The sequence below is a fragment of the Meriones unguiculatus genome, chromosome X, assembly GCF_030254825.1.
Source record: "Meriones unguiculatus strain TT.TT164.6M chromosome X, Bangor_MerUng_6.1, whole genome shotgun sequence".
NCBI classification, from domain to species: Eukaryota; Metazoa; Chordata; class Mammalia; order Rodentia; family Muridae; genus Meriones; species Meriones unguiculatus.
The window spans coordinates 52,018,085-52,090,173 of NC_083369.1; the positions used below are offsets into that span (position 1 = coordinate 52,018,085).

The 72,089-nt window shown below is 38.0% G+C and overlaps 1 pseudogene; it reads left to right on the forward strand.

The window, feature by feature from the left end:
• Positions 1-10,992: 10,992 nt before the first annotated feature.
• Positions 10,993-11,833, forward strand: LOC110543447 (ADP/ATP translocase 2-like; annotated as a pseudogene).
• Positions 11,834-72,089: the final 60,256 nt, after the last annotated feature.

A 72,089-nucleotide genomic window follows, 5' to 3' on the forward strand; every position in this document is an offset into this window, starting at 1 on the left:
TCTTAGAATCTGAAGATGCTGTCCAAGGTGCCAATGGAGAAAAGCAATTAAATGTCCTACCCAGCATTGCAAAAAAATTTCCAATGGTACAATGTGGATATTTATACCTTGGGTGTAAACAGTACCCACCCATACAGTTGAACTTATGAATTGTTCAATAGGAAGAAATTCATACCTGGTTCTGTAAAGTGAGTCTGTAGCTGGTGAGGTCATGGTTCTTAAATGAGAACCTGTTATAGCCATTTTCTTAAAACGGTATAATCTCAACTCCACTTAAAATACCTACAAGACTGATAAATGTAATTCTCGTTTTTCATTAAATGAGCTTTTTAAGTCAGACAGATATCATTACAGAAAGCTACAACAGTTCAAAAATTCTGAGAACTTGCTTTTTTTTGGTGCTCATCTCTAACTGGCACATCTACACCATAACACCTACTCCTAAGGTTCAGGTAATAATGTTGAATAAGGAGCATGAAGACTGTAAGATTCAGACAACCAGGACATCTGCTGTGGAGAAAGTGTCTCCTATGTTTGACAGGAAGCTATATAATGAAATATCAAAAATATGGTTGAATAAACAAGACCTTCACAATGACAATACCAACTGACATACCAGTAAGGATAGAGGAGATTTCACAAGGCCACAGCATTAGAAGACCTCCAGACAATTATAAGTGCTTAGAGAGGGAAAATTAGTCTGCCCCAGGGATGAGCTTCCCAAATGAATACTCAGTACCAATTGGTCAGTCCAATTGTGTGTGTGTGTACACCTTTATGATATATTAGCAATAATTAATGGACTCAGTATGTTGTTTGTTTCTCTGTGTGTATATATGTGTGTATGAGCGACACTATTAAAGAAAAAGAGGTTTATGAATTTCAGAGGGAGTTGTGCAGACATGGGAGAAGTTGAAAGAAGAGAAAGGTTGTGGTAAATATCACATACATTGAGTACTTATATATTAAATTCTCAAAAAATAATGATGAAATAAATGTTAAAACACACAAAACAAATACAAGCAAGACAGTATGAATACCAAGAAGTATATTGTAAATATTTTGCTTGTCTTGTGTCCTGTTCTACTTCTAAATGAGAAATCTTAACAAAATATGGTATGATTCCACTGTTTTTGTCATTGTGCAGATGAATGCACAGAGGTTGAATGAAATGAAAACATGAGTACATTCACCTAGCCAAGAAGTGGCAGGGACTAGTTTCTTTCTCACCAAAATGCTCCACCTCTGTTTAATGCACCAGTTAGCTTAGCATCACTTTAAAATATGCTTGTGATATCTTTAATCTGGACATAAACCACATTTGGTGCTCCTTTTAAAGCGTAGATTGTTTTGTTTTTCAGCCAGCCTAGAAAGTTCATAATATGAAGACTAATGGAAAATCTGTTTTCTGGAAAACACTGTGTATTTGACTGGGAGCCTGTTAGTAAGTACGCTAGAGGCTTCATAGGCAGCTGAGTCCACCTCCAAAGGATCCATCTTAGTCTCCAGAGAGAAAGAGCCCAGCTGCATCTCTCCTGCAGCATTTTGTCCAGCTGCTCCAAAGTGCTTTGCTTGCACAGGCAGCCAGGACCAGTTCTTTCTTCTACAGATAAAGGATCCTGATTATGATAAGTGTTTCTGTTACAAAATATACCTTTCTGCAATTGTTTTTTTATTTTATTTAAAACCGTTTTGACAGAACTCTACTTTCTCTGCTTCTATAATTAATCAGCCTTAATGATAAAGTATAACATGCACGCCCAAATGTGCATTTACCTCTATACATCTATACATCTTTATGACCTGAATAGGCAGAAATACAGACATCGGTTTTGAACACAAGCATATGGTTCTTAGAACTACATCTCCCAAATCCACATTTCAGCTTGGCAATTGAACATAATGTTTTAATTAACACTGATGAACATAAAAGTGCTTCTTAAAAAATAAATAAAAAAAAACCTGGACTCACTTTGTGAGTGTGGAGATTTCATACTACTTAGGACTGGATTTTTATGTAACAAAGTATTATGTCTGACAGCAAGATAAAGCATGCATAAAATCTTTTGAAAACCCACAGGGCTTTTATGACATTCTGAAGAGGACCATGTAAACAAAGGTTTCTCCATTTCCTGACTGTGACATTCAGGGCTTTGCAAGTTCAGCATTACTGACTTTTGCCCCAACTCCTCATTCAGCTTCAGAGTGTAAACATGCTGTTCGTGCTGGTCAATAGCTTCTTTAATTTCCCATCAGAGCTGTTTTTAGTTAATACGTCTAAAAGAGCCTGCAGTTGTCACACTTTAATTACACATTACTCTAGAGTGACTTCGAACCTTGTGGAACACCTGGCTGCTCACAAAGAGAACTGAAATACAGTCATCTGAAAGATCTCTCATTTAAATGTCTTTCTCACAAAGGATGCCATGTACTCCCTGTTTCTCTGCCCTAAACAGAAGCATTCAATTTATCCATTAATGGTTAGCCCAGGGAGATGCAGTCCAACTTCCTCCCACTGTGCCCAAACTGTTCTTAATAGACCTTCTCTTTGAGTAAAGAGAGGAGTTCTGGAGTCATGCAGAATAAATTCCTGCCTTAATTTAAAACTGTGTAAGAAATGGAGGATCCATGGAGAGATTCTGGAGAACTCCCTGCGGAGACTTGCTCTTCTTCCTACATGTCAGAAGTAACTATCCTATGGAGAATTGGAAACACAGACCAAAGGGCAGGTGCAATAAACTGAATTCCTTGAAATTTGTACTTTTCTTCACTCCCCAGAAATTGTATCTTTTTCTTGCTGCCACCACTGGCCCTCCCCACTACTTTTCGTTTTCCCTGGTACTTTCTATACCACAATCTACTATTCAGATTCCTTCCCCTACAGGTTATATTACCTAATTGTTCTTTCAAGTTTCTTGGTGAATAATTACACCATTCCAGCTAGAATAATGATCTACAAAGGAAATTCCAACAAAGTAAAACAAATATGTAATGACATGTGAATAAGCATAAAAAGTCCAAATGTATTTTCAAAATATACTGCAAAAATATATTTAATTTTGCATTTACTTACTCTTAATTCACCTTTTTAAGAAAAAAGCAAGAAAAACCAATGACTCTTCTTGATGAAGCAATGAGCAATATTTCATACCAGACTCTCATCTGAAATTTTAAGCAAAATAAAAAATAAAATTTTAGTGGTCTTGAAAATTGCTAGTCCACAAGCTGAATTTTGCCTGAAGTTTTTGGGTTGTTTTCTTTGAAAGTGGGTGGCTGAAGGATTTGTTCTTTCCTTTTTTTGTTTCCATACAGTAGCTTTTTGGTAGGGAGCACTTTCCAGGTTTTCTCAAGAGGCACATCCCATTACTGTATTCTATGTGGCCACATTACACATCTTTATCTTTCTTGATCCAGACAAATCTAAATTTATCTCTCTGGGCTTAGAGACTTTGAAGGCAGAGAGATGCTTTAGAGATTGTCTGCTTTCATTGGCAGAAGTGTTTGCCATAGCCGCATTCTTCCAGTGCTGTGCACTTTTGACTTGTCGTAGACACAGACTCCATTTTGCAAGGCACTTCTCTCACTGCAAGCACTGCTGTTTCTGATGGTCCAGGTCATAGCAAGTCCATTGCTTTGACAGCTCATGCATTTTGTTGAAGGCTTGCTTTCCTGATAGTTGCAGAATAACCAAGGCAACCATGAGAAAAACGGATTTTTTACTCCAAGTCTGATGTTAGTAAAGACAGCAGACACACAGAGTAAACAAAACAGATTGAAGTTTCTGAATGTTATACATGATTACAAGCTTCCAGGCATAGAGTTGTAACTGCATTGTTCACAGGCAGAGCTCATTCCTATGCTAGGCTTTTGTAATGAACTGAGCTGGGTCCTTTTGGCTCTCTATTATTGTTGATTTTGTGTAAAAGTTCAAACTCCAACAGGGTCACAAACAACCTCAGTCCAACTGTGAGTCAAATCCATTGAAAAGCAGGAAAATTGCACTTTTCTGGTAAGTACAAGCTTGGCTAGCTCTTTCTTCCTCTATGTTGGACAAAAATGTTTTGTTGCTGGCAAGGAGAATAAAGGAAAGGTCATTTGAAATAATAAATAATTTTCCTTTTGATTTTGCCTCAACTGCCAGTTGAACTGAGAATAAGCCGAGTGAAGCCACATGCTGCCTGTATCTCAGACTAGTAGCACCACACTTACAGAAGTTTTCTTGCAGCTACATTTGTTGCTGCAAGAAAACTGAAAATGCTTGTATTTGTGAGACCTGGATTTCTGACAAATCACATCAAAGCTGATTTATAGGTCCTATGCTTGGGTTTTACATAGTCCTTCTTTATATCAAATGATAGCTAAAATAAGACCCTGGCTAGAAAGTGTTATCAGTGGGTTTCTTTTGGTGAATGTCTTTCTTGGCAGTTGTAATGAATGGGACACTATAAATCCGTGGAATGAAGGTTGCTCTCCTGATGCAGGAACTGCATTCACACACATTCCCCACGTAGTTTGTGTTCTCTGGGTGTCCATGTGTGGGCGCATGAATATGTATATTGTTATACTCTGAAACTTTGTAAGATTAGTAGCTGGCATGAGATACTCTCCAGTTCCTAAAATCCTGCACCCATGCAAATCATGTTTCTCACACTTCTTCAAACACAGACTCAGACATGAGTAGTAAAAGGAGGAACAGTGTGGAAATTATTGTCTTTGTTCTCACGGTACACTGCAACTAACAGCAGACACAAAAATCATTTGCCCTTTGCTAGGATAAGTGTTCTGATCATATAACATTGAAAGAAGGTACATTACAAGCAGACCTTTTATATAAATTTAAATTTCAGAATAAAAATTTGTAGAGGTTTTAAGGTTTTTATATTTTTTCTTATACATTGCACAGAGAAGCAGATACAGTAGCTTTTTGAAAACTATTGCCAAGGGAAATTTAAAGTGGACAGGACTCCTGAAAAAAAAGAAAAGAAAAAACAAACATTCTTAATCTCTGAAGGATGTTCATGCATGCACAAACACAGGCATATCACTACTATTAAAATTAGTGCGTTGGTACTTTTTCTCTTTGCAAATATATGCTTGTTTATCCATTTTGTCACTACTTCAATGGGGAAAAACCCTGTTTGTTATTGGCTAAAACTTCAGAGTATTAGGCAGTGAGTCTCAAGTCACCTTTCTTGTTCTTTGAGTGAGCTTAAGACCTTGTTCCCTTCCTTTGTCATTTATTATTCTTTTAATCCTCTACCATAATGAGTACTTTCATAGTACCAGAAAGTGAAATGAAACAAGTGATTGAGACTCAAATGCTAGTATGTTTACTGTGTGTTAGGAACACAACATCTGAAGAGGAAATGAGGTAGAGAGAACTAGCCACTGACATTCTACATGTTATTTCAATTTTAAAATGAATAGCATTCCTTAAAGATACAGTCACTCTTTCATTCCTAACTTAAAATAAACCATGAAACTTCATTAATGACTCATGCATACCTGGAAACCATTTGTTGCCATAAGTTTCCAAATTCCATATATCTCATTTGCCTCCTACCTAAGACATTACAAATGCAAATCTTAGAGGAAATTTTTATGATGTTCCTTGATTCCACCTTCCAACAACTACCTTTAGGATGCATCTAATAAATAACACTTGAAACATATAACACATATAAGCCACAGTAAACAGACACACCACGCTATATTTATATATAAATGTGTGTATGTAACAGTAACTAAAGGAATCATCAAAGTGGAGTGGAGGTGAAAGAGGAGAAGGAGAAGTGGAAATGATGTAAACATAAGATTAATGCAGAAAATTTTCAAAAAAAAAAAAAAAACCCAACAACAACAAAAATAAAACTTTAAAAAGAAATCTTTACACTGAAACTATACAAAAGGATTTTTTTTTTTTTTTTTTTAACGTAGCGGGGCTTTTGCCTACTTTATTGAGTTCTTTTTTTTTTTTTTTTTTTCAATGCAGTTTATTCAGGAACCTTGAACAATCATCTGACCCTGGGGAAAGCCAGCCCACAGCTTAAATAGCCTCTGGGTAGCCAATCCAGGCGTGCCACGTGGGCAATGCAGATAGGTCCACATACATGGAAGCAAGCCAGATCCTCAGCCTTAGCCAAATGTGGAATTGTTCGTGACAGAGAGCACTCACCATCGGGAAGGTGGAAGGCAGAAACCAGCTCCATCTTTAAGGCATAGCATTCCACAGCTCTCTAAAGTTCCCCCTTTTTGTTTTAGATGCATCAGGCAAGAGTAAAGGTCTGATCTCTGATATTAGAAATAAATTGGGACTTTGTACCGATGTTCATCTAGGTGTCATCCACCCAAAGAGCATCAGACCCGTCTGATACCTTTTTCTCAGAGGCGGGACCTGGGGTATCAACCCGCATGCAATCAGACATGCTCTTCTCTGGGTCCAAAGCGGCTGACCCTGAGTGCAGTGCTTAGCCTCGCATCCTGAGCATAACATTTTAGACAAAAGGATTTTAAAAATACCTTTAAATTAGTGTCTACCCAAATTTGATATGTAAAAATACTTAATAAAGAGTATGGAAAGCATGTAAAAAGAAATCTTTGTACATCTCATGAGAAAGCCAGCTGAGAGCCATAGGGTTAGCCTCATATATCTTATACCACAGAAAGAGTGTAGCTTTTAAATGAAGCAGTCTGAATTCCTCATGCAAAGGAATAAATAGTTGAGTGTCACTGAAGCTTTATGGAAAGTCATTCAGTGGAAACAGTAAGAAGTAGTAATAATCTGTCCAAAGGAGATTTAACAAGAAAAAAAAATCATTAGATGTCACAAAACTAGATGTTTTTCAAGTCCACAAATCTGGTGGCAGAACCTGGAAAAATATCAAAATAATATAATTATTAGAAGTCCACATAATTTCCTTGGTAAAGTAGAAGATACAGTGAGTGGTTTCAGTAATTTTCATACAAGAACAATGAGAAAACAAACCTTCATTAACACCTGCAATTCAATAACTATCTTTTAAGCCTCCACAGTGTGAAAGCAGAGCACACTATAGCAGAGTATATGATAGGTCTCTTGACTTGCCTAGAGATTTTAGCTCATAGATTCTTAAGAAGCCAGGAAAAAACAGTTTAGAAAGAATAAAGATCACCAAGTGTTTAGACTGCATGGACGAAAATATTTTATTTCATCAAAATATATGAGGTTATTTTATAGATGCAATAGTAAAATATGAAGATATAGCATACTACTCAAGTGGTTCCCAAGAACACTAGAAAAGATAGTAAGCAAAATTTATTTCTGGGGCTAGAAAAAGCAGATATCTTGAAGTATCTTAAAGAGCCATGAGTCATATAACTTTTCAAGACACTTAAATACATAAACAAATAAGTACTTTCATTTCTAGAAGACAAAATATTAAGTGGTACAGTAATTACCTCAGCTAAGTGTGCATTTCTGAATATTAGAATTCAACCTTTTAGCTCAGGCCAGGACTATTAAAATCCAGCAGCACGGAATAAACTGGAAGGATGTTTTACATTCCTGGAACTTCATGAATGGGGTTTCTTTCTTCCCTATTCAGTGAACTTATAAACCAAGTATCTGAGTTCTCTGGGGATTTAGGGATGTTTTCAACATTTTTGCTGTCACTTGTAAAAATTTAAACTTCTTTCTTATTCATGAACATTTTTATCATCCTAACACTAACCTACACTCACTACCAGTGGGATACTTAACTGCAGAGCAAAATAGGAGGAGCACTTTAAAGGAATTTATCAAAATAATTATAGGAGAATACTTTCATTAAAAATAAATTAGCATAATTCTAATAGAATCATAACTCTTTCAAAAGTGTTTCTGTATACATTCCATCTTTGTTACGTACAATGATTTGACATTCAGTTACAATTAACTGCTGCTTCCAGAGTGTGGAAAAAAAATCTGATTTAGTGTTCTGTTCAGGTCTTAGCACAATGGGAAATGATGCAGAATTAGAACAAGAGATTAACTCTCTTAAACTTATTGAAATGTAGCCACTCTGAAATTAAATAATGTAGAAAAGTAAAAAGAGAAAGTTTACTCATGAAGGACTAACCAATGGTAGCTTTCCTGTAGGAAAAGGCTATGCTAAAAAGTCAAGTGGAAAGAATCAAGAGCTGAAGGGTTCTACAAAAATGAACAAATTTGTCAGTTACAATAAGACCCTTCCATTTAAATCTCTTTTTTAACCAAATATTTCTTGATTCTCGATTTTTTTATAGAAGTCGTACAAGGAAGAACATAGAGAGATTTCAAGATTGTCCTTTACAATTCTTCAAAATATTAAAAATTATTAGACCTGGTGATAGATTACCTGGTATGTTTAATAAAGAACACATATGTGTTTTTATCGCATAGGCACTCCAGTACAAGCAAAACCAATAACAACCACAAAACAATTTTCTAATTTCACCTCTGATTTCTTTCTGAGTCATTGTCTGGAGATAAAATATGAAGACTTTCAGGTTTATGCAATTTTGTTTGCTTGCTATTCATAGCCAGATGGGAGAAACACTTATCAAGGTTGAAAATTGATTCAGGTACCATATATGGATGGTCAGTAATGCTTAGGGACACATCCTTCCACTGGTGATGGAAGACTTTATAGAAAAGATGGGAGAAGAGTCACATGGACACCTACTCAGCCCATAAACTGGAAGTTACTGACAAGTAGTGGACTAGGGCTCAATTGGAGCTTCTAAAACCACGGTGAATTCAAATCTCTGGGTCTTCGTACTCTTAACCTAACCCTGGCATCAAGGGGTTTAAAGGCAAGATGGCTCAGTGGTTGAGAGTTCTTATTCTTGCAGGGAACCCAGCACCTACATGGCAGCTCACAATAGTCTGTAACTTCAGTTCCAGAAGATTTTGCACCTCCTAGTCATCTCCAGGAGCACTTCACATATGTGGTGTATAGGCAACCACCCAGCGGGCCTCTGAAAGACTCTGCCCTGCAGACTATCAAAGCAGATGCTGAGACTTTAAGGCCAACTGTAAGGCAAAGTGCATGGAATCTTATGTAAGAAGTGGGAAATAGTAGGTTATGGAGAGGACAGGAACCCCACAAGGAGAGCAACAGAACCAGAAAATTTGAACAGAGGGGTCTTCCCAGAGACCCCACTCCTGATGTGATCTGATAGGCTAAGATCAGAAGGAAGGAGAGGAGGACCTCCCCTATCAGTGGACTTGGGGAGGAGCATGCATGAAGCAGGGAGAGGGAGGGTGGGATCGGGAGGGGAGGAGGGAGAGGCTTATGGGGGGATACAAAGTGAATAAAGTGTAAAAATTAAAAAAAAATAATAATAAAAGAAAAAAGAGCCATAAAAAATAAAGAAATCTTTTACTAAAAAAAAATTGAAAAAAATCTTTAAAATAGATTCTCTAAGACCTCAGCAAGAAGCACATTATGATTGGTTTATACATGACCGTGTTACAATAACATAAAAATCTATGAGGGACCATAACACACAAAATGCAAAAAGATGGGAGTAAATATTTATAAAATATGATTCTCCTAACATTATTCCTCTCATATTTTCCCCTAATATTTTTAATGGGGTGCCCTTGATTCTATCTTGTTTGATTTCTCTCTCTTTTTTCCTCAATTACATTTTATTTATTATATTCACTATTACAAAACACTAGAGAATTTCTTCTGTATGTAACATTCTCTGTACTTTAAAATGTATGTTTTTCAACTTAAAAATATTTAAAAAGAAATAACTCATACACAAAATATAATTGCAAAAACTGTGCATTATAGATTTTAATGGAAAATAATATAAGTAATGTTCTCTCATACCTAAAATGCTTAATTAGTAGCACATTATGTTCAGCTGTCTATTTCTTTTTTCTAAGTGAAAAGTTGACATGTGTCAAGAAAACAATGCTTACACTTGCCCATCTAAACTTGTGGCTTGATTAATTTGAACAGCTTCTCATCCTGCAACTCTACCTTTGAGAAGACATGTTGGGAAAATGTTGATGATGGTAATACAACAGTGTGTAACAGGCAAGATTATCTCATATCAGGAAACTTAAACCACTATCAATAAATTTCCTAATACAAAAAAAAATTATGACTACTGAATGTGTTGTGTAACTGCACTTTAATTTAATGGGTAAATAAATGAATGAAGATGAATTACAATCATTTTCTTGAGTTTTCTGTAGTTAGGAAACCATTTAATTAAATATGTAGGTGAACTAAGTAGAAACTTGGGAAAAGAATAAAATACAAATATATAAAATATTACAGAAAGAAGAGCTCATTGGACAGAATTCCCAACGATGACTTCTGAACTGAATTCTCATTTACAGAATCATTAACCTTTTAGTTGGAGGCAATTTAGTAGTCACCCACATTAGTGGGTCTCCTCTCAGAAAAGTTAAATTTAACTTGGGGAGTGTGGAGTAACAGGTCCATGAATCAAAGTTTAAGAAGCCCTGATATTATCTAAGGCAAGCCCTGATATTATCTAAGTCACTAAGTCAATTCAAGAATCTCTGAATAATGCCTCCAGTCTTGTGACATCTGATATGAGCACTTACAGTTACAAGCAGTTCATGATTTTAAAAGGCAACACATTTCACTCTCTGTAAGGTCTGTTAAACAAATTCAGTTTAGCAAGCACATATGGGAGACCTACTATGTTCCTGACACCTTATACAAATTATTTAACATGATTTTTAATTTTCATAATAACTATGTTAAATAGTTTAATTCCCTCATTAACAAATGAGGAAGTGAATCTCTGACAGGTTGAATGACATCTCCAAATTCATGTAACTAACTGGCAGAGCTTCTCCTTTGCACATGTGATTTCATTTATTTCAGTGGGGAGACAGAAAGACCTAGAGGGACCCCAGAGTCCGGGAGTCAAAGCCGGTTGTCAGCCTTATCCTGTTCCGCAGTCGCCTGCCTTTTTTTTTTTTTTCTTTCAACATGACAGATGCCCTTCGCCAAGGACTTCTTGGTTGGTGGAGTGGATGAGCCATCTCTCTGACAGCGGTAGCATTCATTGAGAGGGTCAAGTTGCTGCTGCAGGTGCAGAATGTCAGAAAGCAAATCATGGTGCATAAGCAATACAAGGGCATTATAAACTCCTGTCCTTCTGGCATAGTAAACTGGCCAATGTCATCAGATACTTCTTCACCCAGGCTCTCAACTTTGTCCTCAAGGATAACTATAGGCAGATCTTTCTGTGTGGTGTGGCCAAGAGGACCCAGTTTTGGCCCTACTTTACTGGAAACCTGGCATCAGGTGGTGCCCCTGGGGTCACATCCTTATGCTTTGTGTACCCTCTTGATTTTGACTGTACCTGTCTAGCAGCTGATGTGAGCAAAGCTGAAGCTGAAAGGGAATTCAAAGGTCTTGGTGACTGCCTGGTTAAGATCTACAAATCTGATGGGATTAAGGGCCTGTACCAAGGTTTAACGTGTCAGTACAGGGCATTATTATCTACCTACCTTCCTACTTTGGTATATATGACACTGCATAAGGGAATGCTTCCAGACCCCAAGAGTCTTCATCAGTTGGATGATTGATTGCTCAGTCTGTCACTGCTATTGCTGGCCTGACTTCCTATCCTTTTGACACGGTTCACAGTCGAATGATGATACAGTCAGGATGCAAAGAAATGGATATCAGTTATACAGGCATGCTTGATTGCAGGCAGAGCACTCATGATGAAGGAGGCAAGGCTTTTTTTTTCAAGGGCACATGGTCCAATGTTCTCAGAGGCATGGGAGGTGCCTTTGTGCTTGCATGATGAGATCAAGAAGTACACATAATTATGTCCTATGTGTTCTCTCCGAGAACAGGCATGTTGTATAATACACCATATCTTGAACATTCTCAACAGATTCTCTGGGCTTGTGTATTTTATCAGTGGCAACTACTGACCAGTTGAAAAGTGGGAAGCAATAATATTCACCAGACCTGTTTTCTCTTAAAGCCATCTCCACAATGACAATGATGATGGAATTCAATTATATTTTTTATTTGTTACTCCTGATAAAAAATTGAAAATAAAAATATCTAAAAAAAAGAAAAGAACAGAAAAAGCAAGCAAGAAAGAAAAAAAAAGAAGAAAATATGAAGAGTGTGGAGGGACAGGAGTGCCACAAGACCAACAGAGCAAAAAATTCTGGACCTAGGCGGACCTGCAGAGACAGATGAAACAACCAAGGACCATGCATAGAGAGGACTTAGACCCCCTGTTCAGATGTAGCACATGGGCAGCTCAGTCTCCATGGGGATCCTGAGTAAGGGTAGTAGGGGCAATCAATGGCATGAACTTGGTTACCTGCTCTTTGATCACCTCCTCCTGACTAGATGGTCTAACTAGGCCACAGAGAAAGAGAATCCAGACAGTCCTGACAAGACTTGATAGACTAGTGTAAGACAGTAGGGGAGGACGACCTCCTTTATAAGTGGACTATGGGAGGGGCATAGGGCAGTAATAGGGAGAGAGGGTGGGACTGGGAGGAGATGAGGGAGTGGGCTATAGCCAGGATACAAAGTGAATAAATTATAAATAATAATAATAAAGAAAAAATTAAAAATCACCAGTAAAATATGTATTGCTTGTTCCAAACAAACAAACAAACAAACATGCCAAACACTGGAAAGGTTCCTGTGATTATTTAGGCACAACCAGTACGCTGGTGATTCAAAGTTACTTTGGACTCTATAGTCACTGTGCATTATTATGTCTCCAGCTGATATTTTGCATGTAAGTAGCTGTTCAGTAATATAAATTCCATAAAAGCAAGACATCAAAAGAAAGAAAAAGAACCATCATAAGAATGTGTACTTACTTTTACAGTAGAGTTTAAGTCCATATTTTAACATTTAATATACAAAATAATCACAAATCACAGTTCACAATGTTTTGCTGAAATTGAAATACTTTATATGTAATACATATGGAGCAATCCTAATTTTAGAGAAATACTTATCTCTCTTGCTTCTTCATGTACCTCAGAGTTAAAATAGTCAAGAAAGGCAAGAATGCATCACTTTTCTGCCTTTGCAACACTGAGACTCTTGAACTCCAGCTTTCTGGAAGTGTTTACTTGGCCAGTGCCCCAACTATAGGGTAAGTACTGAAGTTATTTTTTCATATCCTCCATGTGGCTAAATAGATGAGATAAGTTTCTTGGAATGATATTATTTTAGTATTCTTCCTTACCATTCTTTTACATCTACCTTTATGGATATGTCCCCCTGCTCTGTTATCTTTGCAATATCCAATAATCTTCATCTTGCTAAATTTATTCTAAACAAATTATTATCATCAATTCAAAATTTTAAACAAAATTCCCTCTTATAAAATTGTAGTACAAAGCCTTACTGTTACCAACTAAAGTATGTTTATTTGTATGGAAAATTTAGACTACTTCCTGAAGGGATTTGCTAGTGTTTTTAACAGGAAGATTTTCTAAGGTTGGTCAAAGATAGAAATTTTCAGTTGTTTTTTTGAAGTCTAGAATACAACATAACTAGTTAAGAAATGATTCATTGCATAATTCAAAACTACTAATAAATGGGTGTTTTGACTGTGTTAATTTAATCTGCCTATAGTATGATCTGGATATATATGATATCTGTACCAAACATAACATTATATCTTGTAATTTTAACCATACATTTTTGTTCATCAATTACAATGTTAAGAGGAAGCTTTTCCCCATTTTTTAGTATAAGAATAAAGGAAGCCCAGGGTTACAGGCTCCTTCATTCTCCTGGGAGCCACTCAGTTATCAAGAGAGGTTTTCTGATTTCTGCCTCCATCACACCTTTCTGATATTCTCTCACATTCCATCTATGGTGAGTGCACTGCCAAAGAAACAATTAGTCTATTCTAAGATATCTTCCGTATAGCAAAAATGAGCCTATTGACATGTTAAAAAGAACACTCTTCTGTTTGGACTTCCCTTGGTTCTCATGATGAAAAGAAGAACTGAATGAATAAAATTTTAAAACTTTAATGTAGTCATATACTAATTAATATGGATACTATGGATACTAACCAAAGTAAAGAAATATTTGTATGAATTTGAATTAAAGGAGAATGCAAAATTTTGTGTGCTTTTATCTGGGAAATGATGTCTAGGGATAAAAATTAGCATATACCTCATTAATGTGTAGTATTATTGTTTATACCAGAAGATAATACACAGCAGTTAATTGTATTAACAATTAAGACAAAAGAGATCCTTTTTAGCTAGAATAGCAGCTTCCAACTAATCACTTCAAACAAAGAAAATGAAATGAATAATTTTATTTAAAAAGTGTTTGTCTTTTGAACTTCATCTATTCAACTTCTGATATGCTTATTACAATACAGTTCTGTGCAGCACGTTTTAAACTTTAAATAATTATACCACCCAGTGTGCTTTTCTGTAAAACATCAGTAGTTGACAATACTAAAAAAAAAACCTTTATGTTAGATTACACAGTTGCTCTTATAGTTCAGATAAAGACAAAACTGGAAGAAGAACTTTGTTAACAAGGTGACAAACTGAAGGGAGTTACAAGGAATTTGCTCAGGGAGGCCAAATCTGAAATGATCTGAGGCCCCAAAGCTAATAATGGTAATGTCTTCAACTTGCCAATGAAAATCAATACATCCTTTGTTATTCTTTCTGCCAGTGAGCCAAACCCACATCAACTAATGACAAAGTGAGATCTTTCCCTAGGTAGTGTCAGCTCGAAAAGCAACCTGAAATGTTTGTTACTAAATTATGCTGATGGGGCTATAAAAAAAATCTTGTTCTGTGATAATCTTACAAGACAGCTTTTAGCATTGAAAATATATAAAAATATTTTGTTTTAATTCCAAAGTATTCATTTATATATTTCAATCCTCACAGTGAAAAATACATATATACACTTAGTGCTAGTCATCTTGCTGTTATAGTAATGAAAGAATCAGACTAACTTTGTAACCTATGTTTCTTTTAATTGCCTTATAACTTATATTTGCAAGTTTTAGGCCCATGTTAATTAAAGCCTCTTAGTGCTTCTCCAGAGAACCGAGGAATGTAAAAGTTCCTGACATTAGCCGTCTGTGAGGGCAGAGATAAGGAAGAGAACAAGCAGAGATCTCTACTAAATGGAGAAAAAAATCACCGGCTGGCGCCGGTGAGATGGGCTTTGTTTGGAAACTGGGCCAAATGGCCCCAATCCTTCTCCTGACCTTTGATCCAAAGCCTGTAACCCCCACTCCTCAGAACAGACATGGGATGAGTTAATCACACCCCCCCCACACACACACACACACATTTAACTGTGGATGGCAGGAAATTCCAAACTGACTTGAAGATCAGATATTTACGACAGGGCTGACTAGACCTAAGGGTGACCAGAACCAACCAATTATTTTAAAAGTTAGACACTTCCTCCAATCCTAACTTGCCAAGAAGTCAACCCCAGGAGATTCCCACCTTGTGTCTTTTAAAAACCTAAGCTCTCTGTCTCCTGGTGCCACTCCTAGCTGATCAGCAGGGATGACCCCATTGCAATGGTTAAGAAGAGTGAGTCTCTTGCATTTTTGCATCGATGGATGATTAGTTTCCTGAGTTCTCTTCATACCTTCTTATATTTAGGCTCTTGCTGGGCCTAACAGTAACAAATACCCAAAATAATCTATAATAAGTAAATTTATTTAAGCTCATGATTTTAGGAACTACCATCCATGGGCAGTTGGACTCATGGATTCTAGCAAAAGCACATGGTAAAGCAAAGCTACTCACTTCATGAACAGAAAGAGATTGGGGGTTGGTAGAGAATCACAATGCATGTTCTTTAGTGATAGGCCCCTCATGACCTGAAGACATTACACTAGGCTTCACCTCTTTAAGTTCACATTGCCGGCCAATAATAACAGACAAACTTCAGTTCAAACAAAGACTTTAGCAACAAGCCTTTTGCCTTTGATGGTATGATTTAAGCACACACATATACACGCATACAAATACACCCCCACACTCCCACACACACACTATAAGGTAGAGTAACTTTAAAAAGCAAAGTAGATTAAAAGAAGCATTAAAGAAGATAAAGTTTGCCTACGAAGTATTTTGTACATCTCCAGTTACTTTTAAAGTTTATAAAAAGTTTGGAAGTATTTCATGGACCGAATGAAAGCTGAAGTCAATGCGTGGCATGAGTGTACGTTAGACCATAGTTCATAAACTACCTGTACCAAATTGGTCAAGCTAGAAACCAAATTACTTGATAACTTCCATTCAATATGTGTAATTTAGTACCAATCATACAGTAAAATATGTATCATCTTCTGTGACATAGCTTTTCAAAATATTTGAAAAATTATTATATTGTTTTTGTTTATTGTGAGGTTATAAGCATTTATTATATATACCACATATAATCTTTTTCAGATATATGGAATTGGAGTAGCTTCACAATCTACAGCTAATTATTTCATTTTTTGTTTCAGGTTTTATGATATGAAAATTATAGATTTTTAATTTTATAATTGTGTTCTTGTCATAAATATTTGCTTTTCTTAAAATTAAAGGAATCATGGTTTAATATTTTCATTTAAAAGCGTTGTGGTTTTGTCATTCATACATCCATGAAACATATATTACCTTCTCTGTTTTTATATGTCATGAGGTAGGGCTCAAGATTGGTTTATTGTTATATGTTTACCAATTATTCCAGTACAGTTTGTGGAAAGGCCTCTTTTGTTGTATTGTCTTGAAATTTACTTTCAAAATTGAGTTAATCATATGCATATGAATTTGTTGTGGTACCTCAATTCCAATTTATGGATTTATTCATCTGTCTTCATGCCACTGCCACTGCTTTATATTTTTGATTACTCTAGCATTATAGCTAGGCTTGTAGTCAATAAACATTGTTTCACTAACTTTGTTTTTAATTTAGAAATTATTTTCATTCTTACAGTTTATTTCTTTCTATTACTATAATAATCTTAGAACTCATTCTTTGAGCTCAAAATGTAGATTAGAGCTTGCCTATCCTACCCTGGCCAAAGCACTACCAAAAAAGACCTTTTGTTAATTTCTATTCAAATGAAATTTTTGCATAAATTATATTGAGTCTATAGATAAAGTAGGGGACATACTAGCAATATCGAATGTTGGTTACCTTAGTATGTACAACAAAGTATTTAGTATTTGTGATTAATTTTGGAAAATTATCAATTAAGTACATTTAATTCAAAGCTGATATCTCAAATATATATCATTGTCTTTGTTGGGAACATATTGAATCCTCTCTATTAAGAATTTTAAAACATAGCATTGTTTTCAAGTATTGTTAACCTACTGTGCTATGAAATATTAGGTTTTATTACTGGTATCTAAATGCAGTCTTATATTTGCTAACCTTCCACTGTCCATCCCTAATCTACTCACTCTTTTCTAACCTTTGGCATATTGGTATCTTATCACACAACTTTAATTGCGTTAATACAACATTTATTTAAAATCTTTCTACTTTTTGGTGTGGGTTTTTATTGCTATAAACTTCCTTCTTAGTATTATTTTTGCTATATTCTGTATCTAGTATGTTTTATTTCCACTTTAATTTTTACATTTTAAGAGATTTTTATGAATTTTTCTTTTTACCTGAGCTGTAGAATAGGGAGTTGGAGACCTGAAATTGAGTCTCCTACTATGACAATATAGCCACATGTAATTGTAAGAAGCGTTTCAGACTGTATTTAGAGCCTGTAAAGGATATTGGAGTCCCATACATGAGTAGGTATGGAGAATTTTTGTTGGGTCTCCAGGACCAACCAAATTTTTTTCACTCATATTTTTCATTTTCATTGTTCTCTAAGTTAAATGTTTCTAATAGAACGCTATGCTACATCATATGACTATAAAATTGCCTATATTTCCCTTGTAGTTCTGAAACTTTGTTTTGGTGTTCTGAAGGTCTTTTGATAAGCACAATTATTTATGTTGCCTGAATACAGTCATGTTTTATCAAGATATATGTACCTGTTTTCTCCAATAATCTTCCTTTTTTTATAAATAATTCAAATGTATTATCTTTGAGTCCTGTAAATTAGAAATACAAATAGGTCCCACTGAACAGAGATCAAGGTATAACCAGGAATGCTTGCCTCTCATAAATTCTTTGACTCGTGGCTCCTTCCTTCATCTTCAAAGCTTCACTCTAGTGGTTTCTTTTAAACCAAGTTCTCTCCTTGGCTTCCCTCTTCTAAGTGTGAAAGCCCTTAGGAGAAACTGTACAGAACCTGCCTAGATAACTCAGAGTCATCTCTTCATTTGAGTCATTTAAAGCCATCCCACAAACAACTAATTTCCCTCTGCCCTGTTACCTAGTATTTTCTTTTTTTTTAATTTTTATTTTTTTCTTATTACTTACATTTTATTAACTCAGTATCCCAGCTGTATCCCACTCCCTCATTCCCTCCCACTCCCACCCTCCCTTTCTCCTCTCCACCCTTCCGCTTTCCAAGTCCACTGATGGGGGGGATCTCCTCCCCATTCATCTGACCCTGTTTACAAGACTGGAGTAGCAACAGCTGTTTCTGTGGAGTCCTCAAAAGAAAGGCTTGCCAGAGCTGACTCACAACACAGGTGGATCCATGAGGTAGACAAAAAAGAAGTGTTGGCTAGGGCTACACTGGCAAAAATGAATGAATGAAAATTTTGAATTCATATTCTTTGAGAATATATTTTGATCATTTTCTTTCACCTCCTCTACCTCCTCCCAGATGCATCTGACCTTCCTACCCACCCAGATTCTTTTGCCTTTAACCCATCTAGTACAATTTGTGCTATCCAAATACCCTTAGGTATGGGGGCCTCACTAGCAGGTGGCAATTTCCTTTAAGAATTTGTTTTTACCCTTAACCTGATTTCAAACAAGTTGGCTGATTTTTGTTTTCTCTCTTGAGTTGCTGTAATGTCCCAGTCCTTGACTGTTCATTCTATATTTCAACTCTAGTTTTGGCCTTCCTTCTTAGATTTTTTTTGTTCCTAGAAAGCTATAGGCTTCTAAACATATTTTTATTTAGCTTTATAAACAGAAAGGATGGAGTATTTAATTCTGGAAGGATATGTGTACATAACATATTTTCATAATGGAAAGAGAATACTTTTCCATCACTTATTCATTTATTCTGGATTATATTAATAGGAAACATTTAGCTTTGTGCCGTTGCATTGTTAGATAACACTCTCAGTGTTATTTATGTCACTTTAAAAGAAAAGGTGGTTTTTGAGCTAAGCCAAAATTAGTATCTGGCTGGAATTTAATAATAGTGTTTAATCTATATTGTGCTTATTGCATAGTTAAGAAAAATAGAGATGGTTCTGACAAATACAATATGACTTTCTTTTAAAGAAATACTTTTATTTAAGTTAAGAAAACCACTGTTTCAAATATAATTTTAGGTCATGAAATTTGAGAGGGTTTTCTTGTTATAGGGGCTTATTTGCTCTCATACAAGGAAGATACCTACTTGCATATGTTACAGCTCTTATATTTTTTTCACTTTCATGTATACTTTGGATTGGCTCATAATTCTATTATCTTGACCTCTTGCTCCAGGACAAGTTTTAGGGACTTAGGACTTAAAATGTACCTCTGTTTCTAATTTTTTTTTTTTAATTTCACTGGAAGTACAATTACATAGCATCTTGTGTACACCTTTCTGTAGATTTAGAGGGATTCATCACCTTCCCCGAGGGTGGAGCAACCTTGCCAGGCCACAGAGGAGGACAGTGCAGCTAGTCCTGATGAGACTTGATAAGCTAAGGTCTTAGCTCTTGTGTAGAATACACTACTCAAATCTGAGTCTTTGATTCCAAGTATAAAATACATCTACTGCTTCTAGTAATGACATGCCCTTTTCCCTTATTATTAATATCCTCAATAATCTTAAGTCTTTGGGGACACAACTGTTTTACATTGCTAAACTGATTGAGCCATTTACGATAACTCATAGTTATTTTCCTTGGAAATGCGTCCACTATAAAGTCATATGAGTGTCTATCAGAAAGTGAGACTTTTTTTCTTATGATAAGTACTTTTTTCATGTTTAATGAACTTTTTTGTTATAGCATATTGCTCACTTTTGCAGCTCAATTAAGTTTACTTGGAATTAATGTATTTTGTGCCCTACTCTTTAAGAAACAATTTAATAAAATGCCAGTTTCTACCAGTTAATGTACTGAGTCAGTATCAGAGGATAGCACAACCTCAGTGGTGGCTGTTTTGAAAGGCTTTGGAGTGAGGATCTCAGACAGAGATAGCAACTGATTGGATTTAGGAAACGAAGTTCCACTAAAGTTTTCATTCCTCTCCCTCTCCCTCTCCCTCTCCCTCTCCCTCTCCCTCTCCCTCTCCCTCTCCCTCTCCCTCTCCCTCTCCCTCTCCCTCTCCCTCTCCCTCTCCCTCTCCCTCTCCCTCTCCTTCTCTCTCTCCCTCTTTCTCTCTTTCCTGCATTATTTGGGTTGTCCCTATTTGATGAAATAGTGCTCCACACCCCTGTAACAGAGAACCAAAAAATGCCTTCACATCACTAATGCTTTCCAGCTGCCAAAAGCTTGTGAATATATATGTGGCATGTACTGGATTTTGGTGGCTACCGAAGGTTTTCACATCCAGATTTACTTCTAATTAATTAAATAAGTACCTTGTACATGGTGTTTTATGATTGTCAAATTGCTTTGACTCACAAATAACAATTATAATGCTGTGAATTTTTGTGAACTTACTAACCTTCAGGTATTTATGCATTCGTTTAGCGTATATTGATTATGATGATTTATATACTTTTCTGGACATGAAAGTCATATTAGGAAAGGGGACACATAAAATATTTGATCTAGAAAAAATATTCAAAATTTGGGAAAAGATACTAAGTAAATATGTGGTAATCAATCCACTTGATATGTTCTATAGATTCTATAAAGTAGGATAAGTAGAAATGCACAGGGCTCATGAAGAAAATGCTAATTTATACAGAAAAGTAAAGGCAAGTCTTTCCAATAAAGAGGTGTTTTAATATATAGAGAGGCAAAGCCATACTTAATTAGTAAAATGACATATTCAATTGTGGAGTATTATTCACGATTGACATATGACAATCAAACATCACATGGGTGGACAACTTATACTATTTAGTGGAATTAATAAGGACATGGATGACTGAAAATAAATATATAGACAGCTATAGCTTTTACTGTTCATGATGTAAAGAGATATATTTTTAAATTTTATTATTTTATTATTTATTACAATTTATTCATTTTTGTATAAAATAAGGGATGTTGCAACTTCCCTTATCTCTTCCCATTCACCCCTTCCTCCCTCTTCTCCTCCCATGTCCGTCTCAAAGTCCACTGATAGGGGAGGTCCTCCTCCCCTTCTATTTTACCCTAGATTATCAGGTTTCATCAGGACTGGCTGCATCCTCTTCCTCTGTGGCCTGACAAAGAAGCATGCCTCAGGGTGAGGTCAAAGAGCCAGCAACTGAGTTCATGCCAGAGGCAGCCTCTACTCCCCTTACTATGAAACCCACATGAAAACTGACCTGCCTATGGGCTATATCTGAGCAGGAGTTCTACGTCTTTTCCATGCATGTTCCTTGGTTGGAGCACTGGTCTCTGCAGGACACCCTGGGCCCACATTTTTTGCTTCTGTTGGTCCCCTTTTGGAATTCCTGTCTCCTCCAGATCTTTCTATCTCCACTTTCTCCCATAAGAGTTCTTTCACTCTGCCCAAAGTTTGGTTATGAGTCTCAGCATGTGCTTTGATACGCTGCTGGGTAGAATCTTTCAGATGCCCTCTGTAGTAGGCTCCTGTCCTGTTTCCTGTTTTCTCCCATTTCCGATATCTATCCTGTTTGCCCTTTGGAATGATGATTAAGTATCTTCCCTACTCACTTATAAGTGTATATTAGCTATATAATATAGGATAAACATACTAAAATCTATGGTCCTAAAGAAGCTAAACAACAAGAGATATATTTTAAAGGCTTGATAATCACAACTTGTAATTAGAGAGAGAATAAATACTATAGGTAATATGTTTTGATTTTAATCGGTAATTTCTGTTTTTGTATGTCTTGGGTAATAGATAAACATGTATGTGTGTATGTATATTTATGTTAACGTATATAACTGGAAAGTCCTATTTAAGATCAATATCCAGGAGATCCAAGATGGCAACACCAACCATGTAGGGTATCTGAACAGCACCTCAGCAGTCAGAGCACTGTGACCAGTAGGCTGTACTGTGGACCCCAAAACCCCAAAGTCTGTGTTTCTTAGGTGAGAGGAGAATACACGGGGATACTTCCTCTTCAGGCCATCAGGCTAATACCAGGAAAAATTCCCAGACTCCCACTCAGCACTGCCACAATCCTAGGCCACCCGCTCAATCCCGCCTTCTGTGGATATCTTCCTGTGACCTACCCACCATCTGTGGATACTTTCCTAGGACCCACAGAGGCAGCTTGCTCAGCTCCAAGCCATCTGCGGATGTCTTCCTGGGACCAGTGCTTGGTGGCTCAGACCTTGGGCACTCTTTCTCACTGCCTGTGAAGTGAATACCTTCCTGTACTGAGGGTGAGACTCCAAACCTGGACACCTACTCTCACAGTCCTGTTGGATACATTTTGGGAACTAGAGGCTACTGGTTCCAAACCTGGGAGACCACACTCAACATCTTGTGGACACCTTCCTGTTCACAGCAAGTGGCACTCATTCTCACTGCCCAATGGAGGAGATACATTCTAGTACTGTGGATGAGGCAGGGCTCCATTCTGCCTGCTTCCACCTGCCTGGCTCTTCTGGGTCAGAAACAACCCCAGCACAACACAAAGAGCGAACACAACTGAGTTGAGTTAGATTTCAGACCCAACATTCCCCATCATCTAAGGGAAGCCCTATGGGACACAGGAGCAGCTCTAGGCAAAGAAATCTATCACACAGTGTCCCAGCAATCTGGCTTACATAGGCCAGAAACAGTAATCCCAGCACAGAGAACCCAGAGGAGCTGAGCTAGGCACCTGAACCAAGTTCCATTGTCCTCCTCCCCAATGAAGCCTGTGGAGCACTGGTGCAGCTCTAGACTCAGAGACTTTTCTGCCTGCTTCCCAGCAGCCATGCTCACTAGAGTCAGAAACAATGAGGAAGTGCAGCTAGTGAACACAACAGAACTGAACCAGGAGTGGACCAAATCCCATCCTTCACTATCTTTAGGAAGCCTGTGGAACACTCGAGTAGCTCTAGGCTAAGAGATCATTCCACCTGTGCCCTAACTACCTGGGTCACCAACAGTGAGCCAGCAGGGACAGCGACTACCGCAGAGACTACTCGAGATTCCAGAGACAGATGGATCCAGTCTGCAGTACAGCATCTAAGAATAATCTGTCAATCAGATGGCTAGAGTATGGTGTAAGAATACAGGCAACAAAACCCAGGACAACATGGCTGTAACTGAATCTCCAAAATAAACAGATATTTTATTGCAGCTGAAACATAGGAAAATGATTTTAAATCTATAATTATGCAGTTATTCTAGGGACATTAAGAGAAAATGAACAAAAAATAGAGGTCATCATAGACAGACAGGAATCCACATTCAAACAGATGAAGGAAATGAATAAAATCATACAAGACATGAAAATGAAATTAGAATAAAAAAAACACAAACAGAACAAAACCCTGGAGTTGGATAACTTAGAGAAGAGATCAGGAACAACAAAGGTAAGCATCACCAACAGAATACAAGAGATGGAAGAGAGAATCTCAGATGCTGAAGACACAATTGAAGAAATCAATACATCTCTTAAAGAAACTATAAAATTAGAAAAGACCCAAGCACAAACACCCATGGAATGGTGGTTCAACATATGAAAATCCATAATGTAATCACCATATAAACAATCTGAAAGAAAAAAAAAGAAATGATCATCTCTTTAGATGCCAAAAAGCATTTGAAAAATCCAACACACATTCATGTTTGAAGTCTTGGAGACATCAGGGACACAAGACACATACCTAAAAATAGTAAAAACAATATGTAGCATGCCTATAGCCAACATTAAACTAAATGGAGACAAATTTATATCAATTCCACTGAAATCAGGGACAAGACAAGGCTGCCCACTCTCTCCATATTTCTTCAACATAGTTCTTGAAGTCCTTGCCAGAGCAATAAGACAACTAAAGGAGATCAAGGGGAAACAAATCAGAAAGGAAGAAGTCAAAGTATCACTGTTCACAAATGATATGACAGTATACATGAGTGACTCCAAAAATTCAACTAGAAAACTCCTTCAGCAAAGTGACTGGATACAAAATTAACTCAAAAAAAAAAAAATCAATAGCCCTTCTGTATACAAAAGACAAAAGGGCTGAGAAAGAAAATAAGGAAACCAACATACTTCACAAGAGTCACAAGTAAAATCAAGTACCTAGATGTGACTTTAACCTAGCAAATGAAAAACCTGTATGAAATTTCAAGTCTCTGAACAAATTAAAGAAGATATTAAAAGATGGAAAGATCTCCTAAGCTCATTGATGGGTAGAATTAAGATAGTGAAAATGGCCATCCTACCAAAAGTAAACTACAGATTCAATGCAATTCCCATCAAAATACCAACATAATTTTTTACAGAAATTGAAAGAAATATTCTCAACTTCATATAGGAAAACAAAAAAATGCAGAATTGCTAAAACAATCCTATTCAATTATAGATCTTCTGAAGGTATCTCCATCCCTGATCTCAAGCTGTACTATAGAGCAACAGTAATAAAAGTGGCATGGTACTGGCATAGAAACAGACTGGTGGATCAATGGAATAAAATCAAAGACCCGGAAATAAACCCACACATCTATGGATACTTGACTTTTGACAAAGAAACCAAAACCATACAATGGAAAAAAGATAGCCTCTTTAACAAATTGTGCTGGTCTAACTGGATGTCTACATGTAGAAAAATGCAGATAGACCCATATTTATCACCCCGCACAAAACTAATGTCCAAGTGGATCAAAGACCTCAACATAAAATGAGACACACTAAATCTGTTAGAAGAAAATTGAGGAAGAGCTTTGAAATAATTGGCACAGGAGACAACTTTCTGAACAGAACACCAATAGCATAGGCTCTAAGATCAATCTTCAACAAACGGGACCTCATGAAACTGAAAACTTCTTTAAAGCAAAAGACACTGTCAGAACAAAATGACAGTCTACAGATTGGGAAAGGATCTTCACCAACCCTATATCTGACAGAGGGATAATATCCAGAATATATAAAGAACTTAAGAAATTAAAAACAACAAATCAAGTAATCCAATTAAAAATGGGGAATAGAGCTAAACAGAGGAATTCCTCTGTAGAGGAATATAGAATAGCAGAGAAACACTAAAAGAAATGCTCACCATCCTTAGTCATTCAGGAAATGCAAATAAAAAAGACCCTGAGATTCTAACTCACATGCATCAGAATGGGCAAGATCAAAAAATCAAGGGATGATACATGCTGGAGAGTTTGTGGAGAAAGGGGAATCCTCCCGCATTGCTAGTATGAATATAGCCTTGTACAAGCACTTTGGAAATCAATCTGGGGCCCTCTCAGAAAATTAGGAATAGTGCTTCCTCAAGATCTAGCTATACTACTCATGGGCATACACCCAAAAGATGTCCCAACATTCAATAAGGACATTTGGTTATCTATGTTCATATTTGAAATAGCCAGAATCTGGAAACAACCTAGATGTCCCTAAACTGAAGGATACTGAAATTGTGGTATATTTACACAATAGAATAATACTCAGCAATTAAAAACAAGGAAATCATGAAATTTGCAGGAAATGCTAGGAACTAGAAAAGATCATCTTGAGTGAGGTAACCTAGAAGCAGAAAAACACATATGGTATATACTCACTTATAAGTGGATATTAGACATATAATATAGGATAAACATATTAAAAGCTATAGTCCTAAAGAAGCTAAAGGACAAGGAGGACCCTAGGGAAGAGGCTGAAACCTCACTCAAAAGAACAAACAGGATAGACATAGGAAGTAGGGGGAGTCAAGGAACAGGACAGGCACCTTCCACAGGGGACCAGAGAAAGACTCTCCACCAGGGTATTGAAGGAGATACTGAGACTCATAGTCAAACTTTGGGCAGAGTGCAGGAAACCTTACGGAAGAAGAGGGAGATAGAAAGACCTGGAATGAAGAAGAACTCCACAAGGAGACCAGCAAAACCAAAAACCCTGGGCCCAGGGGCTTCTGCAGCAACTGATACTCCAACCAAAAACCATGCATGGAGAGGACCTATAATTTCTGCTCAAAGAAAGCACATAGGCTGCTCAGTTTCCAAATAGGTCCCTAGTAATGGGTGTAGGGGCTGTCACTGACATGAACTCAGTGGCCGGCTCTTTCATCACCTTCCCCTGGAGGTGTGCCGCCTTTTCAGGCCACAGAGGAGGACATTGCAGTCAGCCTTGATGAGATCTGATAGGCTAGGGTCAGATAGAAGGGGCAGAGGTCCTCCACGGTCAGGGGACTAGAGAAAGGGCATAGGGAAAGAGGGAGGATGGGTGAGATTTGGAGGAGGTGAGCGATGGGGCTACAGTGGGGGCACAAAGTGAATACATTGTAATAAATTTAAAAAGATCAATTTCGGGGGGAGGGCAGAGCCAAGATGGAGACTAGTACACACAGTTTTTGAACTGTGGAAGAGCTGAACGCCTGAGTGGGTGAGTGAAAGGACTTCTGAAGCCAGGGAAACAATGGAGAGGATTTATAAATGACAGGGAACATCACATGAGGTGAGAACTTTGGTCTTGGGCCAAAAGTGGACTTGTTTGGGGAAGGAGAGAAACGATCCTTTGATCCCCTGGCACTCCCCTTTCTCGGACCTCCCTCCTCCTCAGCACAGCCAGCTCACTGAGATTCTCAGCTCAGTGCTCATGGCCTGGGGTCTGCAGCAGATAAGATGTAGGCCCCTAGCCCCTTAGCGGCAGCTATGCTGGTCTTGGAGTCCCAGACACACGAAAACCATCCTCCCAGAGTCCCAGGTCTGCTGGCCGCCATACTGGCTCTGGAGAGTTGCTCAGCCACTGACTGAACAACCAGCCCAAATCCTCAGTGGCAGATAATACGCTATATACCCACCAAAGCCCAGAAGACCCGACATACAAGCCAGGCATACCAGGTGCTGGGCCTCCCAAGCTTGGAGAGCACAGCAGAGGGTCCCCAGGACTTCCCAGAAAGCATCTGGTCCAGCATGCCAGTCTCCAGTTGCAGCCAGACTTTCTAACCTGGCGGCGGCAGCAGCACTAAGCTGGCGGAGCCTGTCAGTCCTCCTGTGGACCAAGCAGGGCCAAACCAGAGAGCAGAGAGCCTGGATACCCAGATCTCTGCTGAGGTGACCTGCCTGTGAGGTCCCAGGTCTGCTTGCCACCATACTGGCTCCGCAGGGTCACCCAGCCACTGACTGAAAGGCCCACCCAAACTCTCAGAGACAGATAATTTGCTATTTACCCACCAAAGCCCAGCAAACTCACCATACAAGCTAGACTCACCAGGCACTGGGCCTCCCAGGCCTGGAGAGTACAAAGAAGGGCACCCAGGACCTCCCAGAAGGCATCTGGACCTGCATCCCAGTCTCCAGCTGCAGCTGGACTTTCTAACCTGGCTGCGGCAGCAGCACTGAGCTGTTGGAACCTGTCAGTCCTCCTATGGACCAAGCAGGGCCAAACCAGAGAGCAGAGAGCCCTGATCCCTGCTGATGCGACCTGCATAAGAGTGAGTACACCCTTGAGTGTCTGCAGAGCCCCAGATCCAGGGTCCTTCTAAAATAGAAGACAGGCATTAGACCCCTCTCACCCACATACCCACTGGGGGAAACAGAGGGCCACTTGAGACATTGAAGCCCCTACCCTATGGGCCCAACTGAGGAGATAAGGCATTTAATGCCAGAAATTGCACAGTGACCAGCACCTGCTAGTGCGTATGAGCCTGCATTTGCCCTTCTGCGCCCGCGTACTTCCCTCCCACAGGTACACATAGTGTGCCAATGCACACGCTGAGGCTACAGGACCTCTCTCAGCTTCCTGAAGAACTCTCCAGACACCAGAAAGAGACAGTGCCAGTCTGATCTGCAGAATCCAAAAACAAACAGGGAAGGTTACAGATAAGCCAATGGCCAGGGGTAGGCGAAAAAACACACCCAACATAAATCAGGACATCATGACTTCACCAGCAACCCCCAAAATTGAAGGATACTCCAATTCATTAGAAGCACAGGAAAATGACTTTAAAGCTATGCTTACCCAATTATTTGAGGCTCATAAAGAGGAAACAAACAATTCTTTCAGAGCAATAGCCATACAAATTCAGACAGTTAAAAATGAAATGAACAAATCTATCAAAGATTTGGCCAGTCATTTGGAGGCAAAGAAAGAGGAATTGCACAAAATTTTTAAAGAAACACAGACAAATATAGCCAAACAAATAGAGGCACAAGTAGGGAGACAATTAGGGGCATATAGAGAGGAAATGAACAAAAATTAGAGGTCATTGTAGAGAGACAGGGATCCATATTCTAACAGATGGAGGAAATGGTGCAAGGCATGAAAACAGAATTAGATTCAATGAAGAAAACACAAAGTGAGAAAACCTTGGAGCTGGAGAACTTGAAGAAAAGGTCAGGAACCACAAGGGTAAGCATCACCAACAGAATTCAAGAGATGGAAGAGAGAATCTCTGGAGCTGAAGATACACTCGCAGAAATTGATACTTCTCTCAAAGAAAAAGTAAAAACAGAAAATTCCCAAACACAAAATATCCAAGAAATCAAGGATGTCATGAAAAGACGAAATCTGAGAATAATTGGAGTTGATGAAAAAGAAGACTCCAGGTTCCAAGGTCCAGAAAATATTTTCAAGAAAATTATAGAAGAAAATTTTCCCAACTTAAAGAAAGAGATGTCCATAAATATACAAGAGGCCTAGTGAGCACCAAATAGGCTAGACCAGAAAAGAAACACATCACGTCACATTATAGTCAAAACACTAAATCTACAGAACAAAGAAAAGATATTAAAAGCAGCAAAGGATAAAGGTCAAGTAACATATGAAGGTAAACCTATCAGAATCACACCGGACTTCTCATCAGAAACTATGAAAGCCAGAAGGGCCTGGGCAGGTGTCATGCAGACTCTAAAAGACCACAGATGCCAATCCAGACTACTATACCCTGCAAAGCTTTTAATCAACATAGATGGAGAAAACAAAACATTCCATGACAAAACTAAATTTATGCAATATCTACACAGCAAACCAGCCCTACAGAAGGTACTGGAAGAAAAACTCCAGTCCAATGAAAACAACTTCACCCAAGAAAAAATAGCACACAGATAATATCCCAACAAAAATTAAGAAGAAAACAAGCAATGGAACACAGTAAGACCACTTACTCCAATATAAAAGGAACTAACCTTCATTGGTCACTATTATATATCAACATCAATGGACTCAACTTTTCAATAAAAAGACACAGACTAACAGAATGGGTGCGGAAACAGGATCCAACATTCTGCTGTATCCAAAAAATGCACCTCTGCAACAAAGACAAATACTACCTCAGAGTAAAGGGCTGGAAAAATGTCTTTCAAACAAACGGACCCAGAAAACAAGCTGTGTAGGTATCCTAATATCTAATAAAATAGACTTTCAACCAAAAAAGATCAATTTCCAAATACATTGATTTCATCAAAAACATATACTGCTCAATTAACTATTATTTTTTTAGACTCATCTTCATAGTGAGCTTCAGGCTGGCCTCCAACTCACAGAGGTCTATCTGCCTCAGCATCAAGTACTGCGATAAAATGTGTGTGCCACCACAATTTTTTTGTTTTGTTTTGTTTTTCTATTTCTATGGCTTTTCTTTGGATTTTTTTAGTCAATAGCACATAGGTGGTAATGATCACAGTACTGTGTGAATTACCATGGAAAAGATATATACTCTTGTTCTAGAAGAGCAGTAGTTCCATGTAATGAATACCACAACCTTAAATGACTAGGTAGGGGAATATGAATTTGGGATGAAATCTGGGAGAGAATAACTATAGATATAATTGACAATCTAGAACATATAGACCTAGGAGCCAAGTGGTAAAATATTTAACTGGGGGTGGGGATGGGCATGATTGAACAATCAAAAAGTAGAGCTGGTGAGTACTGAGGATCTGTCAGACTTACTAAGAAAGAAACAGATGATAACGAACAATTTTAGTTTAGTTTTTGGTATGGAAGCAAGATTGCTATGGTCTGACAGGTGAGAAGGAAGATAGCAGGAAGCATGTTTAAACAACCCCTTGCAGACATTTGGATGTAAATACAGTGAGACATAAGCAGGTCTCATAAAAATTTGATAGCACTCTGCATTTTATGTATATATAGGCCTCAGAGTGACTAAAATCTGTCTCAAATCTAAATAGTTAGTGTATGCTGGGGTTAAAACATAAGCTGTCTCTTTTCTTTTCAAAGTTCTTTTTTCTCTCATCTCTTTTGCCAGTTACACTAATCTGCAGACTTTTTCAGGTGCAGAGTACACAACTTCTTCTACAGAACTTAATAACCCATTCTTTGATTAGATTTAATTCCTTTAGATTTAATTTGCTTTAGATTTAATTCCTTTAGATTAATAGATACAGAGTAAAAGGACTCCTGATTTAGAACAGAAAGCATGATTTAGTAACTGGAGTTATTTAAATAGTACTCAGTTGCTCAGTTGTCAAAATAAAAGTAGGTCAAAATTCTTGTCACAATTAATTTTGAGAATAGAATGTAAAAAGGTGTGTATTGACTTGGTTTTTAGTCAGCAGCAAGATGTATTGTTCCTTGAGATAAATACTGGTTTATCTGCAATCAGTATTTACTGACAGGTCAATACAAATGTGACTGTGTCTAACACAAGTGAGTATCTGCTCAATGTCTGCATCTTGTTTCCTTTTAGTTCATTTGAATCTTCCTGATGGCCTTGAGGAAGTCTGGAGTTTTGGCATGTTCTAGATCCTTATAGTTTCTCTGTTGTCAACAGTAGAGTTACATGGCAAGACTGATTCTAGCACAAATATGTCTCCAAAAACTCTCAGAAGCCCTAATGACGGAAAAAAAAAAAAAAAAAAAAAAAAAAAAAGGATGAATGGAAACTATGAATGTTCAGGTTCTCCTTTGGGACAGGGTTAAAGGTGAAACTTTCAGAGGAATTTAATGTGAGTAGACTAAAAATTCAAATCTACATTCAGCTATTTTATAAACATTACTAATTTACATACCTAATTATGTCAGAATTATCTTTTATTGATGAATAAAAGAAACTAGATTTTTTTTAAATTAATTCCTGAATCTACTAATCTTCAGGATTTTGATTTTTCCATTAGAGCTGGAGAGATGGCTCAAAGGTTAAGAGCACTGGCTACTCTTCCAGAGGTTGTGAGTTCGATTCCCAACAACCACGTGGTATCTCACAACCATTTATAATGAGATCTGATGCCCTCTTCTGATTTTTCTGTTAGAAAATTATCTTCACATATCCTCCTGGGAGGTCCTATGGCTGACTTCCTTGGATCCAATTCAACTTTATTTTGTTTCTATCCCTTCATATACTGTATAGCGTGTATAACATGAATTAATAACAGCAACTTTTTGATGTACAAGGCCAACAACTTGGAGTGAGGTAATGAAAACATTATTTGAATGCTATTAATTTAACTTCATCATCCTTGAAAACTGACCAGGTTAGAACTATTAGGAACTGGAAAGTTCTAGTCTTACCCCACCAGCTGAATAATGGAACCTAGTTGGGAGATTAATCCCCAAATTTGAAAGCGTTTTCATTGTATTCAACACTTGTCAAAACATCTTTTGAGTATTGTGGAGGGACATTTTTATACCACAAGAATAATATTGAAGGGCTGGAGAGATGGCTCAGAGATTAAGAGCACTGGCTGCTCTTCCAGAGATCATGAGTTCAATTCTCAGCAACCACATGGTGGCTCACAACCATCTATAGTGAGATTTGGTGCCCTCTTCTGGCATGCAGGTGTGCATGTAGGCAGAATACTGTATAAATAATAAATAAATAAATCTTAAAACAAAACAACCAAACCAAAGAATAATATTGATATATGGGAAGGTACTGAAAGATAGCCTAAGGAATTTCAGAGGAATAGAAAACAGGTTCGACAAGGAAAGGCTAAAAGAACTGGAGTTATTTAAGCTCAGCATAAAATACAAAAAGCCATGAAATTGTGATCATAAGTATTTAAGGGGATTTATATGATGAGACCACGGAGGAGTTTTTCTGTTTATCAGCAGAAAACCAAACAAGAAAATTGTATTGAATCAAAGAGTAATAGTTGGAGAGTGCTTAAACCAGAAATAGATTTTGGATGTTTTTGTTTAAGAGATTAAATAATTTTTTATGGAGTTAATTGTTAATATACCAATATCATTTCTGTATCAGTAGGTACCCTTCATTTTATTATTTTTGGGTGTTCTTTATTTAAAAAAGGGTCTCCCTATATAATCCTCGCTGTCCTGGAAGTCACTATTTAACTTCCACCAGGTTGGCCTCAAACTCACAAAAATCCACCTGGTTTTTACTTCCCAAGTGCTTGGATTAAGGCATTTGCCATAACACCTGGCCATAGCAGGCTTTATTTTAGATACAACCTTTTAAAGGTTATCAAAAAACTACCATATTAGAACAAGAATGAGAACCATGAACTTTGGCATTATCTTCAATCTACTACCTTTATGATTTCGGAAATCTATTAAATCTCAATCTAATTTAGTTCCTATAATAAGAGGATAATAATGCTGACTAGCTTGGTCTGTTTCCCCAGTCTTCAATTTAGAATTTACTCATGTAGCTTGCTTTGGTAAATGGCTTGTTATAGGACATAATGTAACTGAAACAGGTAAATCTTTTCTACCATTCTGCTTGCTTGCTTGTTCCTTTACTGTGAGTATGAAAAGCGTGTGTTGCTATGCTCATCTCTAGAAAAGGCTAGACAATTTGGAATGGACCAAGCCACCATTGCCTGGGCTGAGCCTAGCTCAGACAGCTTCTAGTTCATTTCCAGATCCCTGAGAAATAATAGCTAAAAATGAGAGGAAAGGGCACAGCTGTGCTTAATATCCCTGAACCAATGTTTCACTCAACAGTACTCATGTTAGTAATGACTTGTTTTCAGCACTGACCTTTTGAATGATTTCATAGCCCTTTTTTGAGGCAATAGCTACCATTCCAAGTACCTAAGCATAGTGTTTGGCCTATAATAACTCTTAGGTACCTTTTAATGGACAAGACACAATAAACACTTTTTAAGTTTACCTAAAGTGTAAAACATGACACTATGAAGAAAAACTTAAGTGACTATTTCTGTTTGGTGTCATGCAAATGTCACTTATGCAATAAGCAGTGAAATGATAAATATTTCACAAAGAGTTCTTAAAATTTTCATATTAATTACAAGTATGACTTCCTCCCCCTAATGCCAATATAAATTATGGGTGTGTGCTGAAGCAAAATGTAGTCCATGACTATGAGACTACTGAATCAATTAAGTAACTTGGATTCTCATCTTTCTCCTAACTCTAACACATTACCCTATGCATTTTCCTTGTTGTAGTAAATGCAAAGAGAAATATCTAAACACTTACTGGCTTGTCTATAGAAAAAAAAATGAATTTTATACTGCAGCCTTAATATCACCCACATATTGAGCAAGTATCTTAAAAATTTTCCTAACCATTTTCTATTGTAGTTATTCAAATCTGCCAGTCTTGATTTGTTGCTTTCAAATTTTCCTTTGATTAATGCAAATCATAAATGTCCATTTATCAAATTTCTTTTCAGCATCTCCATTGATACTGTCCAATCTTTTGTCATATTCTGCTGAAATCCATTTCTTTGTTGATGTTCAGTTGTATTAAATGAAAATAATGGACATTGCCTTCTCAAATATTCTGCTTTCCTTATAATCAGAACATATATTGCTTTAATAGTAACCAGATTCAGTTTGGAATTTTGAATTCAGGAAGCTACGGAGCAAGCCACTTAGGGAGTAAGTATCACAGAGGCACTGATGATTCTACATATGAATTAAGTTAGCATCAAGTAAATAAATAAATATGTTCTAAAATCTTATGAAATATACATGATAGTGTATGTGTTAACAAAACAAAGTAAATTTGTATATTATAGGAAAAATTTTCCATCTACTTGAGGACAACATAGAAATAATTCAGTAATGTTAAACAAATATTAAAATATAGGAAATAGGAGAAGGAGAAAATAAAACTAGCATTTATTAACTTATATTCAACTTCTTCTAATACCTAACGTGTAAGTAGTTTTTTTTTTTCCCCACTGATCTCATTTATGCTGTTTTATTCATAAAGTCTTGCACATGAAGAAGAGACAAGGGTATAGAAAAAGAGTAAGATTGGCTTAAAGAAATATTATTTTTAAGAGGAACGGTTTATAATATTTATAATTATAATGGAAAGACATAAAGACATAGGAAATAGATGCAAGAAGTATGCCTTAGCAGGGTCTAGCAGTAGCCATAATAGGCTTGCACTCTATCTGGCTGTCTTTAGTTTACTGACCTGCTACTTATTTGCTTCAATCTCACTTCCATTAATGATGTGTTGCTGGATGTGTCCTTGAAAAAGCAACTAATGACTTCTAAATCAGCCATTTCAATGCAGTCGTTTTGTCATATGAGCATTTTGTAGCACTCGCCTTTACTGAAGGTGTTCTACCACATATAAGCCTTCAGTTGATGTGATCATACATACTCTCTTGGTCCTCTCCTGAGCATTTCCTTTCATTCTTTGTTAGCTTTGGTGCATTTCCATCAATTCTGTCTTTTAGCTATTTTGTATATCTTTCAAACTTCAAATTTTAGCTTTTTCTTTTATTACCTTCATTGCATGCATAGATTACTTGACTATTTTTAAGACTTTCTAACTTCAAAGACAAAAATAATTTTAAACATTACATTTGATTAGTAAGTTAATCAATGTCACCTGGAAAATAAATCAAGGTATAAGAAATTTGCATTTTGTAATCATATAAATGTTTGTAAATAAACTGGAAAATACTATTTCAAAAGCATGATGGATTTTGGAATACATTTAATAAAAATTGCAAAAACCAAAACTATACCTGAATAGATTTGTTAGAGACACTGCAAAAGTTTTAAATGAATAGATGGGGAGACCCGTGTTTATTGATTGTTTGGATGGCAGAACATTGTTACAATGTCAATTCTTTTAAAATTGATCCACAGAGTAAATGTAATCCCAATCAAATCCTTGCAGAGTATGTTTGCATGTGTAAATTATTTAGCTGATTACAAAATTTGTATTGAAATGCAAAAGCTGTGAATAGTCAATGCTATCTTGAAGGAGGAAAAGCAACATTGGAGGAACAAAACCAGGATTTTCCAAGACTACCTATAAACCTGTAATGATTACGGCAGTGTGATATTGATAAAAATAATTGACAAATGGGCCAGTGGTACAGAAAAGGGAGTACAGAAATAGCTTACACACAAAGCCACTAGATTTGTGCCTGCTTCCACTGTAATTAAGTTCAGAGAAAATAGTCTTTTTCTTTTAAAGTAACAGTAATTGCATTTTTATGAGAGAAAATGTGCTTTGATACCCTTGTCAAGTCATACACAAAATATAATTGAAGTAGACATCAAACTAAATATGAAAACTAGAACACTTGAATAGTAGAAGAAAATTGACTAACTTCATCTCATAGTGCAAAATCCAGGGGTCTGCTAACTTTCTTTGTGAAGGATGTGTTAATGGAAGGCAACCAGACCAAACATGTATGTATTCTTTATGATTGATTTTACACCACACTTGCAGAGTTGATTTGTTATGATTGAGACTCTATGAGTTAGAAAAACAAGAACCTTTAGTACTTGGTAAAATTCTGTTCTAGAACAAAACATGGGTTTAACATCTTATGACTATCACTTAAAAATATTATGTGACTAGCAAGAAATAACAAAATTAAAACACCCTAGCTTGAATGAAGAAAAAATTTGACTCTATCAAATTCAGATCATTTTTTACTGGGAATTGAATATAAAATACAATAAAAAAAATTTGGAAATGATCCAAATTTCAAATCAGAATAAGATGTTAACAGGCATATATCTAATTATGATAGATTTTTCATTAAGGAAATTAAAAGCAAAGCCACAGTATAATACCTATTACGTATCTAATACGATAGTTATAAAAATATAAAAAAATGGGCAAATACATGGAGAAATTGCTATCCTAGTATGTTGTTGTTCGGAATATGAACTGAATTAAACAATATTTATACTCATAAATACATTCCCAGAATGTAAATATATGCTCACACAATATGAATACTGATGCTAACAGTATTTATAATGGACATAATCTTGAAACCACGGAAAGGTCTATTAGTTCATGGATGAAGAAACAATGATGTGGTCTAGCCATACAATATATATATTTTAAGGTTCTTTCCTTCCTTCTGTCTCTGTCTCTCTCTTTCTCTCTCTTTTTTCTTTTTTTTTGCCACTTAGATTTTATTTTTTATTATTATAATTTATTACAATTTATTCAATTTGTATCTTATCTATGGTCCCCTCCTTCACCACCTCCCAATCTCACCCTTCCTCCATCTTCTCCCCCATGTCTGTCCTGTCCCCTAGTCCACTGATAGGGGAGATCCTCCTCCTCTTCTATTCGACCCTAGCCTATCAGGTCTCATCAGGACTGGTTACATTGTCTTCCTCTGTAGCCTGGCAAGACTGCACACACACACCCCCTTGCCCAGAGGGAGGTGATTAGACTGACTGCCACTCAGTTCATGTCAGAGAAAACCTCTGCTTTCCTTACTAGGGACCCTACTTGGAGACTGAGTCTATTGGCTACATCTGAGCTGGGTTTCAGGTCCTCTCCATGCACTGTCCTTGGTTGGGGTATCATTCTATACAGGGCTCTCAGGACTCAGTTTTGTCTTTTGGTTTTTGTTGTTGTTGTTGTTGTTGTTTTGTTGTTGTTGTTGTTGTTGTTTTTTAGCACTGGTTGGTCTCCTTTTGGGGCTCCTGTCCTGTCCAGGTCTTTCCATTTCCCCCTTCTTTCATAAGATTTCCTGCCCTCTGCTCAAAGTTAGACTATGAGTTTCAACCTCTGCTTAGATATTTCATTCAGTAGAGTCTTTCAGAGGCCATCTGTGGTAGGCTCCTGTCCTGTTTCCTTTCTTCTCTTTCTTCCAATGTCTATCACATTTGCCCTTCAGAATGATGATTGCATAGCTTCCCTAGGGTCTTCCATGTTGTTTAGCTTCTTTAGGACTATAGATTTTAGTATGTTTATCCTATATTATATGGCTAATATCCACTTATGAGTGAGTATATACCATGTGTGTATTTCTGTTTCTGTGTTACCTCACTCAGGATGATCTTTTCTAGTTCCCACCATTTGCCTGCACATTTCATGATTTCCTTGTTTTTAATAGCTGAGTAGCCTTACATTGTGTAAATGTACCACAATTTCTGTATCCACTCCTCTGTTGAGGGATATATAGGTTATTTCCATATTCTGGCTATGACAAATAAAGCTGCTATGAACATAGTTGAGCAAATATTCTTATTATATGGTTGAGCATCTTTCAGTTATATGCCCAGGAGTTTTATACTGGAAGGCAATAATACAGCAAGCCTATAGCTAACATCAAACTAAATGGAGAGAAACTTAAATCAATCCCCATGAAATCAGGGAGGAGGCAAGGCTGCCTACTGTTTCTGTATCTCTTCAACATGGTACTTGAAGTCCAAGACAAGGTTTCAGTGTGTAATTTTGGGTGACCTGGAACTCTGTATGTCAACCAGGCTGGTCTTGAACTGAGATTAAATACATAAGTCCAGCCTTAAACTGTTTTTTTTCTCTTGTTCTTAAACAGATGAAATAATTCATGTAAATGGAGTATTATGTTAGATTTTGATGTATTCACACATTTGGATAATGTTTAAAACATGGTAAACATATTTTTCTTCTCATATCTTTATAATTTCTCATGGTAAAATGTTTTTTTAATCCCAGTTTTCCTCATAAATGAGAATGTTATTTAGCCATACAAATGGTAGAAATAGATACAACAGCTTAGATGAAGGCACTTTGGTGGACCAGACAGACAGACAGCCAGCTTGGCAAAGTGAAAGTGGTTGCCATGGAAGTCTAAGCAACTCAAAGACAGAATCCAGGGTAAAAGATAATTAACTCTAGAAAACAGTCCTCTGACTTCTACTTGTATGCTGCAACATGCACATGTCCATATTAAAAAACATGACACATACAACTTAGACATATGTATATACACATACACTAACAATAAATAAATATAATAGTAAGAAAGAAACCAGATACAGTGGGTAATGTGTGATTTTATTTTTATTATATTATAGTTGCTTTTACATACTGGAGGTGAATGTATAATTTTATGCAGCTACTCAGGTAGTTTAGTTGATACTATTTGGCTTCTTTATAATATATATGCCAAATATATTATAGAAGAGTATATTAGGATAAGCTACATAGTTGTTTTGTCTGTAACTGAGAAACTGCTTCATCATCTATAACCAAGAGAAAAAAACACCACTTGTCCACCAAGACTCACAAAATAAATGACCATATTATCCAAAATATAATAACTTAAACTGGAAAGGACACAAATGTCAACCAGTAAGTGAATACAAGGTGTAGGCAAATGATAGATTGAAATTATATAGAGATTTCAATGATCTATTGAAATTTATGCAATGCTGATGAGATAAGGAAACAGTATGTTGACTGAAAGAAGCCATTCAAACAAATGGATATTCCATTTCTACCTATGATATGCATCAGAATAGAACAAATGAAATATATCTCATTGATTAAGAGCATTTGTTGCTTTTGCAAAAGACCTAGGTTCAGTAGCCAGCACCCATATGATTGCTAACAACCATACATATAACTCCAGATCCAGGGAGTCTGAAGCCTTTTACTTACCTCCATGTTCACCAGGTATGGGAGAAACACTCAAACATATAGAATAAATTAACTACATCTAAAAAATAAATTAAAAAGAATAGAGCAAACCAATTGTAATTATATAAGTAAGCAGCAGTGTTGCTAATGGTAGAGGGTTGGAAATTCAGCAATGTGAATTTAGAAAAAACTTTTGGGAATGCCAGACAAATTTCATGTTTATTCTTTTATACAGTAGGTTCATAAATATAGAAAAATATAAAATGATATACTTATTACTTTCACATTTCAGATATCTTAAAGAAAGCTTTAATACCTGTACTATGAGAGTAAAATCAGAAAATAGGGAAGAGTTTTGAACATTTCTGATTTTGAAAAACAAAATTACCATTGTACCAAGTGAAAGCGTAAAAGAATAATATAATAGGTAGCATCAATAGTCACCATTATTTTCCATTGACACAGAAAGAGAATAGTATAAAAATATAGAATAGCAAGAAAGCTTATTTCCTTGGTCTTAATCATCTACCATTTTTTTTTCTTGAAATAATTGCAAATCTCATTTTGAATTAGCAACATCTCAAGAAGGACAGCTCATTCTTATTTGTTCTAATGATTTATCTCAGCCTTTCAATCTTCCACTTCAGTACAAACAAAATAATTTTGTTTCCTCAAATTTTCACTTATTGTCCTAGTTAAAGCCCTTCAGTGACTCCCCATTGTGCAAAGTAGTGTTAGTGGTTTTTGCTTTCGACTCTGTCTGCAGATTAGAATAACTAGAGAACTTTGAAAAATTACCTCTATTCATTCTATCTCAATATAGCCAAATCATAGGAGTTTGCAGTTTGGGCACAAGCATTGAATCACCGGTTAGTATACCCCATCATGCACCAGAACAGGATTGTTCCTTTCTTACCATTATCTGACTGTTCATGCTCAACTTTGTGGCTGTCTTGCGCTCTTTTGCTTTATCTGTTTTGAGAGAGAACATCTTTCCTACAAGACTTAGTTTGCATAGCCTCTTTGCCAGGTTTCTACTTATTGCCCCCAAGCAATGTTATATCCCTCATACTATATAGCAGGCATCATTTTTTACTGCAGTTAAAGCAACACATGAGATTCATTAGGCAGACCTTACACCTGTTTCTATCTCTAGTGTCCAGCAGAGGATAGAACATAAAAAACAAATCAAAGTTGAATGAGTGAGTAAATAAATCTTATTTTGAAACTTTGCAGGAGCAAATCCCCTGATTTCCTTCGGCTAACTTAACAAACAGTGCCATTTTCTCAAAATTGTAATTTAAGAAAAAATTACAGGAAAATAAAATTGTAGGAACCAACATGAGTCAATAATTGCACCCAAGCAGGGTAAAGTGCAAAGGAACTTACATAGAATAGTATTTCAAAGTATTATTCACAGCAGTGGTGAAAGTACAGGTAGAAATCATGGTATTCTTGGTCCAAAGGGGCAAAAGCTAATGCATACTTCAGAAGTGTTATGTTGACACTGAAGAGAGTTTTTTGGGCAACTCCAATTCCAGTGTGCAGGGACATGCAAAAAGGCAATTCTGATGATTTGACATCCCTTGAGCACACATTCTGAGCACCACCACTGGAAAAAAAAATGACTGTAAAAATGAAGGACAAACTCCAGGCATATTTTGTTTTTACAGTTTCATCATTTTCCTCACTACAGGATGAATTGAAGCTAAAAGGAGTAAGGTAAGTAGAAAGTCTTAGGATAAAATCAAGTGTGTGTCTTCTTCTGAGGCTGACATGGCTGTTTATGGTTCTAATGTGAAGGATGATCACCAGCAGTCATCATAACAGAGTCTGTAGGAAAAGTGATTTTCATAATATCATTTTTTTTCTCAGAGGTGGGTGCACAGACTATGCATTCTAATTTGATGTCAATTTATCAACTTGAATATATAATCTACACTTGACAGCCCCTTTTTGAGTATTTGTAGCTACTGAATTGGATTTTCAAAACTATAATTCTATGGATTCTTTCAGAGTTCTTAATAAAGAATAGCTAAAATTCCTTACTCAAACTATAAAAACATATTGTGCTTTGTTGTCACAGAGAGAGCTTTAAGAAAACTTGGGGAAGGATTTAGTATCCTGCTTTGGAGCTTTAACACAAACTTGGGGACTATGGGGATTACTGTTGTTGCTGGTGACAAGACTGGACGCTTACCATAGTTTTCTGCTTGTTCTCACATACAATTCAGGTAAAGTTTCTCTGGCTTAGTTTTTTGTTTGTTTTTGTTTTTTTTTTTTTTTGTCTCTCCTCTTTCATTTTTATTTCCTATGTTTGTTTATGAGTGTGGGCTCTAACTTGTCTCTCTGAGACCTGCCCCACTTTTATGTGGAAAATACAAAAAACAAGGGGAATTGTTTATTAATCTGTGCTGCACAAATGCAGAACTGAAACATCAGTTTTTCAGTTTTATTGAATGCCATATAATGACTGTGCCATATTGATAAGAGGCATTTTGAGTGTGCTGGCTTGACCCAGAATAGTATCACCACAGCTTTCTGACAAGGATTCATATTGCACTATCTTTTCTTGTCATTTCTGAAGTGATGAAAGTTTGTAAGATTGGGATGATTTTTTTTTCCCACCATACCTTCCCTCTTTGTGTGAGACTACGATGATCAATGTCTTGACACAACTCGTAATTTCTCTTTTTCCAGGCCTACTCCTAGACTTTCTTTTAGCCTTGTTTTGTTTTCCACTATTTTAGATCCAATTATTGAAGACAGGTGGGACACAAACACAGTTGTCTCTGTTGACATCTTCATCTTATTTTTAAAATATTTAAATATTCTTTCTTCTTCTAGATGACTCCCCCACTAAAGAGAGAGAAAGAGAGAGAAACTGAGAGCTGAGAGGTAGGGAGTTGTGTTAATAACAATCACTGCTATCAACTGATGAAATCATTATTCTTTTTGTTTTGTTCTTTCTTAGGAATTCTTAATGTGAAGTATTACATCTTTGAGACAAAGCATTATTTTTTTTTTATTCTTGAATCTTGATAGTACAATGTTAGGAACTATCCCTGAGGTTTTGAGAAGTGCTGAGCATAAGATTGTAAAGTTTCAGGATATAAAGAAATTGGTATATATGTTATTTTCACAGCTTGCAAACTGTTATCTACTAATTATATTTTTTTGCCCATAAATGGGTTATTTTCTTTTTTATATTAGTCTTGTAGCTTTTAGGTCTCTCTATGGTAGAAGTTACTAGTCCTCAATAAATTCATCCCAGAGGGAAAGTGAAGTCATACACTATGATTATTTTCTACTTTGCTGACAAGACTATTCTTTAGAATTTTCCCTCAGGTTTTGGACTCTGATAATGCCAGTATACCCATATACAGCTCTTGGGAGAACCATACTTTCTTAAGTGGGGTCATAATATAAGTAAGAGTTATCTAGATTCTGAAATTGAATAAATGTGAAGATTTTAAGGAAATGAAAAGCTACCTTGTAACTTTTTAAATATTGGCATGCGAAAGTGGGAAATATGTGGTGAAAAGTATTTAAATGGAGAATTAATGTCTACTCTTCTTTTATGCTGTTCTGAGTTGGTTTACTGTGATCTTTGCCTATCATGTAAAAAACAACTGCAACAACACTGCTATACTAAATCATCAAAAAGTTTGCATGAAACCACATACTACTTGAAAGTGGATTCTTACACTGTAATTAAAATAGATAAAAGTCAGAATTCCGTATTAGGATTGAAAGCCACCTGATAATCCTCACTTAATCCAGATAAGTGTAAATGACAATGCCTGACCATTTATTTGTAAAAACAAGAACAATGGTCCTTCAAGGATGTTGTGATTCTGCTATCTTGCAAATAACTTCATCAAATACATTTTCTTATTTACAAACTACAAACATGTAGTAAAATGGTGAAGGAAAGATGATTTTTATTCTGTTTACAGAAACATAGTGTCTTCAGTACTGGAGAGCAGAAGTAAGAAGATATTTTGAGTTGGAAGCTTGCCTAATTTATATAGAAAGTTCCAGGCCAGCCTGACTACATACTGAGACACAGTCTCAAGAACCAAAACAACAAAAAAGATATGTAGTGTTTTATTGTGTTTATGTATATAGTGTAAAATAAGCTAGGAAGAAATACCAGACTGGGTAAGTCCATGGATTTACATGTAAAATTATTTGCCTAGTGGCATTTTAGATAAAGCAGGGATATTTATTTTAGAACACTGCATTTAAAATGCCCTAGAATCAAAACACATTTGTAAATAGCAGAAAGAGAGGCAGTCTCTTACTTAAATTAAATTCAGCTGCCCTACTGCATTAGCCTTAAAAATAAGCATGATTTGGTGTTCATTTCTTTGAGCTCTAACCTGATACCTACAGCATTTTCATTTTAATTATTTTAAAAGAGACATGATGAAACTTCCTTGTAAAGTCTGAAACTGCCAAAGTAAGGTCTGTGGGTTGAGTTCACACTTTGTAGAGGATGCTAATTGAAAGTGAAAAGTCAAAACAATGGAATTCAAGTAAGCTCTTGAAGAAAACACGAAAATCACAAATTATGTGGCTCCTGGCTGTGAAGAAAGAACAGCTTTTACCACTTTAAAATCACTCTTCCTCTTCTTCAAATTTTTAAAGCAGGTTCTATAAAAATAATTACTCATGAAGACATTTCATTTTTTTTCTCCCTCAAGTGTTCAATGGAAGCTCCATGGTTTTCTGACACCAAAACAAGTAGCTTATGATATTTGTTGATAGTGGTGATTGACAGCTGGCTCATCACGTACAAAATATGTAGGAAATAATGACTTTTTAGCAGTCCCTACAATATTCTTTCTTATTTTGAAGACATTTTGTACTTCACAGATATTATATGTATGCTAATGGAAAGAATGGTTAGAACCATTCTATATAGATTAGAACTAATATGTGTTGGAGACAGTTGGTACAATGATTCTGGTATAGATATTTAGAGTATTATTATGATTCAAAGTATATGAACATGCTTATAAATTTACTTATCCTTCACAATTTCACACACACACACACACACACACACACACACACATTTGATCAAAGTTCTCCCTTTGTTCTTTCTTCTTTCTTCACCCATTAAATCCATTCTTCTTCCTAAGTCCTGTTCTTACTTTCATGTCTTTATATGTGTGACCTGTAGTATTTAATCTTGGTTGCTTGCATGAGTATGTGTAGGGGTAATTTACTTGAACTAGAGGAATGCATCAGAAGTTATACCAATGAGGAATATAATTTTATATCCTCCAGCAAGTACCTACAGTTTCTCTGGGAGGAGTAAGATCTTTGAGCTTCTCCTCCTGGTGGAATACTCATGAACCTTGTGCTGTTCAGGCTTTGTGCAGGTAGCCTGTGGATGCTGTGAGTTCAGACATAAAACAGGTGTGTAATACATAGAAGACACCATTAAGTAAAAATTCAACCTACCAGTTATATGATTCTATATACTCTATCTACCTTGGTGTTATCGTATTCTGATAAATAATCCCAGAGTTCAAAATCCAGGATTAATTTATTCTTAGTGGGGAAATGTGTTCATTTATATTACCATCTTTTAAAGTGCAATTAACAAAACATGATATCCTGAGTGTGTAATACAATCCTCATTTCTTGTTCTTATAAAATTACTGAACTTGGAAAAATCTACCAGCCCATCTGGGCTACATTAAATAGTTTATACAAACTTTTAAAAAGTGTCCTCATTGGGAAAAAAATGCATATGTAAATGAGGTACCATATATATGTGTATGTATTTAAGTATGCATGCTTATATTTATGCTATAATATATATGTATACATAATATATGTATATTATTTATGTGCATATGTAAGAATATTACACAGTATATTGTATATGATAAATGATATGCATAATAATATACATGTACATTATATATGTATATTTTAGCATAATGTTCTACATATGTATATTATAGTATAATATAAATTATAGCATATTGTTTACACCTTGGTAAACATAACTATATTCTCAAACACTGGTCATTTTTGTATCTTGAAATATTCCAAATTCCTTATTATATTTACTAGTCGAAATGATACATTGGTACGTTGTCATCTGTGCTCACCTTTCTGTGGAGTGACTCAAAAATGATGCTCAACTTCACTGAAACAGAGCTTAGCACCATTATATCTGCCCTCCTTCCCATGCTGCCTTTCCTATAAGGTTCTCAGTCAGTGGAAATTATTGTGTGTAAATGAGTTTTCATGTTGTGTTATCATATGTCAAAATCATTTTAATAATAAAAATTACACTAGAAAGTCTTTACTCTCAAAAAAAATGTGTCCTCATTGGAAACTGAAGAATTCCTTTCTCTGTGTGATTGTGTGTATGTGTGTGTGTTGTATATACATGCGGTGCTGAATGTGTGTATGTATGTATCTGGAAGTGCATGCAGTGGGGGGGCACATGCATATTGAGGCCTAGTATTGAAGTTGGTGCTATTCCATTATTGATTCTCAGCCTAATGCATTAAGACTGGATATCTCAGTTGAAGCCAGAGCTTGTTGATACAGATAGTTTAAATGGCCAGCTTGTCCCAGAGATTTCTTGTCTCTGTCTTCTGAGTGCTGGAGTTACAGGAGGGATGCCATGGTCACTACAAATTTAAATGGGCTCTGGGGATCCAAACTTCAGTGCTTAGGACTACAAGGAAAGCATTTTAGTTACTGTCCAATCTCCCCAGCTTCCAAATTGAGCAGCTCTTGTATATTTCAGCAATTTTTCCATGTTTCACTTATGGGCAAATGGTGCTTCTTCAGATATATCATTTGAAACAAAATTTTGGCACAAAATAAGGTTTAAAACTTTTAAACTTACTTCAATGCTATGGCTAAGAACTATACTAATGGTATAATGAAAAAAGATAGTCTCCACTCCTATCACTAACATGTTTTCTTGTTTTGTATTCTGGATCTTGTTGCTATTGATCTCCAATTTCCATAGAGTGAAAAACATTTGCTATTTATAGACCATGTTTCAAACATTAGCCATTTGGGCTAGCATATAATGATCATATCATTTTAATTTTTATTAACTGGCTGATGACTAGTGATGTTAAACACTTTTGCATATGTTTGTTTGTCATTTGGGTGCCATCTTTTGTGAATTGTTTAAGATTTTTGCTCACTTGATGCATTGCGATACTATTATTAAAAAAAAAAAAAAAAGTTGCATGGAAGTGCTGACCTGGCCACTCTTCTACTGTGAGGTGGTGTTGGTGCAAGGGTGATACCTTCTCCCTCTGTAGAGGGAGGTAGTCTAGAGAGCTGTCCTAGAGCGCATGAGAGCAGGATAGCTATCCCTACCCTCTAACTGGCTGTAGCACCCTGGAGAGTAAGGCCTGTACCTTGTCTGGGCAACACAATAGAGCTGGCCCTGATGGCAATGGAATGGGTGAACCTACCTTTCATAGGAAGCACTTGGAATAGTGGGCCCCTGTGCCTTGACTGGGTAGCATAGTGGAGCTGGTTCTGGAGCTGTGGGTACACGTGAGTCAATTCTGAAGTCATGAGAGCAGGAGAACTGACCCTGCCTCCTGCAGATGGCAGCATAGTGGGCCCTAGTCAGATCAGTGCTGGAGAGTTCACCCTGGTGGTGCAGTTATGGACGAGCCATCAGGCTGACCAGCTCACCTACCATTTAGGCCCAGATCCAGTGCTCAGAGTTGGTCCACTCCAAAATGTATATCTTCTGTGAACGTTTGGGACATGAGAAAGGACCACTCCTGCTGGTCCAAAGCTGCAAGATCTCCATTACACAGAGTAACAACAAGATAACTGGAAGGAGTCCTGGTAATGATCCAATATGATGATGTCACAGAAGCCTGAGATCTCAAATGAGACCAATGACTTACTGCAATGAACATTTACAAGTGAAGATGTGTGGACAGAGGGACATAGTGTGACATAATAGAGCTTCCACAATGAGATATTTTCTATGCTTAGTTTTATTGTTGTTGTTGTTGGTGGTGGTGGTGGTGGTGTGTATATGTGTGTGTGTTTGTATGTGTGTGTGTGTGGGTTTGGAGGGTGGTTGCAAGGACAAAGGGTAGATATGAGGGGTCTGGGAGATGAGTAAGACTTAGGTGCATGATGTGAAACTTATAAAAATAATCAATAAAAAGTTAAAAGAAAAATGAAAGAGTGGATACAATCCTTTAATAAGGATCTGTGATCTCTGGTTTCTGAGGTTATGCTTTGACCATTCATTGCTTTGTTTACCTTTTGTGATGAGTGACTAACTTTATTTCCTTTACATTTTGAAACAAGGTCTCACTATTCTAGGCTATCCTGGAGTTTACTATATAGCAAAGGCTGTCCTTGAACTTATACTGATACTCCTGCCTCAGTCTCCCTAGCTTCTTGTTTAGATTATTACTTTGGGAGAGAGGTTGCCACAGAAGCCATCTATGTCCCTCTTTCTCAACTGTGAGTCTTTAGTCATTGATACCACTGCAGAAGAACTTCCTTGTCCTTTACAGGAGCTTGGATCATGCACTTCCACATGGCATCTGGTGATAGCATAGACTACAGACATTCACCTGGCCTCCAGCCTCAGAATGTGCCACAGACCTCAGCATGGTCTCTGGTGGCAGAATGGGCTATGGACACTAACACAGACCCCAATGGTAGCCAGTCCAGAAACATCAATATGACTTCAGGTGGCAACAGAGACCATGGACATCAGCATGGCTTCTGGTAGTAACGCAAGCCACGATCATCAGCACAGTCCCCAGCTACAGTAGGACCATGGAATCAGACATGGCCTGGAGGGGAAGCATGGACCATGGATATCAACATGGACCTGTGTGGCAGCACATTTCACTCACATCTTCAGGGACCGTATTGGCATCACAGAGACATCAACATTGCTTCAGGCGACAACACAAACCATGGATATCTGAATGGCCCTTAGTGGGCCATGGTCACTGCAACAGACATAATCCAGACATGGCCCCCAGAGTCAGCACATACTGCAGGCATCAACATGACCTCAGGCTTCAATACATGCAAGGTTCATCAACCTGGCCTTCTTTAGTATCTCAGGCCTCCAGCATCAACATATTTCATCCTCTCTCCAATGCTCAGTTTCTCCATTCTTCCCACACCTAATTGTAAATTGTTCATTGCAGTGGCACTTGAAACTGCACTGCATCACTCAATATCCCACACAGTTCTCTGTGTGAATACTCATTGCCATGAGTCATTGGTCTGGTGCAAGACCTCTGGTCTCTAATGTACCATAAATACTGGACCATTGCTGAGATGTCTTTGAGCATAACCATGCTTCAGGTGAGAGGGCCCAGTTAATATTCATTTTCTTGCTCAATAGATCAGACCTGTGTTTTCCATCCCTTAGAAAAAAAAAAAAAAACAGAAAATTGGCAGCAAATCAGAGTCCGCCAGACCAGACTAGACCCTCTAGCAGGAAAAGATAAGGTTACTTAACTGTCAGGTTAGAAATAGCCTGTCTTATGATTAACTAATAACAGCTGACTAGTCCAAATGGTTGCTAGCACTTTTTGCTCGTGCATGTTAAAGATTACCTAACTCACCCTGAAATTTCCTTGAGTACATTTAAAAGAAGCCTGCGAAATCAAATCAGGGTTCTTCTCCATCTTCCTTTCCATAGCAAAGGATCCCAGTGCTCTGGATTTCTGCAGACCAAAATGCTCTTTGTTGTTTGCATACTATTTGAGTCTGGGGTGTTGTCTTCAGTGAGCTCCAGACCCTAACACAGGTTTTCATTTTCACTAGCAATAAGATGCTCCAGGATCTGGTTCTGCAACACTGGCTCCTTCTCATGGTCTAGCAGCTCTTAAATGATGGTACGTGTTGAGGTGGCAACCAAATTGGTTATCCAGACCCTCCTCCAACAGCCAGTCCCAGCCCCCATCACAACAGGACTGGCTCTTCCTGGCAGCTGCCCTATGTCTAAGACTGATTTTGTTGAAGCCCAATATGTACTTTCTGTTAAACGTTTTCTAGATAATTTAATGTCAAATCTTTATGTTTCACACCTTTGTGAAGAGTCTCTTATTGAGAGTACCAGGCCTGATACTCCTCCCTCCTCTCGCCCCCCCCCCCAAAAAAAAATCTCATCAGTCCCAGGAACTAGGCCATAGGTGATCAATTCCAGGAACAAGACAATAAAATCCATTACCCAAGGAATAGCCTGGAGATAACCCAAAAAATGTGTTTCAACTACTCACCTCTGGTAATATTTAACTATCACCCCTAGCAAAGGTTAATCAGTGTATTCCTGGAGTTTACCCAGGAATTCTTTAAAATAGGTTGGGTAAAACAATTACAGTTTAGCCCTCAGGACACATGATAGTTGCTAAATGTCAATCAATCATAGAACTGCCAAGGTGGAATTCCCTATTCCTTCCTCAAAACCAATAAAAACCCTCCTCCCCCTGAGCTCAGTGCTGTACAGTTGAGAACCACTGCGTCGGTTACAGGTTACAGTGTAGGCCAAGCTTGAACTTGTAATAAAGACCCTACTGTGTTTGCATTGGAATCAGCTCCTTGGTGGTCCTTGGGGTCCCTGAGACCTGGGCATAGCATCTTGGGGGCTCTTCTAGGTTCCCCAAGACACCCTCCACCACCACCCTCCTGGAATTCTGAACCTGTCGAGGACAGGCTGGTAAGCATCTTGTCTGTGTCTATTTGTCTGTGTCTGTATTGGTGTTCCTCTAGCTTCTATTTCCAGCCTTGAGGTGAAATCTGTAGTCTTTGTGGTCAGGAACAGGTAAGGCTGACACACTGGACAACTGTGCACCATAGGGGGCCTGGAAGATATTCCAGACCCTGTCAGAGGGGACGGAGGCACCGCTAAGTTTCTCTAAGGAGATAGAGACCCCCAGTTTTCTCTGTTCTCTGGATCTCTGGATAAGGACGAGGTGGGTTGCTCCCATGGCATGGCAATTCGCAGCTGTCCTAACTTTTGGTTTTTCTGCCACACAAACTGTGGGATCTGTTGTTTGACTCTGCGTGTCTTTCCGGTTTACTGTCTTGTCTGTCACTGCCTGTTTTGTTTTGTTTGTTTGTGACTGAGACTGACAACATGAGACAGACCCCTTCTAAACCCCTAGACTTAATTCTTGCCCATTTCAGGGAGGTTGGAGCCATGCACCACACCCTGTCGTGGTGGCAGTGGTGAGGAGCTACCAAGGGATGGCTACATTATGCTGAGACCCAGGCTTGGTGCCTCTGCCACTGTCCTGATCTCTGGTCTGGCAGAGATTTATAGAACCCATGTGGAATACACTGCTGGTCTAGTGTCTGGTCTGGCAGAGGTTGACAGAACCCATGTGGGATATACTGTTTCTCTGGTGGAACTACAGGCTACTGTTCCAAACTCTGGTTTATTTGTGTGAAGCTTGATTTCGGGACATGCTACCCATAGTGGAACAGGATGGAAGGCCCATCAAGGGACAAGCTGCAGTTCTGAATTTTAGGTTTTTGTTGTTGTTGTTGTTGTTCTCCTCCTCCTCCTCCTCCTCCTCCTCCTCCTCCTCCTCCTCTCCTCCTCCTCCTCCTTCTCCTCCCCTCCTCCTTCTTCATCATCTTCTTCCTCTTGTTTTCTCGCTTTGTGTGTGCTATACTGGTACTTTCTTGTCCTGTGTTGTCTTTTTATGTTTTTGTTTGCTTGTAATGATCTCAGTAGGCTGGTGACAAACAGTTGTACGCCTGTGGTGAATCTGCCTACCCCATGCTCCCAACACTAGGAGCTGGGGTACCACTGGTAGCCAGTGGTAAAATGCCTCAGTGTGGGACAGGTGGGAAACAGCCAAGCTCAAGGCAGGCAGTGCCTCAACTCCTCCAGACTGATGGGCATACTTCCACCTGGACAGCCAGGAAGGCCCAGCTGGGTAAAAGGGCTAAGGGAGTGGTGGTGTCAGCATCATCTATGGCACAGAGCTATTCCCACCCTAACTGTTGCTATTCCTGGGCAGTAGCGCTAACTGAAATTCTGGGGCAGAAGGACATTGTACTGCTGCAAAGAGTGCAGCTTGTACAAGCCAGACCTTCAGGAGAAGAAGTACTGAACTTTCACAGTGACATTGCCCACTTCTCCAGGAATTGAAGGGGGCTTTGGCAGCAGGCAGACACCAAGGAGTAGATGTAGTGTACAGAGATACCCCTGTCACTCCCTGAAACCAAGCAATGCTTCTGCGGAACCCCAACTCCTGCCTAAATTCACAGACAACAGTGCTTGAAATTACAGTTGGAGAAAGTAAGGTAAGTTTTGTCTGTTTAAAATGTATGTATGGCCATTACATGTTTATCTTTGACTGATCTCAAATGGTTAATACGCTCTGTATGTCTTGATTATAGATTAACAGTTATTGGATATGTTTAAAGTTTAAATTCAAGTTCTTGTTTAGAACATATATGTGTGTGCATATGTTTTTGTAACATATATGGAGACACAGATGTTTTTAAATAGCAACCCTGTGGCCAGTCATGTGATGTGACTCTGCCATCTTGAAACTATCATGTGGTGTGGCCTAGGGTATAAAAAAAAATTGCAGAATTTCTTAGTTGTAATGAATTCTGTTTATCATCCTATCTTCTTTTAGATTAAGAAAACAAGTCTCATTTTAAACTGATACTGACTTTAGAGACTGAATTGTTTACACTGATAAAATTTGGAAAAGTCTGAAAATTTTTATATCTATCTTTTGTTGAAAAGAAGGAATCAGGACAGTGCCTCCCGGTGTAGGGTGGAGGAGCACTAGAGACAACGGGAGCGGCCGACTGAGAAAGTGCGCCCTTCCTGTTCCTCATACTACTTTGTTTCCGATACAACAGTAATGGCTGCTCATCTGGGTGGTATCATTCTTCCTCATAGCAAGCTGCTTCTTCCTCTGACCCCTCGGAGGAACTTAACTCCTCCGACTCAGAATTGCCAATTTCTAAAGCCTCTAGTTTTTTTGTCGGATAGAGAGGCTCCTTTTTAGATTTTTTCTTCTCCTTATCATGTTTCTCTCCCAGGTCGTTCTTTCCCTTATCTCTCGCTCCTGCGGCTTTAACATCCACAGAAGGGCCTTTTTTCTTAGAGACGTCTTTATTTCTATCCATTGGGGCCCCTAATCTTTTGTCACGTTCTGTTTCTGACATGCTGTCTTGTATCTCCTCTAACACTCCCTTAGTGCCTACTCTTAGCTTTCCGTTAATCTCTTTCCTTTCGAGGTCACCCTTAAGCTTGTACAAAACCAAAAGAAAGAGGACGAGGGCAATGGTCACAACAGAGAAAGCAATAAAGGCTTCTGCTAGCTGAAGTGAAAGATGAGATAAATCAAGACCAAACATGCCTCTCAGAACTTATCTCGCTGCTGCAGTTCTGAATCCTCCCCGCGAACGAGGGGTCTCCTCGGCACCAGCGATAGCAGGTTCCCGGGTTTCGGCACCAAATGTTGCGAGCCGCGTGGTCGTCTCGCCAGCAAGAACGCACGCGGACAACAGGATCCTTCTGCAGCAAGCTTTATTGCAGTCAAACGATGAAAGGAGGAAGACCCCGAGTCCCCGAAGTGGCGCTGTTTATATAAGCCCTGCTCGCACCAAAGTGGTGTGAGATGACGTATCATCCCCTGATTGGCTGCTCACCCATCACCCCATATGATGCCCCGGGCTGGGCTCGTGACGACGGTTGCCCAACGGTCATAAGGGTCATAACGGTCATGCGCACTAGGACTTGTTTACCAGTTTAGAAGGGCGGAAGCCAGCGCCATGGCAACCAAACCCTGGCTCTCCACAAACAATGGTGAATGCAAGTTATAAAGTGTTTGTAGGTCTAAGAAGGTGTTTTAAGGTATATGAATGCAAGTTGTAATGATATAAGAAAGTATTTTAAGGCATATTAAAAATGGGAGATATTTCAGATTTTTCTCTCTACTCTATGCCATTGTTGTACTTATGTTGTTAAAGGATTTCAGAAGCTCAGAGTTAAGACATTGATCAATAGAGTTCTGATAAGCTGATGGAACACTGACTGCTTATTATTCAATCACAAGCTAGAGATTTCAATTTCCTTTTGGTTGTCCTCTTAATACAGACTTGTGCTTCTTATTATGCTCAAACTTCTTTGTCCATTGTGTATATCTCTGATTCAAAGCCATAGCTTTTACTAGGTCTTAATGGCATGAGTCTACTCCTGCTGTCTTGCAGACACCTGTTTACTGCTTTTTTCTAAACTATAAATCTCAATACAGTGGTGATACTAGCACACTTCTTTTTGTAAACTAAAACTAATATGAGCTTCAGGAAATCAAAAAAGTCATAAGACCCTGATTTACCATAGCTTAATCGGACCCCAGATGAGTACACCCTCCTGATTTGAAATAGAATTTTTCCCTTGGTCTTAGGATTCCTCACTTTCCCCAATTACTGGACAAATTTTAATTTCTGTCTCTAGTATAAATTTGTCTGAGCAGATTTTCACCTGGCTGACAGACTCCATTTAGGGATCAGCAATGGTTTGCAAGCTGAGATCTGGAGTTGTTGAAAGCTGATGTAAACCAGTGCAGCTGTGGTGATGGATCTCTGTCTCTTCAACTGGATCGCTAATTAGATGGTTTTGGTAAGTACCCCCTTTGCCTAGCTTTTGACTAGCCTTTTAGCCTTCCTGGGTCCCCAATATCTTTATCCTATTATCAGCCTGAAGAAAATTACAGAAAAAGAGAAATTCGTCTGGCATTATCCTACCTAACAGGCTAAAATGCTAAGTCAAAAGGGACTCCCTAGCATAAGGAAAGGATGTCTATAATGCCAATTGATATACCAGAAAATGGGCCCTTAGTTCTGTTTCTTCTAGTCATGCTTTGTGCCCCTTGCATGATTATGCCTAGGATTAGAAAAAAGTCTCAATACCAGCCCTTGGACCCATCTCAAAGATTTGAGATGTTATCCTGTTTGTGGGGGAAATGAGAGGACCTGTCCTGACCTCCATCCCCCTTACAAGTCACCAGTCCCAGGAACTACGTCATAGGTCATCAATTCCAGGAATAAGACAATAAAATCCACTCCGCAAGGAATAGTCTGGAGATAGCTTACAAAAATGTGCTTCGACCACTCACCTTTGGTAATATGTAACCATCACTCCTAGCAATAGCTAATCAGTGAATACCTGGAGTTTACCCAGGTATTCCTTACAATAGGTTGAGTAAAGCAATTACAGTTTGGCTCTGAGGAACACAATATTTGCTAAATGCCAATAAATCATAGAACTGCCAAGATGGTATTCCCTAGTCCTTGTTCAAAACCCAATAAAAACCCTCCTACTCCTGATCTCACGGCTCTACACTCGAGAACCACTGCATGGATGATGGTGTGGGCCTGAGCTTGAGCTTTTAATAAAGAACCTACTGTGTTTGCATTGGAGTCAACTCCTTGGTGGTCTTTGGGATCCATAAGACATGGGCATAACATTACATTTATACACAGATGATTTCTAACATCACTAGAATTAGTTTTGGTGTGTAGTGTGGAGTGGGGGAGGTTTTCATAAGGATATCTAGTTATTTGAGCACAAATTATTGAAAAGACTTTTCTTTTTCCCCAGAATTGATTTCATACTTTTGTAAAATATCAATCAACTGTATAAGTATGGATCGAATCTGACATCTATTCTCTTGCATTGATCTATTTGTCTGTGTTTAACCTACTATCTCTCTGTCTTGATAGCTGTAGATTTATAGTAAGCCTGGATATCAGACAGTGTAAATCCTTCAATCTTGTTTTACCATTTGGCAAGATTGTTATGACTATTTGACTTTCTTATTTTTAAAAGTCTGCTGAGATTTTAATTGAAATTACATTGAAAGTACAAATCAATTACAGGCGAGCATCTTAAGACTCTTGGGTATTTTGATCCAGAAACATCATGTATATTTTAGTAATTTAGATCTCTAGTGTCTCTCAGCAATGTTTTATAACTAATGTAGAGGTCCTGAACATATTTAAAGAAGCTCATTTCTAAGTACTTTACCTTACTTAAATCCAACTGTAAATATTTTTATTTTTTAATTTAATGTAAACAATTTTGCTAGCATTTGAATATAATTGCATTCCATATATATTATATTATGTGATCTTGCTAAATTAATCTATTAGTGTTAGAAGTCTTTTCTGGAATATTCCATGAGCCAAATTATGTAAGCTGCATGTCCAGGAAGTTCAGCTCTGTCCTCCTTGATAGTTTTGGTTTTTCGTATTCAGTGGCTGGCTTTGCTAGCTTAGAGCACCAGTGAAATGTAGATGAACAATATTTCAAGCCAGTTCCAGGTTATATAAACAAACAAAAGCAAAACCTGTCATTTTTTGACATTAAGTTACATATTAGCTATGAATTTTATGTAATCAAATCCAGGTTGCCTAAGAGCTGCATCTTGCTGTTGATTGAATCTTGAGTGTTTGTTGTTGTTGTTGTTTAATGTGTCTTTTGTATCTATCACGAGGAACTTGGGCTTTTTGCTTTTAATTCTGAGTACCATCAGTTGAGTTTTGGTTTTTTTCTTTTTTGTTTTTAGGTTGTTTTTTTTTTTTTTTCTTTTTTACTGTTTGTTCAACCTTGAATTACCTAGGTAACCCTTCTTGATCAGAATGTTTTATTATTTTTACTTGCTATATTCAGTTTGAAGATATTTTGTGAAGGATAGTTTGTAAAAAAAAAAAATTCATTTTTTTTTTACTGTCATCTAATTGGTATAATTGGCAGCAGAATAAAGCTGGCCTTGTGTCCAAAAAAATGAGAGGTGGTTTCTGTTTTCTGACAGAATTTATGTACCATAATTTGTTACTTATATATCTAGAAGATTTTACCAGTAAAAAGAAATCTTGGAATATTTTCCACTATAAATTTAACTTAGGATTATTTTTATAATTTGTGTCAGTCAACTAATTTTTTCCATTATATCAATCATCAAATTTATTGTCATCAAGTTATACAAATCAGCCTTTGATCCGTATTATCTTCTGAGGAGTTTGTAAAGCCTTCCTCTTCTATGGTTGTTCTTGACAATTTATAAATACTCCTCCCTTATCTATATATCTATGTATCTATCTATGTCTGTGAGAACATTTCCAGAGAGGTTTAAGGGTAGAAGAATCATGTTGAGTACCATTCAGTGTGCTGGGAACCTAGATAGAATTAAAGAGGAAGAATAAAACAGCACATTAGGATATTCATATTTTCTCTGCTTGCTGGTTGCTGTGAGATGAGCAGTTCTTATATAGTACCCTTCTCTCATGATGTTCTGCCTCACTGCAAGCCCAGAAACAGTTATAGTAACAAAGCAGGGACTAACTATAAACTCTTTTTTTTTAAATAGCACACATTTATTTTTTTTTAAATAAGAGAAATACATTATATCCTTAGATAAAAATGACGTATTTTGAAACCCTATTCCATGGATGTAGAATATGCCTCAGGTCACATAGGTTCCAGTGATTGGGGATCTAAAATGATCCCTGGATTTCTTTTTTTTTTTTAGTGTTTTTTTTATTATTAATCACACTTTATTCATTTTGTATCCCCCCATACGCCCCTCCCTCCTCCCCCTTCCGCTCCCACCCTACCTCCCCTTTCTGCTTGCATGCTCCTCCCCACGTCCACTGATAGGGGAGGTCCTCCTCTCCTTCCTTCTGATCTTAGTCTATCAGATCACATCAGGAATGGCTGCATTGTCTTCTTCTGTGGCCTGGTAAGGCTGCTCCGCCCTCAGGGGGAGGTGATCAAAGAGCAGGCCAATCAGTTTATGTCAGAGGCAGTCCCTCTTCCCATCACTATGTAACCCACTTGGACACTAAACTGCCATGGGCTACATCTGTGCAGGGGTTCTAGGTTATCTCCATGAATAGTCCTTGGTTGGAGTATGAGTCTTTGGGAAGTTCCCTGTGTTCAAATTTTCTTGTTCTGTTGCTCTCCTTGTGGAGTTTCTGTCTTCTCCAGCTGTTGCTATTTCCCACTTCTTACATAAAATTCCATTCACTCTGCCTGCCAGTTGGCCATCAGGCTCAGCATCTGTTTTGATAGTCTGCAGGGCAGAGGCTTTCAGATGCCCTCTGTGGCAGGTTCCTAGGTTAACTATAAACTCTTAAGCTATGAAACAAAATAAATTCATCTTCTTTGAAATATTTTGCTATAGAACTGAAGTTTGAATAACACATTTATTTTTCCTTTGGAACTGAATTTTACTATTGTCAAACAATGTATTTTATGTGCACGTATATATATATTTGCATGTGCATGTGTTCATCTGTGTGTGGCCCTGCATATACATGTTGAGGCCAGAGACTGATGTCAGTCACTCTCCACATTATTTTTTAGACAGAGTCTCTCACTAAACCTGTAGTGTCCCAATAAGGCTGGACTGGTTAGCCAGATAACTCTAGGGATCCAGCTGCTTCTGTCTACCAAGAACTGGAATTACACTAACACACCTGGCTTTCTACATGGATGCTAGAGACATGAACTAGGGTCCTCATACTTTCACGGCAAGCAATTTCTTAAGTTATTTTCTCAGCCATAAAACATAATTTGCTGGTATTAAAGACAGTAGTAGCAAACACCTTTAATCCCAGTACTAGGGAAACCAAAGGGTAGTTTGAGGCTACCCTGGTCTACAGAGCTCTTTCCAGGATAACGAGGGCTACAAAACAAAACCCTGCATCAAAAAACAAAACAAAAAAATTACTAATTAACAAAGAACATATTTTATATTATTTCAGTCATTAACTGGGTGGCTTGTAAACAACACAGATATATTTTTCAGTTACAGATACTAAAAGACTATGACCAAGTCAATTTATAAAATAATAGTTTGACTTACAGTTCTAAAGGGATAGTCTGAATGATGTGTGTGGGAGGGTATAGCAGCAGGTGGCCTGAGCTACAAACTTAAAAGACAAACTCAAAGTAGAAACAGTAAGTAGAGGTGAGACAAGAATCAGAACTCTCAAAGCTTTCCTTCAGTAACATACTGCTTACATCAAGGCTGCACCCTTTTCCTCAAACTGAGGAAATTGAGAACCATGTTCCAAAACTTGAACCTCTGGGAGCATTTCTCATTCAAATCAGCTCATCTGTGTTCTGTGAAATACATGTTTTTCCTGATATTTTCATACGCTATCCAAGTTTGCTGTGATTGAGTTTTCATGGTATACATTTTCCTTTTGTTTCATAATCCTACATTCTGTAGTTCTAAGTTTTCAGCTGGCATCTTTAATTTCTTATACTGCCATATTCTGTAGGTCAACTTTGTTCATTTTAAAGCATATTTTTCTGGATTTCAAATTCAATTCCTTTTTTATGTGTATAGATGTTGGCTATGTTATGGTTTATTTTGCTTTCTGGTCAGAAAAAAAAAAAACACAATGTTTTGTCTCTCTTTTGTATGTAATATCTTTTTATGTATACATAATTTCAAGTAATTTTTGTCTTAGTGTCCTCATGTGTGGTTTTCTTTGTATTTATTCTGATTAACATTTTGACTTTTGAGTCTGTGATTTTATACTTTTCATAATATTTGGAAAATTTTGGGTACTGTTTCTTCAAAAATGTTATCTTTCCCAATCTTTTTCCTGTCACTCTAGAAAGCATTTTGTATATATTTTATTACTTGATATTGTCATTCATACTACTGAAACTACATTTGGTAGTATTTATTCCCTCTAAGCTTAGATTTATAGTTTTGATTTGAAGTTTATTGACCTTTTGTTGAGTCTGCTATTAAGCACATGTGTTGAATTTTATTGTCATGTTTTCTGTATTTTATTTCCAAGTTTTAATCATATTTTTGTCATTTCTTTTGTTTGCTGAGATTTCTTCAGCTGTTTACTGATAAGTCCAAGTTTTTCTTCAAATTTTTGACATCACTTAAAATATTTCTTTTTTAAATGGATTCTCTGTGTCCCAATGAGAGACCAAAGGATAAGCAGTGATTGTTAACACTATGTAGAGTAGGCGCGGTATAGCAGTAAATTCCCTGAGGGGAGAGCTACCTCCCGAACTGCGTTCTTTCCCCACCCACTAGAGATACAGTTGCTAGGAAACTGGGCCCTCCCCCTAGGGAGGGACACCTGGTCATCAATGTTCTGGGAACCTTCCTATAGCCAATCAATTCAAAATGTAACACCTTGACCAATAGATGCTTGCCAGGCAGGAATCGCCCCTGCCTTGGGCATGCTGGGATGGAGCAGAATCTATAAATCACCCCACTAACCTTGGCTCGGCGCGCTCAGCTCCCACCACTTTGGCGGTGGGTGCTGTGTAGGCCCGAGCTGCAGCTTATAATTTTCAATAAAGAGACACTCATGTGTTTTGCAGCAGAGACGATTCCTGGAGATCTTTTGGGGGCTCGTGAACTGGGTATAACACCACTTCTTAGTCATTATTTGGTGACTGGGTTTTTGTTTTTGCTATTGATTTTGGGTCATATTTTCATGTTTCTTCACTTGCATTTAAAAAATAAAAAATACATGTTGTAGAGCAGAAATGGCATATTTTCACTCATTAATAATTTTATTTCTTTTTCAATTTTTAACATATTCCACCAATTCTTCCTATTATAAATGGCATATTTTTTTATACATTACATTACTTTATTTCAATTAAATTATTTTTTTTCTTTTTTTTTCCCAGCTGTATCCCTCATTCCCTCCCCAAACCCACCCTCCCTCCCTCATCTCCTCCCTGCCCCTTTCCAAGTCCACTAATAGGGGAGGACCTCCTCCCCTTTCATATGACTCCCTTTTGTCAGGTATTTTCAGGACTGGCTGCAAAGTCCTCCTCTGTGGCCTAACAGTACTGCTCCTCCCTTGGGAGGTGGGGAGGACAAAGAGCCAGTCATTAAGTTCCTGTTAGAAATAGTCCTTTTTCCCCTTACTGTGGGAAACCAATTGATTACTGAGCTATCAGGGGTCACATCCGAGCAAAGGTTCTAGGTTTTATCCTCTCATGGACTTTGGTTGAGTGTCCATCTCAGAAAAGACCCTGTGCCCAGATACATTTGGTCCTTGTGGAGCTCCTATCCTTTCCACATCAAACTCCCCTTCTTTCATATGATTCCCTGCACTCTGCCGAAGGTTTGGTTGTGAGTCTTAGTATCTATTTTGGAGCACTGCTAGGTAGAGTCTTTCAGATGTTTTCTGCGGTAGACTCCTGTCATACGTTCAATGCATATCCCATTTGTCTTTCTAAATGAGGATAGATCATCATACCCCGTGTCTGCTCTCTTGATTATCTTCTTTTTATTTTATTTTATTTTATTTTTATCAGTTACATTTTATTAACTCTGTATCCCAGCCATGTCCCGATCCCTCATTCCCTCCCAGTCCCTCCCTCCCTCCCTCTCTCATCTCCACCTTGCCCCTTTCCAAGTCCACTGATAGGGGGGACCTCCTCCCCATTCATCTGATCCTGTTTTATCAGGTATCTTCAGGACTGGCTGCAAAGCCCTCCTCTGTGGCCTAACAGGACTGCTCCTCCCTTCGGGGGTGGGGAGACCAAAGAGCCAGTCATTGAGTTCCTGTTAGAAATAGTCCCTGTTCCCCTCACTTTGGGAAACCAATTGGTTACTGAGCTACCGCAGGCTACATCTGAGTGGAGGTTCTAGGTTATATCCATACATGGTCCTTGGTTGAATGTCAGTCTCAGAAAAGACCCTGTGCCCAGATATATTTGGTCCTTGTGGAGCTCCTATCCTTTCCCCATCAGACTAACTCCCCTTCTTTCTTATGATTCCCTGTACTCTGCCAAAGGTTTGGTCATGAGTCTTTGCTTTGAAAACACTGCTAGTTAGAGTCTTTCAGATGCGCTCAGTAGACTCCTGTCATACGTTCAATGCACATCCCATCTGTCTTTCTAAATGAGGATTGATCATCTTACCCCATGTCCGCTCAATTGATTATCTTTTTTAGGTATATAGATTTCATTATGTTTATCATATCTTATAGGTCTATATAAGTGAGTATATCCCATGTTTGTCTTTCTCTTTCTGGGATATTTCACTCAGAATGATCTTTTCTAGATCCCACCATTTGCCTGCAAATTTAATGATTTCCTCCTTTTTGATTGCTGAGTAGTATTCCATTGTATAAAAATACCACAATTTCTGTACCCATTCCACAGTTGATGGACATCTGGGTTGTTTCCAGGTTCTGGCTATTACAAATAGAGCTGCTATAAACATGGTTGGGCAAGTGTCCTTTTTGTGTACTTGAACAAACTTTGGGTATATACCTAGCAGTGGTATAGCTGGGTCTGGAGGAAGCACTATTCCTATTTGTCTTAGAAAGCACCAGATAGCTTTCCAGAGTGGTTGTACCAGTTTACATTCCCACCAGCAGTGGAGCAGGGTTCCCCTTTCTCCACAACCTCTCCAGCATGTGTTATCGCTTGAGTTTTTCTTCTTGGCCATTTTGATGGGTGTAAGGTGATATCTCAGGGTCGTTTTGATTTGCATTTCCCTGAGCAATCTACAGATTCAATGCAATTCCCATCAAAATACCAACTCAATTCTTTACAGACCTTGAAAAAAAGATTCTCAGCTTCATATGGAGAAACAAAAATCCCAGAATCTCCAAAACGATCCTGTACAACAACAGATCATCTGGAGGTATCTCCATTCCTGATCTCAAGCTGTACTACAGGGCAACAGTAATAAAAACTGCATGGTACTGGCATAGAAACAGAAAGGAGGATCAATGGAACCGCATAGAAGACCCAGAAATAAATCCACACACCTATGAATACTCCATATTCGACAAAGAAGCCAATTCCATTCAATGGAAAAAAGACAGCATCTTCAACAAATGGTGCTGGACCAACTGGATGTCTACATGCAGAAAAATGAAAATAGATCCATATTTATCACCCTGCACAAAACTAAAGTCAAAGTGGATCAAGGACCTCAACATAAAACCAGATACCCTAAATCAATTGGAAAAAAAAGTGGGGAACAGCCTAGAACTCATTGGCACAGGAGACAACTTCCTGAACACAACACCAACAGCACAGGCTCTAAGAGCAACAATCAATAAATGGGACCTCATGAAACTGAAAAGTTTCTGTAAAGCAAAGGATACCGTCATCAAAACAAAACGACTGCCTACAGATTGGGAAAGAATCTTCACTAACCCTTTATCTGACAGAGGACTAATATCCAGTATATACAAAGAACTAAAGAAGCTGAAAAGCAGCAAACCAAGTAATCCAATTAAAAAATGGGGAACAGAGCTAAACAGAGAATTCTCGACAGAGGAATATCGAATGGCAGAAAAACACTTGATTATCTTCTTTAGGTGTATAGATTTCATTAAGTTTATCCTATCTTTTAGGTCTATATAAGCGAGTATATTCCATGTTTGTCTTTCTCTTTCTGGGATACTTCACTCAGAATGATCTTTTCTAGATCCCACCATTTGCCTGCAAATTTCATGATTTCCTCCTTTTTGATTGCTGAGTAGTATTCCATTGTGTAAAAATACCACAATTTCTGTATCCATTCCTCCGTTGATGGACATCTGGGTTGTTTCCAGGTTCTGGCTATTACAAATAAAGCTGCTACAAACATGGTTGAGCAAATGTTCTTATTGTGTACTTGAGCAAATTTTGGGTATATGCCTAGCAGTGGTATAGCTGGGTCTTGAGGAAGCACTATTCCTAATTGTCTGAGAAAGCGCCAGATTGACTTCCAAAGTGGTTGTACCAGTTTACATTCCCACCAGCAATGGAGGAGGGTTCCCCTTTCTCCACAACCTCTCCAACATGTGTTGTCATTTGTGTTTTTCATCTTGGCCATTCTGATGGGTGTAAGGTGAAATCTTAGGGTCATTTTGATTTGTATTTCCCTAATGGCTAATGACGTTGAACATTTCTTTAAGTGTTTCTCTGCCATTCTATATTCCTCTACAGAGAATTCTCTGTTTAGCTCCGTTCCCCATTTTTTAATTGGATTACTTGTTTTACTGCTTTTCAGCTTCTTTAGTTCTTTATATATACTGGATATTAGCCCTCTGTCAGATAGAGGGTTGGTGAAGATTCTTTCCCAATCTGTAGGCAGTCGTTTTGTTTTGATGATGGTGTCCTTTGCTTTACAGAAGCTTTTCAGTTTCATGAGGTCCCATTTGTTGATTGTTGCTCTTAAAGCCTGTGCTGTTGGAGTTCTGTTCAGGAAGTTGTCTCCTGTGCCAATGAGTTCCAGGCTGTTCCTTATACTTTTTCTTCTAACAGATTTAGCATATCTGGTTTTATGTTGAGGTCTTTGATCCACTTGGACTTTAGTTTTGTGCAGGGTGATAAATGTGGATCTATTTTCATTTTTCTGCATGTAGAAATCCAATTAGACCAGCACCATCTGTTGAAGATGCTATCTTTTTTCCATTGAATGGTTTTGGCTGCTTTGTCAAAAATTGAGTATTCATAAGTACGTGGGTTTATTTCTGGGTCTTCAGTTCGGTTCCATTGATCCTCCATTCTGTTTCTATGCCAATACCATGCAGTTTTTATTACTATTGCTCTGTAGTACAGCTTGAGATCGGGAATGGAGATACCTCCAGATGATCTGTTGTTGTATAGGGTTGTTTTGGAGATTCTAGATTTTTTGTTTCTCCATATGAAGCTGAGAATCTTTTTTTCAAGGTCTGAAAAGAATTGAGTTGGTATTTTGATGGGAATTCCATTGAAACTGTAGATTGCTTTTGGCAGGATGGTGAGTTTCACAATGTTAATCCTACCAATCCATGAGCATGGGAGATCTTTCCATCTTCTGATATCTTCTTCAATTTCTTTCTTCAGAGACTTGAAGTTTTTCTCAAACAGGTCTTTCACTTGCTTGGTTAGTGTCACCCCAAGGTACTTTATGTTATTAGTGGCTATTGTGAAGGGTGTTTTTTCCCTAATTTCTTTCTCGGCCCTTTTGTCTTTGGTATACAGGAGGGCTTCTGTTTTTTTTGAGTTGATTTTGTATCCAGCCACTTTGCTGAAGGTGTTTATCAGCTGAAGGAGTTCTCTGGTTGAATTTTTGGGGTCACTCATGTATACTATCATATCATCTGCAAATAGTGACACTTTGACCTCTTCCTTTCCAATTTGTATCCCCTTGATCTTTAGTTGTCTTATTGCTCTGGCTAGGACTTCAAGTACTATGTTGAAGAGATATGGAGACAGTGGGCAGCCTTGTCTTGTCCCTGATTTCAGTGCGATTGATTTAAGTTTCTCTCCATTGAGTTTGATGTTGGCTGTAGGCTTGTTGTATATTGCCTTTACTATGTTTAAGTATGTGCCTTGTATCCCTGATCTCTCCAATACTTTAAACATGAATGGGTGTTGGACTTTGTCAAATGCTTTTTCAGCGTCCAAGGAGATGATCATGTGGTTTTTCTCCTTCAGTTTGTTTATGTGGTGGATTACATTGATGGATTTCTGTACGTTGAACCACACTTGCATGCCTGGGATGAAGCCTACTTGGTCATGGTGGATGATATCTTTGATGTGTTCTTGGATTCGGTTTGCAAGTATTTTATTGAGTATTTTTGCATCAATATTCATAAGAGAGATAGGTCTGAAGTTCTCTTTTTTTGTTGGGTCTTTGTGTGGTTTGGGTATCAAGGTAACTGTCGCTTCATAGAATGAGTTTGGTAATGTTCCTTCTTTTTTTATTTTGTGGAATAGTTTGAGGAGAATTGGTATTAGCACTTCTTTGAAGGTCTGGTAGAATTCTGCGCTGAAACCATCTGGCCCAGGGCTTTTTTTGGGGGGGAGGCTGTTAATGACTGCTTCAATTTTCTTGGGGGATATAGGGCTATTCAGTCTTTCTATCTGATCTTGACTTAATGTTGGTAGATGGAATCTATCAAGAAAAATTGTCCATTTCGTTTAAATTTTCAAATGTTGTGGCGTATAGGCTTTTGTAGTATGACCTAATGATGGTTTGAATTTCCTCAGTGTCTGTAGTTATGTCACTCTTTTCATTTCTGATTTTGCTGATTTGGATAGATTCTTTCTGCTTTTTAGTTAGCTTGGCTAAAGGTTTGCCTATCTTGTTGATTTTCTCAAAGAACCAGCTTTCTGTTTCATTGATTCTTTGAATAGTTTTATTTATTTCTAATAGATTGATTTCAGCCCTGAGTTTGATTATTTCCAGCCTTCTGCTCCTCTTGGGTGTATCTGCTTCTTTTTTTTCTAGAGTTTTCAGTTGGGCCATTAAGTTACTTGTATGTGATATTATAAATTTCTTCTTGAAGGTACTTTGTGCTATAAATTTTCCTCTGAGCACCGCTTTCAATGTGTCCCATAAATTTGGGTATGTTGTGCCTTCATTTTCATTGAATTCTAAGAAGTCTTTAATTTCTTTCTTTATTTCTTCCTTAACCCAGCTGTCATTGAGTAACAAGTTGTTCAGTTTCCATGTGCGTGTCGGCTTTTTGTTGTTTCCATTGTTATTGATGTCCAGCTTTAGTCCATGGTGGTCCGACAGAATACAAGGGATTATCTCAATCTTTTTATATCTGTTGAGGCTTGCTTTGTGTCCAACTATATGGTCTATTTTGGAGAAGGTTCCATGAGGTGCTGAAAAGAAGGTATACTCTTTTGAGTTTGGGTGGAAAGATCTGTAGACGTCTATTAGGTCCATTTGATTTAGGGACTCTTTAAGTGCTTTTATTTCCCTATTTGGTTTCTGTCTAGTTGATCTGTCCCTTGGTGAGAGTGGGGTGTTGAAGTCACCCACTATTAGGGTATTGCCATCAATGTGTGGTTTATGCTTTAATAATGTTTCATTTATGAATGTGGGTGCTCTTGTATTTGGGGCATAGATGTTTAGAATTGTGATGTCTTCTTGGTGAATTTTTCCTTTGATGAAAATGTAGTGCCCCTCTATGTCTTTTTTGATTAGTTTTGGTTGAAAATCTATTTTATTAGATATTAGGATAGCCACTCCTGCTTGTTTTTTGGGTCCATTTGCTTGAAAAACTGTTTTCCAGCCTTTTACTCTGAGGTAATGTTTATCTTTGTTGCTTAGGTGTGTTTCTTGGATGCAGCAGAATATTGGTTCCTGTTTCCGCACCCATTCTGTTAGTCTGTGTCTTTTTATTGGAGAGTTGAGTCCATTGATGTTGATAGATAATAATGACCATTAAATGTTATTTCCTATTATTGTGGAGTTGGCGATGTTACTGTGAATCATTGCTTGTTTGCTTTTGACTTTTGTTGGAAATTATCTTTAACCTATGTTTTCTTGGGTGTATTTGTTTTCATAGGATTGGAATTTTCCTTCTAGTATCTTCTGTAGGGCTGGGTTGCTGTTCAAATATTGCTTAAATTTAGTTTTGTCGTGGAATATTTCATTTTCTCCATCTATGTTGATTGAAAGCTTTGCTGGGTAAAGTAGTCTAGGTTGGCACCTGTGGTCCCTTAGGGCCCGCATGATCTCTCCCCAGGCTCTTCTGGCTTTCATAGTTTCTGATGAGAAGTCCGCTGTGATTCTGATAGGTTTGCCTTTATATGTTACTTGGCCTTTTTCCCTTGCCGCTTTTAGTATCTTTTCTTTGTTCTGTAGATTAAGTGTTTTGACTATGATGTGGCATGAGGAGTTTCTTCTCTGGTCTAGTCTATTTGGTGTTCTGTAGGCCTCTTGTATGTTTGTGGACATCTCTTTCTTTAGGTTGGGAAAATTTTCTTCTATGATTTTCTTGAAAATATTTTCTGGACCTTGTAACCTGGACTCCTCTTCTTCTTCAATTCCTATTATTCTTATATTTTGCCTTTTCATGGCATCCTTGATTTCTTGGATGGTTTGTGTTTGGGATTTTTCTGATTTTATTTTTGCTTTGAGAGAAGTATCAATTTCTGTGAGTGTATCTTCAGCACCCGAGATTCTCTCTTCCATCTCTTGAATTCTATTAGTGATGCTTACCTTTGAGATTCCTTCTCTTTTCTCTAAGTTCTTCAGTTCCAGGGTTTTCTCAGTTTGTGTTTTCTTTATTGATTCTAATTTTGTTTTCATGTCTTGCAACATTTCCTTCATCTGTTTGAGTGTGGATTCCTGTGTCTCCAAGATGGACTCTATTTTTTTGTTTGTTTCCTCTCTTAGTGCCTCTGCTTCTGCCTCCAATTGTTTGGCTATATTTGCATGTGTTTCTTTAAGAGCTTCTTTGTTCACCTCGTTTGTCTTTGTTTCTATTTGGGAGGCCAAATCGTTAAGGGATTTTTTTGTATCCTCTTTAACTGTTTGAATCTCTATGACTATTTCTCTGAGAGATTTTTTTGGTTTCTTCTTTATGTGCCTCAAATAATTGGATAATCATAGCTTTAAAATCATTTTCTTTTTCTGTTTCTGCTGAGTTGGAGTGTCCAATAATTTTGGAGGTTGCCGGTGAAGCCATGATATCTTGATTTGCGTTGGTTGTGTTCTTTCACCGACCTCTGGCCATTTGGTTATCTGTCGTGTTCACTGTCTGTTCCTGGATTCTGCAGGTCAGACTGGTTTTTCTCTGGTATCTGGAGAATTCTTCAGGAGAATGAATGTCTAGTGAAGTCTAGTGGTTTCAGTGTGTGCGTTGGTTATTCAGCTATACCTGTAGAAGGAAAGTTCGCAGGCGCAGAAGGGCAAATGCGGGGTAGTGTGTGTTTGAGCGTGTGCTTGTGGGTGTGTCCTAAGGGACAGAGTGTTGGTGAATGAAGAGGCCTTCAGTGTGTGAGAGGTGTGCTTTGCAGGCACTGAAGTTGTTGCAGGCGCTAAGGGATTGCAAGCGCTGTTGAAGAATGTGTGCGCGTATTGATTTTACAGGTCTTTGGTGTCTATTCAGCTGGTTTTCTGCCACTGAGGGGTTGGATGGCCCATACAGTCACTGGCTGGGCTGCCCTGTGTAGTCTGTGCTGCCACTTGCAGGTTTGGGATCTGGGAAGGGTTGTACTGTGGGTCTGAGTCTCTGTGGCTAGCACTGTATTGGGCGTGCGCTCTGGCGGGGTGGAGTTTGGGCGGTGCATGCACTCCTGCAGAGCCGGGTGGTGGTGATAGTGGGGAGTGTGTTCCACGGGTCAAGAGCTCGGTGAGAGGGCTCTAGGTCAGGTGTGTTCTCTGAGTGGTGGCGTTCAGCAGGCCTTTACTGCTCTCCGCTGGCGGGGTCTGGAGCCCTGCCTCCGCCGTCTTGGTTCCCAGGCACTGAGCTTTGCGGCTTTGGTATCCAGGAAGAATTGTATTGTGGATCTGAGTCTCTGTGGTTAGGGCTCAGTGGTTGGAGCTCTGTGATTGGGCCTGCGCTCCTCCTGTGAGGAGGTTTCTGGGGTTATTGCGCTCTGGCCGCTTGGGGCATGAGCTCCACTGCACTTCCTGCTGCGGTCTAAGCCGCGGGATCACATCAGCGGGAGGGGGGAGGGGACGATCCTCGGGACCGGAGGGCCCCCGAGCGGGACTTGTCCCAGGAGGGGTCGGGTGTTCAACGGGTGGTTACAGCAGAACGCTGATGTAAGGGGCCCCGAGCACTGTCTCTGCTGCCTTGATCTCCTGGATGTGAGTTTGTGCTCAGCTGCCTGGTGCTGTGTGCGGGGGGGGGGGGGGGGGGGGAGTTCCCTGCGGGAGGCCCAGACAAGGGAAGCGCCCTATTTCCTTCCCGGAGAAGTCCGCGCCTGATCTAAATCTACTAGCACTCCACACTTCTGTGGTGGCCCCTCTCCTTTAGAAAGCCCCACAGTCCAAATTCTAGCTTTGATTGACTCTCCACTCACCAATTACGGAGATTCATGTCTTCTGCCTCTCCAAAACGGTGTGCTCTGCTCGCCGCCATCTTGGAGTCCCCCCTAAATGGCATATTTTTAATTTATGAAGTTTTTATATTATTTTAAGGTTTATTGAATCATTTTCACTTTGTATTCTATTGACTTATTTTAGACTATTTTTTTTACACTTTATTGCTTAGTCTAGAGTTGAAGTAGTCATACATTTTAAGTATGTCTTTCAAGAATAATGAAGAGAGCATGGCACAGGCATACAGATTGGCAGTAGACCAATGGAACAGAGTGGGAAATCTAGAAATAGACCCAGACTTCTATGATTATTTGAATTTTGACAAAGGTGACAAAAATATAGAAAGTGAGTCTTTTCTGGAGATAGAGTTTCTTTCTCTGTGTAGCTCTTTTGGCTGTCCTGGCTTCCCATTGTAGACCAGGCTGGCCTCAAACTCACGGAGATCTGTCTGCCTCTGCCTCTGCCTCTCTGAGTTCTGAAATTACATGTGTGGTGTGCCACTGCACCATGCTAGGAAGTGATTTTTAAATATACAACACCTTCATTTCTTTTTTATACTATGCCTGTGCCATGCTCTCTTCATTATTTTAGGGTAGAAATATATGTTGAATTCATATTGTGCAAATTTTTCAGCTTCATTTGTTTTTCAAAGTTCCTTGGTCATTCTAGGTGTCTTATATTTCCATAAAAATTTTACAATCAACTTGTCAATTTTTTGAAAATTACCTGCTGCAATTATGGCCAGTATAACTTTGAATGTGCAGATCTGCATGGAGATTTGTCGTCTTAACCTGGTCTTTTTAAATACCTTCACAAATAGTTTTTAGGTGAAAGTTCTTACATCCATTTTACTAAATTTATTCCTTGGTGTTCAATAGTCTATAGCTATTTTCAAAACTTTTAAACATTTTCACTTTCTGGACATTTTATGATTAGATAATGATGATTTTTTTTTACCTATTTATATTGTATCTATGACTTATTGCTGGTTACTGAGGAAATAGAGTCAATCCATCCTTAGTGCTAGTAGAGACTTTCTTTTCCCCTTACTACTTCTTTTAAAGAAAATAGATTCTTTTCTCATACAATATATCCTGATTACAGTTTCTTCTTCCTCTACTCCTCCCAGTTCTTCCCCATCTTCCCTGACATCTGGATCTACTCTCTTTCTATCTTTCATTAGAAAAGAATAGGTTTTGATCACTTCCCCCTGAGCGAGGAGCAGCCTTACCAGGCCACAAAGGAAGACAATGCAGCCACTCCTGATGAGACCTGATAGACTAGGATCAGAAGGAAGGAGAGGAGGACCTCCCCTATCAGTGGACTTGGGGAGGGACATGGATGGAGAAGGAGGAAGGAGGGTGGGATTGAGAGAGGAGGTGGGAGGGAGCAACCGGGGGGCTAGAAAGTCAATAAACTGTAACTTGCACTTGCTAGTGAAAGTAGAGTAGTTTTTAGTTTTATACCTAGCTTGCTGGCTAGAATGACAATAATCTAAAACAATTAAGGCATAAGTAGGAAATATAAGGACTTTTGTATATATCCATTTTACTAATCACAGAAAGAAGCAGTTGATCTATTGTACTAATTTATAAATGTCTTAATTCTGTTTTGCTCACATCCCAATACTTTTCATAGAAATATTTCCCACAGCTCAAATATTAATAGTTAGAAATAACAGAATTTCTATGTCATAGGAAATAGAAGTTGCAGATCCCATGGTTTTTTGAGCACCTTTGTCTTTATGTTAGAGCTCAAAGGACAAGTTGAGAAAGCATGAATCAATTCAAACCATTCTATTTATTTTTTATTTTATCTTATTTTAAAATTTGATGTGTATGGTGTTTTGCCTGTAAATATATATGTGTACCACATGTGTTTCTGGTACACATTGAGGTCGGAAGAGGGTATTGGACCTCCTGATACTGAAGTTACAGACATCTGTGAGCCACCATGTAACTCCCAGGGCCTCTGCAAAAGCAGCTGGTTCTCTTAAAAGCAAAGCCATCTCTTCAACCAGTAATCATACTGCTTTAAGAATATACAGGCAACAATCGGGATCAGTTCTGGCCCAGCTGCTTATAAACTGTTTTACATTCTTTCTGCATCTTGTTTCACAGAGGATTCCTAAACTATGAGGGAAAGGATTTGATGGAGACTTTTTCATCAAATATTTTGATTACTGATAACCAGGAGGTTATTCTCCTAATTTATAATCAAAAATAAAACTTTGATTCTATATTCAATACTTGATGTTTTAAAGATCATGATTACATGATATTTTGATAAATCAAAATATTGGAGCAAGTCATTCAACTTTCTTTTCCACATCTTTTTTTGTTAATTAAGGGACATAAAACCTGTTGTAGATAGTGTTCTTGTATAAAATACATCAAGTTAGTGTAGGGATAGGATGAGATAATGTTTACTGAAATAACTTTAAAAGCAATAAAGAACTCTATAAATGCAGATTTACAAAATCCTTATACAAATTGCTTCTACAGCATGGGTTGGGAGACATAGTACAAAATAGGTCTCTTTTTTATTATTATTAGTTACATTTTATTAACTCTGTATCCAGCTGCATTCCTTCCCCTCATTCCCTCCCAAACCCTCCCTGCCTCCCTCATCTCCTCCCAGCGCCTTTCCAAGTCCACTGATTGGGGAGGACCTCCTCACCTTTCATCTGACCCTGTTTTAACAGGTATCTTCGGGACTGGATGCAAAGTCCTCCTCTGTGGTCTAGCAGGACTGCTCCTCCCTTGAGTGGGGAGGTCAAAGAGCCCACCATTGAGTTCCTGTCAGAAATAGTCCCTGTTTCCCCTAAAATGGGAAACCAATTGGTCACTGAGCTACCACGGGCTTCATCCCAGCAGAAGATCTAGGTTATATCCATACATGGTCCTTGGTTGAGTGTCAGTCTCAGAAAAGACCCCTGTGCCCATATATATTTGGTCCTTGTGGAGCTCCCATCCTCTCCATATCAACAAACTCTCCCTTCTTTCATATGATTTCCTGCACTCTGCCGAAGGTTTGCTTATGAGTCTTAGTATCTGCTTTGATACACTGCTAGGTAGAGTCTTTTGGAGGCCTTCTGTGGTAGGCTCCTGT